This window comes from Heterodontus francisci, chromosome 35 (assembly GCF_036365525.1).
Source record: "Heterodontus francisci isolate sHetFra1 chromosome 35, sHetFra1.hap1, whole genome shotgun sequence".
In the NCBI taxonomy this organism is placed as follows: Eukaryota; Metazoa; Chordata; class Chondrichthyes; order Heterodontiformes; family Heterodontidae; genus Heterodontus; species Heterodontus francisci.
The window spans coordinates 50,746,107-50,798,492 of NC_090405.1; the positions used below are offsets into that span (position 1 = coordinate 50,746,107).

The window sequence follows — 52,386 nt, forward strand, 5'->3', positions numbered from 1 at the left end:
AGATGACCCATTGTAAACACTTCTTTCAATTCCAGATCAGTCAATCAAATTTGTTTTTTTTACAGGTATCAAGGAGGCTGCTTTGGGTACTGGACTCAATGATAGAACTCCTAACTGTTGCTCTGGGAGAGATTAACTAATTCAGCATAGACTGGGAATCAGAGTGGGGACTTTCCTGGGCTCACAGTTCAGTGACACACTTATTACCAACCAAGACATTAGGGAAGGTCTGGAAGCATTTTGTAGAACTATATGGATGTATAATATTACAGTGCTAAATGACCGTGGTTTGATGACATTTACAGTGATGTGCAGGCCCAGACAACCTACTCTGTGCCGAATCTGTGAGCCTTTCTTTAGCAGCACTCAGCTGTAAATAAATTTGTTTACCATCAGTGAAAGCACGCTGTTAATGAGTTCTTGTTTGGGTTTTATCATGTTTGCCAAAATTGATTTGTCTGATTATTCACTGACCTGATGACTATCTCTGTTCTTTTTGCCTCTAAATAAAGACATGAAATGATTGTAGATGACTTATTAGAGCGAGAGACAGTAATTCTATTGTTGCCCATTATAGGCTGGTTTCTGCTACTGTCAGCATACAAACTCAGAGTATTTGAGACTGAATATTCCAGATCAGTTATGATACCAGCAATTGTTAACTCCTTATTTATTTTTTTTTCACTATTTTCCCTTCTCTTTTCTTGTAAGTTTCAGCTTATTGCTGGGTTACAGTTCCATGGGTCCATGGTACCCTCCAGAACCTTACCCAAGCAGCCATGTCTTCATTTCTGAGAATAGGCAGTATTTGTTGGCAGTCAACCATCAGCATCACATCTGGTCTTATCCTGCCTTCACCTGACAGTTAAACAAATGCATTTTGTAGTAGGAGTCACCAGACAGTGATCAGATGTGGAAATCCTAGCTGATTTTGTTTATCTTCCTCGCCCCATGTCACTGAACCCAATTGTAGCGCTACCATTACTAACTATCCTGGCTCAGCTCAGTAAGTTCAGCACAAACCACAAGTTGAACCAAGGAAATGTAGTCAGACAGGAATAATGCTATTATAAAAACAGGTCTCTTCCTGATGGCTCACTTAGTAGTCACTGCGCAGTGCAATGCTGAATCATACTGGCAAAGTCTCATGTATGATCCCTAGGTTGTGCTGAGCTAGCTGATCTCTGTCAGGGCTGCATGAGATGCTACATTTGGCCTCAGTGCCTCAAGGCAAGGAAAGGGGGAAGATCAGCATCGATTACTGTTCCTGATTACTATTTAATTACTCCAGCTAGGATGTGCACATGTGCTGGCATTAGGTGGGAATGCAATCAGGCTCAGCTGTGATGTTCCCTATGGTATAATAATTCAACAACATTCATTCAAACAAATGAAGAATGGCCATTTGAGTGAGGTGCAATTGGAAGTGTACCTCAGCATGAATTTAGGGGCACTGAGGCCATCTGTAGCACTTGTACTACAGTCCCATCTGACATCAATGACAAAAATTTACATTTATATAGCACCTTTAACGTAGTAAAAACATTCCACGGAGCTTCACAGGAGCGTATCAGACATCATTTGACACTGAGCCATATGAAGAGATAGTACGACAGGTCAAAGCAGGTAGTCGAAGAGGTAGGTTTTAAAGAGTAACTTAAGGGAGGAGCGAGAGGTAGAGATGCAGAAAGGTTTAGGGAGGGAATTCCAGAGTTTGGGCCTAGGCAGTCGAAGGCATTCCACCAATGGTGAACCAATAAAAATCAAGGCTGCTCAAAGAGGACAGAATTGGAGGAGTGCAGAGATCTTGGGAGGGATCACAATGTACAGTGCACTTAACAATTAAGCCACTGGGGAGAAAAATATTTTAAAAAATGAATAATAATTAATAGACCCAGTCTTCAATCTTTGTGAATCAAAATGTAATGTCAAAAACTAATTGTGTCCATGTTATAAAATACAACACAAGTCAGAAACCTAAGTCCAGTGGCTTTATAACAGGAGATTGTGCAATGAGAATTGGGTAAGCAATTCAGTGAAAGGAACTCAGGTAAATTAAGTAAAATGAGATGAGTAATTAAGAAATGAGGAATAATTAGTGCTCTGTTTTTTGCTGACTTTATTTTTAATTAAAGTTTTCCGCTGGGTATAATTACAACATCCCAGTGCTGCTTTGTGTACAAAACAATGTACAAACATATGAAGTTGATTTAGGCCATACTCACAATTGTGATAACATTGCCTTTTTGAAATGCTTAGCTGAAGGATTGGTTGTGCTTTTTCATCTCGATCTGCTGTAATAAAACACATAATGAAAATATCAGAATGCAGACACTTCCCCTGCCTCCCAATGCCCACAGTCCAGGGCTGTATCTTCCGGGTAGCAGTGGAATCAATTTCTTTTCTCTCAATTTCCATTTTTTTTCAAAAAGATTCCCTCCCAAGCAGCTGTTCTTCAACTGTGACCCCAGACAATGAATATCAGGAGGCATCAAAGCCGAGCCTGATTGTGCTCCCACTGGATGCCCACATGTCGGCACCGTGTAGCAGGGGCTACTGGATATTAAACAGGTGCAGGAACCCTGGCTGAATTTTCTTCTCCACAGCGCAAGAGAGCTGAACCCCAGTTGTCCTATCGCTCCTGACTGAAATCAGCTAACTGAGTTGCAATCTGCTTCCACAACAAACATGACAATAACACATTGTCTATTTTGGCACAGGGCACAAAGACGTGTTTAAACCTAGATAAATGCACACATTTCAGTTTGTTATTGCCAGTAAATTACTGGTTTGCGTTTTTTTGAAATGTTGCTAATGTAGAAAAAATTATTTCAGCTCTTTTGATCCTCCCAGTTTTGCTGCGGCACCTGTGACGCAACATAATGAAAGACTATCAAATTCAGCTACAGCTACTCGGCTGCCCTCAAGCCAATTCTTTGAGGACCATAAAAATTGTACAGAAAGAAAAATAGAACAAGATTACAATTTGTTATTAAAGTTATTAAGTAAAGTTTTACTAACCTCAAATCATCACAGAATCAGTGACAACAGAAGGAAAATATATGGTGCACTGCGCAAAAATGCTAAACTCTAAAAACACAGGTTAAGGCATATGATCATTTCAAGTAAGTATACAGAATCAGAAGCTGGCGTGTTCTATGGTTGTATAGTTAATATTTTACAACAGACAACAATAGTAGTTTGCATTAATGTTATAATTCAAGCAGCTTCTGCTCCTGCGTGAGGCAGTGAGACATTCATTTTATGCGCTGTTCCATCCAGGAGCAGTGAGTTACCAACACAACATTACAGTCAGCTCCTCCGATAGTTCAATGCGCCACTTGGTATGGCACTGAGCTGCACAGATGTGGAGTGTCCCAGGAATGATTCCGAGTCTGTGTTGAGTTAACTCTCAGTTATTTATATGGGTGGAATCACTGGGCATCAGTATCCCGGAGATAGGCAGTGGGAAGAAGAGCAGGTGTGATCTGCTTACACTCATTTGCAAGAAAGTGTGAGTGGATGTTAGGTGAAGTATAATATTCGGTTTGGCTGCAATGGCCCTTGACAAATAAATAGTTTGTGGACACTGTTTTGGCTCACTCTTTAAAAACGGCCTCGACCTCTTGAACGGAGTACTGAAAAAATTCCACAGCTTGTGGAACTGATCTTCAGGAAAGGAGGGGAACATTACATTTTTAAAAATTGAAACGCTTTACATTCTTTTTCTTTCAACCCAGCATCCGACGGACGAAGTAGTTATACCTAAGGCAACAGGTAGTTTTTAGTAAATACAGGACTGATGAATTTTCAATTTGCTCGATCATTTACATGTCAGGGTGCAGTTCTCATTACATTCGATTGCACGTTGAATGATTTCCAAAATCTATTCTTGCAAAGGAATTTGTGAGTGTCATTTCCTTCAGTTGCATAGATGAAGGTAGTTATGCATGTACATACAAATTAAATTCAATGCTCAAAGGACGGAACTAATTCAAGGCAGAATACCTCATCCATAAACACATGTTTAAAAATGCATAACATTTAATTTTATTTTTGGCATTCAAAGTGACAAACCTTCATGTTGGGGAACAGAACCCTTTACTTTTCTTGAACAACATGCCTTACCTCTTTCTTAGCAGGCATATCTACTACACCAGTATGAATTTTCTCCATTTGCATATTATGCCATCTTAATGCTTTCTTTAATTCCCTGTGTGTAGCAGCAAACAGGCAAATAAAAACATCACCTTGCTGCTGACTCTTCAGAAATAATAGAAGGAATCCATTCGGCCCATCATACTTGTGCCAGATCTTTGAAAGAGCTATCCATTAGTCTCACTCCCCTGTTCTTTCCCCATAGCCCTGCAAATGTTACTTTTAAAGCATTTATCCAATTTCTTTTTGAAAGTTATGATTGAATCTGCTTCCACTACACCTTCAGGCAGTGCATTCCAGATCATAACAACTCGCTGTGTAAAACAATTTCTCCACATCATCCCCCTGTTTTTTTTGCCAATTATCTTAAATCTGCGTCCTCTGGTTACTGACCCTTCTGCCAGTGGACACAGTTTCTCCCTATCTGCACTATCAAATACATACATGATTTTGAACACCTCTATTAAATCTCCCCTTAACTTTCTCTGCTCTAAGGAGAGCAATGCACTTTTTCTGCACTATAAATGATCTATAAAGGATATCTCCAGATTTGTCCTGAATTTTGGTTGACTTACACTGTAGATGTATATCCACTTGGAACTGGATTGCGACTGCCCAAACTCATATCAAGCCAGCAGAGGGCTGTGGATGACCAGTCGTTGAGTAAATTCAAAGTTGAGATCGATGGAACTTTGGACTGTAAGGGAATCAAGGGATATGGAATTAGCTGGTGTTATGAAAACCCCACATGCCAAATGGGAAATATTAATTTCATTGATTGGAACTTTGCCTGACTTTTACTGGAAATTTTTACAAATAACTTCTTTTAAAAAGAATAACCTGGCAGCCAAGATGGCCATGGCAATTTGCATATGAAACAGCAACAGAGTAGACCGGAGACAACATGACTGAGGCAACCTAGCCAGAACAATGGGGTGCTCTCAAATTAAATTGCGAGATGGCTTTCTCAACATGGTCATCAACAGCCATCAACACCCATTGACTTTGAAAGAGACCATCCCCTCCAAGTGTGACTAAACCGTTTAAGGTGTGGCACCTTGAATCTCAAAGAAAATTCCAGAAGGGCCTCATTAACCCAACAAAGAGGTTTTGGGAATGTCATGTGACTGCTGTGCAGCTTTGGAGAGGCTAAGCTTTGTCAGTCAGAGCAGGACAGTAAGTGTAAGCCATCAAGGGAGCAGCACTCTCTCTCTCCCTCTCTCTAGTACAGATCCAGAGAGGGCCCGGCTGCAGCTGATAAAGCCCAGTCTACAGACTACCACAACCAACACTAGGATACATGGGTCAAAACCCCCTCTTCTGCCTTCTGGAGCCTGAGAAGCAAGCCTGAACTGTGCACGTGGTCCAGCGAGGACTTCAGGACTACAATTTCAACTAAGGACTCTGGGACTGATGAACTGTATTTAAATTCCATTTATTTCAGACTCTACTCCATCCACCCAACTCTGTTTTCCCTCTGTAATCTATTTGTGTGTGTGTATGTCTCTCGTGTGAATGTGAGCATGGATGTGTAGCATATTTTAGTAATTTTAAACGGTTTAGAGTGATAAGGATAATAAACTTTCATCTTTCTTGTTTAAACTTAAGAAAACCTATCTGATTGGTTCTTTGGTAATTATATTAGAGGAACAGGAGCAAGCACTCACTGAGGTGGTAAGTTCAATCACTGTGTTAAAAAAGGATGAACGCTGTTGCAGTCAAACCAGAGAAGGGGAGGCTGAGACCCCCTCCTCACCAGGTCGTAACAGCCGGGAAAGTGGAGTTGAGGTTGAAGATCAGCCATGATCGTATTGAATGGTGAAGCAGGCTGAAGGGAGCTTATGGCCTACTCCTGCTCTTATTTCTTATGTTCTTACGTAGCAGGGAGGAGACTTTCACCTCATAACTTTGGCTGTATTCAAAGTCAGGTCCTAGTAATGAAAACGGCCAGCAATCTTGGGTGGGAGGTACTACACTTTGTCTCAGAATGTATTCGTTAGTTAAGGGAAATCTCATTAAGGTTCCTGCTCCAGATCAATTACCTGAAGGAGAGACAAATGTTAGGAGAGAACAGGTGAGGAAGAAAAAAGAAATGTAAAAACACAGTCTGCCACCTGAAATCATTGTTGTCATGCTAGGATGGGGAGAAGGGAGTTTGGGAGCAAATTTGTGAATGACTGAACAATCTACAGTGAGGTGTTGCTATTTACAATGGCATGACTCAAGATAGATGTGTAATAAGTCAACAGTGATTTTTCTCCCCTTTGAGGTGTTATATATACTGAGATACATTCCCATTGCTAATTGTGCGCCACAGTGTCTCAAACAAGTAGCCAATTTTCATGTGTCAGTCTCCACAGTGAGCTACAAGGATCATGAGGATCATTACAGAAGGCCCTAATGTAATGGTTCTGTCCATTCCCAACATTCACACAAATGTGCTCTCCAATAGGAAAATGATTCTCCCCCTTCTCAGTCAAGAGTCCCTATGGCCAATCCAAGGTAGTAGCCTCACAACACCTTCCTGAGATCACCTAATGCATAGGGAATAGAAATTGAACCCAAAACTTTCATGTTCTAGACAGTTGAGTCTCACATTGTGTGTTGCATTTACCAACCATCTGGAGAGGGAAAATCATTCTTGCAGACTGAGCGGAGGTGTTCTGCAAACCTCGGCAAAAAATGGGTGTAAAGTTAGCTTTGTGTGATGGCAGGGAGATTGGACGATTCTTAGACTGACCCATCTGGCAGGTTGGGGTGGGGAGGAGGAGGTGGGGAGCGATGGGATGGGCCCATAAAAATAAAAGCTGAAAATTATTTTTATGGATCACAGACAACACTGCTGAATGCTTAGTACAACTAGGTGGAGTATATGTGGCGTGAGCTCCTTTCATTTCAAACTGAATTTTGCTTTTTGCAGTCCTATAACAGAATCCTGACTTGCATATTTAAGGAGCCTAATGCTTGTTTCAAGTGGATGCCAACATGGCATCTAGCATAGTTTAGTTTAGAGATACAGCACTGAAACAGGCCCTTCGGCCCACCGAATCTGTGCCGACCATCGACCACCCATTTATACTAATCCTACACTAATTCCATATTCCTACCACATCCCCACCTGTCCCTATATTTCCCTACCACCTACCTATACTAGGGACAATTTATAATGGCCAATTTACCTATCACCTGCAAGTCTTTGGCGGTGGGAGGAAACCACTGCACCACTGTGCCGCCCACAAATTGAATTCAACAATTTCAGATCGTGACCCCCCATTTTGATTGTGTTTTTTTTTTACCATGTGCTAGTCTTAAACTTGTTTTTCATGTTTTTGTTTTCAGACAGAGCTGCTCATTATTCTGCCATTAACATTCTCTCTGATCAAATGCTTTGTCTTTTACTACAACTATTACAATTCCCTTTGCCTTTTGTTCCATGACATCTTTGTTATTTAATCTCTCCTACCCTCTGCCCTATCAAAGACCTTCCCATTTGTTTTTCTCCCCTCCACCATCCCCCCCCCACCCTTTCACTTGCTCAAAAGCTATTACATTTCTAACCAGTTCTGACAAAAGGTCAACGATGTGAAACATTAACACTGTTTTTCTCTCCACAGATGCTGCCAGACCTGCTGAGTATTTCCAGCACTTTCTGTTTTTATTTGAAATTCTCTGCCACAGTTTCTGAAAATTTTCTATTTAAAATTCAGTGAGATGTCTGTACTGTTAAAAATCTTCACAAATCTCATTATTGAAAGACAGTCATGGTCTATTACATTAGTAATAACCTGAGTAGGTGTTTTGGTTAAGACAGGAATTTCTGGCTTGCAAGTCTAAAGTTTTTGACAACAAAAACTTGGAACTGAATGCATCTCTTTGTATGTGTAAGGTCACTGTAGCGGCTTGCAATACATAGCACCATCTACTGTCTAGAAATAAAAATGTTTAATATAATTCCTAACAATCCTTATTTCAGGAACGATGAACAACATATCTGCTGCCCTACCAAGTTAATATTGCAAACCTGTTAAGTGTAGAAATTTCAGGTCAAGCCTAATTTTCAACTTAACGAATATATATACACACATGCACATCGCACACAAACACACACACACCCACACGCAACTGCACACACACACTTTCCAGTAGTTCACTGGACAGCCATCGGGAGTGGGAACCCTGGCTGAATTTCACCAAACTAACGCAGAGGTACACACAGGGGTGAGCCTTGATTGAGATCAGCTAACACTACAAAGACTGGAAAACAAAAATAATCTTTATTGCTCAGCACCACACTAGACAGTGTCCTATCCAAATGAAGCATCAGGGGAGCGCCCAACTATGTGACTAGAATGAATAAAAATTATAAAAACAGTCTAAGGACAAGAAAAACAAACAGATAGAACAAAATATAAATAAAAGATATTATATGGTCTTTTAAAAGTATGTTTCAACACCCCTCCAATTCCCTCAGCATGCTTATTCAATTTTAAGGAAGATATGCGTATAAGTGCCCACTTCATAAGAATGGTTTGAATCATAACCGATAGCCATAACAGCTGGCTGCACGGCTAAGGGGCACTCTAATGGACTGTTGTTTTTTGACTAGCCTATTACCAGTAAGGATTTCCACTGCAACTGCTTAGTAAACATAACTCTTAAACAAAGAATTAGTCTTCATTATAGGAGGCCGCCTGAATATCTCAGCAAGTTTACCCAATAACAAGGCATAGATGCCAGTAGGGTCCTGTGTTTGATGCTCTTCTGTGTTGAGGTGGCTGATCTCAACTGGTTTCAGTGTGTCTGGCATTAGAAAGGGTAAATCAGGAAGGTTTCCTATTCCTTATTGCTGTCCAGTGACCCTTGCTGGAAAGAACAAATGCGGGTCTGCTTTGGCTTGGGATTGTCTGTTATGCCCCTGCAGGCAGTTACAAATAAGGAACCACCAGTTATGTAAGGTACTGGATGGGGAACAGATGCTCGTGTACAGCAAGCAGATCACCTTCAGGAGAGGAAGTATGAAAAACTGATAAGAAAATGATCGAAAGAGATTTCATTATGAAAATGACAGAAGTGTGTTAATTTGTTAAACACCTCAATGGAGCATTGCTATGATTTGGGATGGATCCAGATTGTCTCCTATACTACGTTATACTCCTGTATCAAGTCTGTAAGCAGCCCTCAGGAAAGAACACGTCACAAATAAGCTTTCAGGTATAACTGGAATATTCTGTGCAGATATATTTTAATTGGATAAAAAAATTGCTACATTAAAAGACCACAGGAAGTCTACGTTACTCTCAACCTATTTCCACTATTCAAATTACTTCCCTGAAGGCATTGACTGTTGGGATACTGTACCACAGATGCTGGCTGCTGTCCCGTGCCTCACCCAAGTTGCTATTCTTCATGTGTGGGCCGAGACACTGAGTGCCAATTGACAATCTGACTGTGAAGTTATCACAGCCAAGTTAGATCATTCCCTCACTTAATGTCCACCGCTGAGCATGTTCCATCAGGAGTCACACAGTCTGGGAAGCAAACTTGGAACCTTCTTGGTCTTTATGTTTATATTTAAAACAAATTCTTCTTCCAATTTTCTGCCGTCGCCTCCTGAAGGAGCTGATCTGTGTTGAAAGTCCTTAGACCACTGTTTCTGACCCAAGCACCTATCATTCATCAAAAGGTGTCAGCCATGGCTCAGTGGGTAGCATTCTTACCTATGAGTTTGAATGTCGTGGGCTTGAGTCCATAATTCAGGCTATTGAGGTAGTACTACACTGTTGGAGATGCTACCTTTCAAATAAGGCATTAAATTGAGTCCCCATCTGCCCTTTTAGGTGGATGTAACCTAAGCTGAGTTCCTTTCCCCATAGCCCTGCAAATTTCTCCTTTTCAACTATATATCCAATTCCCTTTTGAAAGTTACTATTGACCCAGAATTTGCTGCAGTGATGAGGGTGAAACTGTCAAAGTTTACCATCATTACTGCTCTGAAACTGACAGCACCTTCTGGAGTCTGCACATGTGCAATTAAATGTGGAAATCCAGAAGTTGCTATCTGTAATTCTACGCTTCCCCAAAGAGTATGTTGTTGAAGTCCCCACAAGACTGCAATCAAATATAAATCATTGAACTAATAAGAACGTGCCCTATTGCACTATTAGTCTCATTGTAAAATCCCTTTAGTTCCACCTGTTGATTGAGGTATAACTGAGTTTATTGCTGAAAAGTCTCACTGTCCCCATAAAATTAATTTTATTTAGAGGTACAGCACTGAAACAGGCCCTTCGGCCCACCAAGTCTGTGCCAACCAACAACCACCCATTTATACTAATCCTACATTAAACCCATATTCGCTATCACATCTCCACCATTCTCCTACCACCTACCTACACTCGGGGCAATTTACAATGACTAATTTACCTATCAACCTGCAAGTCTTTGGCTGTGGGAGGAAACTGGAGCACCCAGCGGAAACCCAGGCGGTCACAGGGAGAACTTGCAAACTCTGCATAGGCAGTATCCAGAACTAAACCCGGGTCGCTGGAGCTGTGAGGCTGCAGTGCTAGCCACTGCACCACTGTGCCACCCTATGTTTGCGGATTGTTGAATTTCTCTATTATGGTAACAAATTTCCAAATGTTTTTACAATTTTTTATAGCTTCTTTGTGACATTTCAGCTTCTATCTTAATTCAGGGCTTAGTGAGAGAGAGGAACTAAAATAAATCAGTATTACTAGAGAAATGGTGTTGGGGAAATTGACGGGATTGAAGGCCGATAAATCCCCAGGGCCTGATGGTATGCATCCCAGAGTACTGAAGGAAGTGGCGCTAGAAATAGTGGATGCATTGGTGGTCATCTTCCAAGATTCTATAGACTCTGGAACAGTTCCTACAGATTGGAGGGTAGCTAATGTAACCCCTATTTAAAAAGGATGGAATTATAGACCAATCAGCCTGACTGGTAGTGGGGAAAATTCTAGAGTCCATTATCAAAAATTTTATAGCAAAGCACTTGGAGAACAGTGGTAGAATCGGGCAGAGTCAGCATGGATTTACGAAAGGGAAATCATGCTTGACAAATCTACTGGAATTCTTCGAGGATGTAACTAGTAGAGTTGATGAGGGGGAGCCAGTGGATGTGGTTTATTTGGGCTTTCAGAAGGCTTTCGACAAAGTCCCACATAAGAGATTAGCATGTAAAATTAAAGCACATGGGATTGGGGGTAGTGTATTGCGATGGATAGCAAATTGGTTGGCGGACAGGAAACAAAGATTAGGGATAAAAAGGTCTTTTTCCGAATGGCAGGCAGTGACTAGTGGGGTACCGCAGGGATTGGTGCTAGGACCCCAGCTATTCACAATATACATTAATGATTTAGATGAGGGAACTAAATGTAATATCTCCAAATTTGCAGATGACACAAAACTGGGTAGGAGGGTGAGTTGTGAGGAGGATGCAGAGAGGCTTCAGGGTGATTTGGACAGGTTGAGTGAGTGGGCTAATGCATGGCAGATGCAGTATAATGTGGATAAATGTGAGGTTATCCACTTTGGTAGCAAAAACAGGAAGGCAGATTATTATCTGAACGGCTATAAACTGAGAGAGGGGAATATGCAGCGAGACCTGGGTGTTCTCGTACATCAGTCGCTGAAGGTAAGCATGCAGGTGCCACAGGCGGTAAAAAAGACAAATGGTATGTTGACCTTCATAGCGAGAGGATTCGAGTACAGGAGCAGGGATGTCTTGCTGCAATTATACAGGGCCTTGGTGAGGCCACACCTGGAATATTGTGTGCAGTTTTGGTCTCCTTATCTGAGGAAGGATGTTCTTGCTTTAGAGGGAGTGCAGTGAAGGGTTACCAGACTGATTCCTGGGATGGTGGGACTGACGTATGAGGAGAGATTGAGTCGATTAGGATTGTATTCGCTGGAGTTCAGAAGAGTGAGGGGGGATCTCATAGAAACCTATAAAATTCTAAGAGGACTTGACAGGGTAGATGCAGGAAAAATGTTCCCGATGGTGGGGGAGTCCAGAACCAGGGGTCATTGTCTAAGGATATGGGGTAAACCTTTCAGGACTGAGATGAGGAGAAATTTCTTCACCCAGAGAGTGGTGAGCCTGTGGAATTCGCTACCATAGAAAGCAGTTGAAGCCAAAACATTGTAGGTTTTCAAGAAGGTGTTAGATATAGCTCTTGGGTCTAAAGGGATCAAAGGGTATGGGGCGAAAGCGGGAACAGGCTACTGAGTTGGATGATCAGCCACGATCATAATGAATGGCCGAGCAGGCTTAAAGGGCCGAATGGCCTACTCCTGCTCCTATTTTCTATGTTTCTATGTTTATCCCAATCATTTATATTGCTCTGTGTTAAATTTTAATTAAAAGTTAAACATTCAGTGCATTTTATTTCCTGGTTTTCTGCCTGTGAGGATACTTCAATGTGACTGGCTGCTTACCCTGCTTTGCTGGACGCCTGGATATCCCTTGACTTGGCGCAGGATTCAAACTGACGTTGGGAAAGGGGTAATCCACACCTCACGATCGATAGATCTTTTTGGGCAGCTTTCTTCGAGATCAGTAGTGAGCGCCATTGTTTTGCTGCTGACTGTAAAATCTGCTTGACCATTGAATTTGCTTCCACCGCCCTTTCATGTAGCGCATTCCTGCAATTAGTGGGGAAAAAGTGAGCAAGGAATAATCACGGGATCAAGGGAAAGAAGTTGCAAGTTAATTAAATGATTTGCTTCATAACAATTTGAAAATATTGACTGATATTTGTGGTATACGTGTTTCCACCCTGTTATCAGGCCAGCAAAAGGGCTAAAGTTGACTTAAATGAGCAGGTCTCGGCCCTCAGTTTAGAGCGCAAAACCGCAAGCGCGTCCTTAAACATGAACTCTCCCTGAACTATTTTTAAAAAAGCAAAACGAAAAGTCAAACCAAGCCTCACCTCACTTTATTGGCAGTCTGGCCATTGCTGACCGCAGCAGCTAGACTTGGAAATGCTACCACTCCTTTAGGAATGTGCACTGTTACCAAACTAATCCATAACAATATTAGTTTTGGAGAAAACCATGCTGGTACTGACAGTATTGGAAGCAGTATCTTAAGGCTGAGGATAAAGGATATTCATGGCTATTTGTCGAGCAACAGTCCAATTAGATTCTTTGCCTCTTTTTTGATGGTTAGCAAAATTTGTGAAAAATAGTATCAGATTGGGGGAATATTACTAATCAACGTTAGGTCACATAAAAGAGAGAAAAAGTAGGAGGAAGAACTGAAGAAGTTGGAAAGTTTTCTTTCCTCCCCATTCATTTTGGTGCTCCTCCATTAACTTTCAGACCTTGGTTGATGTCTTTTTATTTTCATTTTACCACTTCCTTAAGATAATATTTGGGAAGAGAAGGAAGAAAAACTGAAAAGTTGTTTTTTTAAAAAAAAACACAAACTGGGGTGGGGGCAGCTGTTGAATTGTGGAATTAAAGCACAACATTTTGCAAGAATATATCAATTGCCTCTATTACAGGGAAAATAACATTAAAAACTCAGTGAGGGGTTTGCCAAACCAAACTGATATTAACAAAATAATAACAAAACTAAACAAATCTCTGAACTTGAGCAAATATACAAAGGCACATTTTGGCACCCAACTTGTCAGAGAAGGCATCTAGTGATTAGTGGTTTCCTGTGATGCATGTTGAATAAGACATGCATGAGAGTCAGCGTGCAGACAAAGTCAGAATTTGGGGCTCAGACACTCTAAAAGAAGTTTGTGACTGGCTGCTACAGTGGGCCAGGGCCTAAAAGAAGGAAAGAGGGAGGAAGGGGATGGGGACTGGAGAAAGAAAGAATCACAAGGATAAGTACAAATAAGAGAGGTCATTCAACTCAATAGGTTCATCCTTCCATAGAAATCAGTCATTCCTAGATCACAGTATTCATTTGCCTCTTGAATAACTCCAGAACCTTTGCTCAAATTGTCCTGTCTTTCAGACTATTCCAAGTCTCAGCCATTCATTGCGTGAGAAGTGCTTTTTGGCACCAATCCTGAAATTGCCTTTACCAGTTTGTACCAATGTTGTTTTCTCCTGCAGTTGTGGTTTAATTTGTACCAATGCTCTGGATTAACATTTTCTGGTCCACTTTATATTTTAAATACCTCTAATGGGTTCCCTCTCATTTGCCTCCTTTCAAGCCTAAAAGTTCCAAGTTTTATTAACTTTTTATCATAACTCATTCATCTGACTCTGGAGACCAGTTTGGAAAAAGGCTCACATATTGGCTAATTTATGTATAGTATCTTCAATGGTTGCAACTGACTACTTTCTGTAGATCCTTGGGATTGATATATGTACATTGGAGTTTTCCTTATCAAGCACTACCATAGTCCAAAGGTGCCATAGCCGTTCCGAAGAAGGGTCACTGACCCGAAACGTTAACTCTGCTTCTCTTTCCACAGATGCTGCCAGACCTGCTGAGTGGTTCCAGCATTTCTTGTTTTTATTTCAGATTTCCAGCATCCGCAGTATTTTGCTTTTATATTACTACCATAGTCCATGTTGTTGGTTCCATTAGACTTTTGATTATATACATTTTCTCCGGGTCCCAGGTAGCTGCTCCCAGTTGTTATAATCTCTAATCTGTTGCAAGGTAACTACTCAGGTTTTCCAAGTTCTAACACTATATAATATTTTAGGCATCAGCATGGTGCACAGGTACCAGTAAGAGGCCAACAGGGGAACATTGTGACCTTTATTACAAGGGAAATCAGTGGAAGGGGGAAAAATGGATACATATAAAATCCATTGCACTTACTACAAATACTTGGAAATTGGGGCTTTTTTTTGTTACTAATGAGTACAAAGACAAACAGTATGTCACAAAGTAAAGTAAATTGTGTTTGATAACACTCATGTGAAGCACATTGGGATTTTTACTTCCTCAAAGGTGCCATACAAATGCAAGTTAAGACACTCCTACCTCTTTGATCAAGCTTTTGAACTCCTGTCCTAATATCTCCTTATGTGGTTTGATGTCAAAAATCCCACTTGATAACGCTTCTGTGAAGCGACTTGGGACGTGTTACGACGTTAAAGGCCCTGTATAAATGCAAACTGCTGTTACTGTATATGCTTGCCAACAAATTGAGTTGTGATAGTATTTCTGGGGACTTGGGGCAGAGTCACAAGAGAAATGGGGACGCACTTTTAAAAATGTTTCATGCGCTAGCAGTAGACCCTTTTATCTGTGAGCAACGCCACTCAGTAAGGTAGGTTCTCTGAAGTAACCGTCCTCTTCAGAAAGCCGCGATTCAAACCGTTTGAAACCCTTCCGTCCCAACCGCCAACTGGATCACGCGACTCCCGCCCACTCCACCTTTCTACTGGTCTGTCAAGCTGCCCATCATTCAGTCCACAAGCTCGATTGGTTATGTGCACGGTCAAACACCCGGGGGCGTGGTTTCTCCAACTGTCACTCAATGGGGCGGTTGCAGCCAGTGATTTCTCGGTTTTGAACCAGTGTGTTTTGTATTTCAAAGTTATCCATTTGATCGCGTGGTTAGAAATTCTTGTGTAAAATGAGCTTTCATTCACTTTCGACAATTAAGTGGAAACTCACATGACGAAGACTGGCAGGTTTATCAGCTTCGAATGATAGATAAGCCAAAAAAAAAGCACTTCTGAGGCGAGGATACGCATCATTCCACAGCGACAGTTCAGCATTAATAAAATAACATTAAATTTAATTTTAAAAGGGGGCAGCTCCCTCCCTAAGGCCTTTCACCGAGTGAGAGACTTTGAATGCTATTCGGGTACAACATGGAAGAAGCTTGAAAATGTTTCCCTTCATCAGTGAAGTGATTAAACCCGGAGTCGGGCAGAATAAAGTAGTAGCGGAAGAATATGAAACTAATAATAAATATATGTCAGATGTAAGTATATTAGACACTTTTTGCCTGAAAAGGTCTTATTTTGGCTGTATAATGTATGTATGTTTCCGTAGTGTAGTGGTTATCACGTTCGCCTCACACGCGAAAGGTCCCCGGTTCGACCCCGGGCGGAAACACCTTTTTTTTTTAAAAAAAACTTAAGACTCAAAAATTATTTAAAGTTGCTTTGGTCAACTTTTATATCAAAAGTAATTTATTGATAAAATAAATTTTGTTGCATTCATTTAAAAAAAATTTAAACACTTACATTTTTTAAAAAAGTGTTTAATTGCATGGAAGTTTTCAAATCCAAAAACAGAGGTGTTTATAGCTGCCTCATACTTCTACAAAAGCAAAAGCAATTAATTTTACAAAAATGTATTCAATTCTGGTAAGTTTTTGAAAGTTAAAAAAGTTCATTAATTTGCAGACTTTAGTTTTGTTAAGTTTGTAAGTTAATATTTATCAATGAACAAATATGTATTCAATTACTTTAAATTCTTTTTATGTTGTCTGCTTTTGAATTTACATTAATATTTCTGTTTATATGTCAAAATATTTTGCAAATGTTGCGTGGAAACATGACATGCAAGTATAATACCAGGGAGACATTACAAGTTTTTTTGGTTTTTTTAGATGTTTAATATCCCCTTTTGATTGTTTAAATAATTTGTAAAATATTGTTGCGATTTTATTGCATTGTTTTATTACTTCATACAGATTTTGCTACAAATGCTGGATATTTACAACCACTGGCGATGCCACTGTACACCACAAGGGCCCCAGGTTTGTTTGCTGGTTTATGTCGAGTTCGGAGATCACAGGATATGGCAGCAGCATTTTAACTGGCCACAGTATCCCATGCAAAGGAGTGAATAATATAAACCACAGTTATGCAGTGAGCCTTGTTGTAAATTGCACCTATGTGGATGACTGATCTATAATGGGGATAAGTTTGGTTAGGTTACAATACCCCCTTTTTCTCACCCTGAAATAGCCTGATGGCACTCACTGTCCAAGTGCACACGTAAAAATTGGCCACTTGAGCTTTGTAGAGAGGTAGAGAGGGCACAGGAGTTCAGCTGCCAAATACATACCAGTGTTGACCCTGCTGTTTCAGAGCATACTGCACACCCATGGCAGTGACCGCCTTGTGCTTAGCATGCTCATCCCTGATCAGATTCTCTCGGAAAACCTTCACCCCAGGTGAGTCTCCTTGTAAATTGCACTCAAGATCTGCTTGACACCGTCATCGCAAGCCAGGTTTGGTGATGCCCTAGATGCTATCACAAAGAACTTTTCACCTCCTTTGCTCAGTCCATTGCCTCTTAGCTCTGCCAGACATGATGCTTTACAGAAAACTTAATTAAAGTCAGCCAGTACCCGTAGAAATATAACGTGGCAGGAGCCAGCACCTTCAGGAGAGGATGCCAAAGAATTGTGTGGAGGGTAGTGGGAGTTCAAATACAGTTGTTTTATTTCTCATCTTGCTGGCAACTGCCACTGCAGTTCCTTATTCTCTGATATGGGTAAAGTTAAAATGTATCAAAGTACCCTGGAAGGGTAATGTACCCCAAAAATTTGAGCAACAGGTAAAGCTAGCTGTTTCACATTGCTACGATGCAGTAGTAACACATGTGGTGTTCTTCACTAACAGGATGCTGCCGTTAAGCCAAAAAGAGGTCCTGCCTATCACACAAATGAGTAATATGATATATGAACTTCAATGCCAGAGTGATGCGAGGTATATAGGCCCAAAGACTGGCGGATCGTATCAAACAACATGTCCCTCTGCTGTTCGCAACTGACATGGTACAGGCCGTACCCAACCAACCCCTGCTTGTAAAACTCAAAACACAGTGTCCAACATTAGATGTGATTCCGCAATTGGACATTAGCTAAATAATTCAAGGTGTGCTAAGAATTATGCTGACAACCAATTTAAGATTGTCATTAGGGCTCGCAGTGTGGTGCATTTGCACTTACTGGAAGCTACATATATTAATACACAGGACCCTGTTCTTTGCAGACAGAAAGAACATGTACACACATTGCGCCTGTTTCAGCTGAACAAAATAAGTGACAGCCATTTGCTGGTTCATTCCTTAGGGCAATGCCTTGACCAATCAGAGTCAAGCTGCCTGTTTTAAATTTCAAACAAAGCTTAGCAGTTAACTGTCAGTCACCGTATATTGGTGCATTCTCCATGGCAATGCCTCTACCAATCAGAGTTCACTTGCCAACCAATCAGCACTCTCCTCTCATGCAGTATAAGTTGTTGTTTTCCCTTACATTAGTTCAGTGTATTTACACCTAATCTGTACTAATGCTTTGTCTTTCAACACACCATTAACATATTGTTTGCCTTTGCTCTGTGACCTTTTTGTCAGCTATGTGGCCTGGTCCAATCTGCACCTTCTCCTTTGTTATCTCTTGCCCCACCCCCACCTCACTTGCTTATAATCTGTGACTTTTCTAATATTTGTCAGTTCCGATGAAGGGTCACTGACCCGAAACGTTAACTCTGCTTCTCTTTCCACAGATGCTGCCAGACCTGCTGAGTGATTCCAGCATTTCTTGTTTTTGTTTCAGATTTCCAGCATCCGCAGTATTTTGCTTTTTTTATAGTTATGCTTGTGTATTGTCCTGATGAATGCAAGATGAAAAGCTTCGACAACATGCCTCTATTTTCAGCAATTCTCAAGTTCTGTACTACCAAACGACTATATAAACAATACATAGCCCATCTCAGACTTTCACCTTTTTTGGGGGGGGGATGGTATTGTGACATCCAAACATTTATAGAAAGAAAAATGAAAGCCTTTCACACCTCGGGATGTCCCAGAGTACTTTACACCCAATGAAGTACTTTTTGAAGAGTAGCTATTGTTGTAATGTAGGAAACGTGGCAGCCATTTTATGGACAACAGGCTCCCACAAACAGCAATGTGACAGCACCAGTTAATCTGTTCTTAGTGACATTGACTGAGGGATAAACATTGTCCAGGAACTCCAAGGCACATCTTCAAATAGTGCCGTGAGCTCTTTTGCATTCACCTGAGAAGGTAGATAGGGTAGATAGGGCCTCAGTTTAACATCACATCAAAAAGACAGTACCTTTGACAGTGCAGCACTCCTTCACTAATGCACTGAAGCTTAGATTATGTGCTCAGGTTCCTGGACTAGGACTAGCACCCACAATCCTCTGCTCTAGAGGGGAGAGCACTACCACTGAGCAACTAAGAAGATGAGGGCTTTAGCTGTTTCTGCATTTTATAAGTGAGAAATTTTTCATTTTGGCAGAAGAAATTGAAATTAAACACTTGTCCCTCAAAATTTATGCCTTTGGCCATTTCAGTGGTTAGACTGTTTGATGCTAAATGTTTAACTACCCTCTTCGTTTACCTCATTATGCCTTAAAGACATAATAATACTGCCAAGGAAAAGACATTAGTAGCAGTTTACAGGAATAAAGTACCTCTCAGTAAATGTTGTTGATGTGAAGGAAACTGAGCCTCAGTGATAATGGTAATCATACCTAGTTAATCAGGAATTTTTTCAGTACTTCCTTGCAGTCAACTGAGCCTGTCTGGACAAGCCAATTGAAAGGTGACTGCCGACATGGTCTGCCACAGCCAAATCATTTCAGTGGTATACACAGTCCTCCAGTCCATCATAATCAGCTTACAAAGCAAAATGCTGAGTTCAAACCTCGTGCAGACAGGTTTCCCTAGACTAACCATGAAGATTGATGGAGAGATAGTGATTGCAGAGGACACCTGGAGTCAGATTTTGGAAGGTGAAAGGCTCTAAGTCATACACCATCCTGAATTGAAAATATATTGCTGTTCCTTCATTGTTGCTGGAGATTTTGTTGCTCCAAAATTGTGGAGATCCCAACCTAACAACACTGTGGGAGTACTTGCGTTGGACTATAACGGTTCGAGAAGGTGGCATTTCAATGGGAATAAGTGAAGGGGAATAAATGTTGATCTTGTCAGAGACACTCACATCCATGACCGACAAAAAGGCTAATTTCAGGTCTGACGGCTAGGATCAGTTTAGTTATACAGCACTGAAACAGGCCCTTCGGCCCACTGAGTCTGTGCCAACCATCAACCACCCATTTATACTAATCCCATTTTCCTACCACATCCCCACCTATCCCTATATTTCCCTACCACCTACCTATATTAGGGGCAATTTATAACAACCAGGGAGAACTTGCAAACTCCACACAGGCAATATCCAGAATTGAACCCAGGTTGCTGGAGCTGTGAGGCTGCAGTGCTAACCACTGCACCACTGTGGCACCCTTGCTTCTAAAGCAGAAGGCTGTTGTAAAATCTGCAATTGAGTGATTGAGGTAATGCTCCAGTGCACCATTGAAGAAGTTCAGCATTCACAAAGGTGCTTCAAGTGAAATGATAAGGTAAGATTTTCATTGCCTGTTTAGCTGGAAATTAAAATCCCATGTTTGAAGATACCACCAAAACAGATTAATTGGTCATTCATCTCATTGCTATTTGTGGCTCATTGCTCTTGCATTTGCCTACATAACAACAGTCATTGCAACTGTATGAACTGCTTTGAGACATTTCATTGATGTAATAGCGTGTAATATAAATGCAAGCACAATGTTTCCTGCCTCAAGAATTTTTAAGAGCAAGTTCAGAAGTTGGTATGTTAACTTTTCTTTCCTCTTCAGACATTAGCAGACCTACCCTGTATTTGTGTTGTATTTCAGAACTCCAGCACTTACAGTTTTTCTTTTCATCTCATTTGGCTAACTCACTTTTGTACCAGAGTGACACAAGCTGCTGTGCTTGGCACTTACACTTGTTCATGGAAAGTTTGTGGGCCACTGTGTCCGTGCAGATGTACATCCTTGAAGAGTATTTTAATATAAGTGCTGTGCTGGGGCTGTCCCAGTGGTTTATAAATGCACATTATGATGTGGCTACTGAGCCATACAATCGAGGAAGGCCCCTTGGTAAACCGCCAGTCAATGCTGAGTTAGTTGATCTGAATCAAGGTGCAGCATTACAATTGGCCTTAAATGTACCACTTGAGGGAGGGGGAAATCATGGGAGGGGGATTCCTTGATTACTGTCCAGTGGGTCCTCTTGCAGAGGAAGCTTGAGTAGATGAAAGGTCACAGACCTGAAACATTAACTCTGTTTCTCTTTCCATAGATGCTGCCAGGCCTGCTGCGTATTTCCAGTACTTTCTGTTTTTATTTCAGTTTTCCAGCATCTGCAGTATTTTGCTTTTATATAGGCTTGAGTGGATGTCTGCTGAGCACAGGGTTGGAATCAGTTATGGTATCCTCCCGGATCAGATTTACTGGGGTTAGTAAATGCAGTGACATCACGTAAAATATCTTCATTATCTCTGAGGAATGTCAGGACATCCCTACTCTGTGCATGCATGCTGGCCAAACCAGCTTGTCATGCATAGGAATATAGAAATTTCTGGATGACAAAAGAACAGAGTCCGTCTAGTTCTCCTACCATTGTTGTAAGTCACATGAGACAACAATAATGGGGTTGTTGAACGCAGTGATCAATCTCTATCAATTAGTCTACAACAGACCCAGGCATGGGGTGAGGAAACTCCCCTAAGTGGTGAAGAGCTTTGGGAACCAAAGTCACCTATTCTCCCCAAGCATGTTACACTCACCACACGTCATGTCTCAAATTACTCACATACAATTACTCATATCCTAAAATATTATTTTCTGAAAGAAATTCATCTAATTTACATTTGAATGAATCAATACAATCTGCTTCCACCGTGTCCCTTGGGAACCTATTCCACAGATTGACTACTTGTCTGTGTGGAATCTTGCACTCCCCTCCACCGCAGCAACCCCCAGCATTGTGTAGCTGTTTACAGGAAGACAAGCTGCATGATACCAAACTCAAAGCTGCAAAGTGGTATGGTTAGCTTGCTGTGTCGAGATTCAGGTTGCAATATAGAAACAGCTAGGTAAGCTATCAGATGACAAGCTTCTTCTTGCAGCCTGGAGAGTGATGTGTCAGATAAACCTCTTCAATTTATGGGATTATATAACCACCATGCACTCCTAGAGAAACAATGGGAAAAGTGCAGCTGCTCTTCATACCAATTCAAACACATCAGTTTCAAGGAATATTGACTCACCTGCCTGGATGAATCATGTATGACTCAGTAATTCCAGGAAACAATATGCCCTATGGTCCATTCAGAATTTTCCCTGCATGCAGAGTGCAGTTCCCCATCCAGTCAGATTTCTCCAAAAGGGCACTTAAGACAGTTAAACAGGTGAACATACAGACCCAGGCAGGTCCTTGTTCAATCTCTGCCTATGCTGTGTTAGCTGATTTCAGATGGGCAGCGGTAGGGACATTCTAATTGTCCTCGGTGCCCATGGCTTGGGAGGTGAAACGAGGCAGTGTGCCCACTTCTGATCATAAGAACGCAAGACCATAAGAAATAGGAACAGGAGTAGATCATACAGCCCCTCAAGCCTGCTCCACCATTCAATATGATCATGGCTGATCCTCGACTTCAACTCCACTTTCCCGCCTGCTCCCCTTATCCCATGATTCCCTGAGAGACCTAAAATCTGTCCATCCCAGCCTCAAATATATTCAATGATGGAATATCCACTACGCTCTGGGATAGAGAATTCCAAAGATTCACAACCCTTTGAATGAAGAAGAAATTTCTCCTCATCTCAGTCCTAAATGATTGGCCTCTTATCCTGATACTTTGCCTCCATGTTTTAGATTCTCCAGCCAGTGGAAACAATCTCTCAGTGTCGACCCTGTCAAACCCCTTCAGAATATAATATGTTTCAATGAGATCACCTCTCATTCTTCTAAACTTCAGAGAATATAGACCCAATTTACTCAGCATCACATCATAGGCCAACCTTCTCATCCCAGGAACTAATCCAGTGAATCTTTGGTGTACTGCCTCCAAGGCAAGTATATCCATCCTTAGAGAGACCAAAATTGCACACAGTTCTCCAGATGTGGTCTCATCAAAGCCCTGTACAATTGCAGCAAGACTTCCATATTCTTGTGTTCCAATTCCCTTGGAATAAAAGCCAACATGCCATTTGCCTTTCTAACTGCTTGCTGTCCTGCATGCTAACTTTCTATGTTCCTTGTAAGAACACACCCAAGTCTCTCTGAACATCAACATTTAGAAGTTTCATGCCTTTTAAAAAATATTCTGCTCTTCTACTCTTACGACCAAAGTGAATACAGTCACACTTCCCCAAATTATACTACCTTGTTGCCCACTCACTTAACCTGTCTATTAAAGGCCTGCTCGGGTCTGGAAAAAAAAACCCGACCCGAACCCAACAGAACCACATCAGACCTGAGCCCGACCTGGCCTGAGTCCTTCCATTTTTTCTCGCGCCAGACCCGACCCGCGCCTGACCCGACCCGACACGACCATAGTGCACTCGCTGTACTTACCACTTTTGGATGGATGGAATGGAAGGAAGCTGCAGCATGAGGGCGATGACGCCATAGAGACACTTACTCACCCACTGTGCAGACTCAGAGTCTGTGGAGTACTGTGTGTGTCTCACTCGACCAGAGCCGGAAAGCTGGACCTGGAAGAGCGACCTGTTCCCGTCAGGTTCGGGGCGGGTAGCAGGCCTTTACTGTCTATATCTCTTTGCAGCCTCTCTGTGTTCTCCTCACAGCTTGCATTTCCACATACCTTTGTATCGTCATTAAATAGAGACATTACTCTCTGTCTATTCATCCAAATCATTAATATAGATTGTAAATAGCTGAAAGCCCAGCACTGATCCTTGTGGCACTCCACTAGTCACAGCCTGCCAACTTGAAAATGCCCCATTTATGCCTATTCTTTGCTTCCTGATCACTATATAATGCCCCCCTGCTGGAGATATGTATGTGGGCTAGTGTTGAATGAGGACACAATTACATACAGCTGCAATGCATCCCGTGGCCAAATAGCATGCTGACACCCCTGGTCTAGACTCACACAATGGTTACTGGAATGAGGTACTGGTGAGCTTTTGGCCATATTGAACCATAGAATTCAACATCTTTAGAAGAGGGAAAGGAATTGGTGCTGAAAGGGTTGAAAAAAGATCCCTTCGGCACAGGTCATTTGGTGTTAAACCCTGACTCAGGTTTTAACACTGTGCACATCAAAGTAAGGCACTTTAAAATGATTTCTTTGCTTGTCACCAGCAAAAAACACTACCCTTTAAACTGGATTGTAGTGGCAACACATGGATGCATTCAAGGGGAAACTAGATAAGCACACGAGGGAGAAATAGAAAGATATGTTGATAGAGTGAGATGAAGAGGGGTAGGAGGAGTCTTGGGTGGAGCATAGACACCGGCATGGATCAGTTAGGCTGCTTTGTGCTGTAAATGCTTTGTAATACATGAAGATTAAAATTGCTGTCCTGGGTATGCATGTTACATTTAAATATGACTTACAGCTTCCTCTATGTTTAGACTAACAGGGGCCTTGGTTTAACATTTTATCTGCAAACTGGCACCTCAGACAGTACTGCATTGGAAGTGTCAGCCTCGAGTTTGTTTGCACTCAAGTATCTGGAGCAGGCCTTGAACTCACAACATTCTGACTCAGAAGGGGCCACCACTGACACCCACACACTGGGCTGTGAAAAGTATCTTTGACTTGCATGTTGTACTATGCTGGTGATGCTGGCTCCCAGTGCACAGGTGTGGCAATTCTAAAGTGAAGTTGCTGGATTCACTAAAGGTGTCCAGCTGTTTGGTTTTTTTTAGCCAGGTCTTCCTTAGAAAAGCCTTAGAAAATACAATACATTTACTTTGACTGCATGATACCTGCGTATTGGATCAGCCATAGTATGAAACCAATTATAAAAATAGCTTAGTTCAGCACAGATCAGGAATCAAGCCAGGGTGGGCTGGGGTGGCATTCTTGATCTGCATGTGTCAATACTACACCAGGCAGTTCCTTTACTACTTAGGAACAGGAGTAGGCCATTCAGCCCTTCAAGCCTGTTACTAACTGAATTAAACTGCTTACAGGGTTTGTGGAGTTAGCCTTAGGTTTGGTGGGATCATGCCTGCCTCTGAATCAGAAGGTTCAGCTTTTGAACCCTGCTTCAGACGGATTGTCTGGCTCGGAATTCTGGGATGACATCCAGCAGGATACCCACGCCCTGTGGGTATGGGGGCCCCTCCCCCACTCCCACTTACTCACCATATTGGTTGTGGCAGCCCATAATACCATTGTACAGGACTAACCACCCCAATATAAAAATGGTTACATGGAAATAGCGTTCATGTTGTGGGCTGTCAGACTGTTAATGCGCCAGTTATCCAACTCCAGAGTCTTGAGCACATTATCCAGGCTGATGTTTCAGTGCAGTACTGAGGCAGTGCTGCACTATCAGAGGCATCTTTTGGATGAGATGTTAAACCGAGGTTCTGTCTGACCTCTCTGGTGGATGTAAAATATCCCACAGCACTAATTCAAAGAAGAGCAGGGGAGTTCACCCAGGTATTCTGGCTAACATTTATCCCTCATCTAATATCATTAAATTATCTGGCCATTACCTAATTGCTGTTTGTGGGATCTTGCTGTGTGCAAATTGGCCTTCCCATTTCCTACATTACGACAATGACTACACTTCAAAAAAAGGTTCATTAGCCGTAAAGCTCTTTGGGACATCCTGAGGTCGTGAAAGGTGCTGTATCAATGCAACATTTTCTATTTTCTCACTACACGTGGTTCAACCAGGGACAAAGTGGCTCCTATACTGATAAAGAATAGGAAAGGTAATATCACAAAGAGGGCATTTCACAATAGAGAAACTGTAGGAGTGATTCCACATTCCCAACGTGTGCAGGAGAACAGCAAAGAACTGAGGCTACATCCAACCCCTGCTCCCTGTACAAGGGATCACAGAATCACCTCTTACCTGCAAGGTCAGTACCTGCTGCCTTTCCTCAGAGGGCTGTAGTAACAGGGTTAACGTACTACAGTCTGTTCCAAATAGGGTCAGCGTTGCTTCTTTAGCTTATTATAAAACTGACACACTGAACAGTCATTTTGCATGAGTCAAACACCATCTGTAAAAACAGAGATCCAAATATAACCAGTATAAACGATTAATATATTTTCAGGCCAAGTGTCTGGCTTGCATAATTTTGACTTTAAGCTGCCACAGCTCAAGATTCTAGACTATTCAATTTCACTTTTTCCTTCCAATTTTTTTTTCTCTTCCTCTACAGGAAGTACTGACTCATGCTGGGGTTATGGTCTTCCAGCTGCCCGCATCTCTCAGCTGTCTCATCCAAGCCTTGACGTTAAGTGTTGGGAGGCTATTTGAGTGCTTGGGGGGGATGGGGTGTGGGGAGGTGGGGAAGCACAGCCAAGACCTGCTGTTAATCTCATCCACTCATGTACTCTCACTTTCCAGTTGAGGATTGCTGGATAGTGATTAGGATCTGGAACCTGGGCTGATACTCCCTGGACTGAGGGCAGAGGGCAATTCTAGCATCCCATATCACTGCCCTGGATGAGCTGAGGCAATGAGAGAACGTTTGGATCTGGTTTGTGCTGAGTTAGCTGGAAGAGGTATAGGTGCCATCATTGGTTTCAGTCTCCCTAGGATAATGTGAACAGGGAGGGGTTCTTGATCGTGATCAATATCTAGTGGAATTGAGCATGTATGGAAGCCAAAAGAGGTTCAGCTGCGATGGCCACCAATCAAATTGTGCATCTGTAGGGCAGCCCGAGCCATTGCCATCATGGCAAGGTGGGAAAATAGGAAGGAAAAACTAAAGCAATGGAGCACTTTATTCACTAGATTGACGCTGTGACCACTAACTAGATACAACAGATTAGAAAACTATAGGAACAGGAGCAGGCTATTCAGCCTTTCAAGTCTGTTCCGCCATCCAATTAGATCATGTTACCAGGGCTCCAGGGGTTAAATTATGGGCGATTACATTAACTTGACTTGTATTCCTAGAATATAGAAGGTTAAGGGGTGATTTGATTGAGGCTTTTATGATTTTTGAAAGGAATTGTTAGGGTAGATACAGAGAAACCTCTTCTGCTAATGGGGGCATCTAGGAAAGGGGGCCTTAAAAGCAGAGCTAGACAATTCAGGAAAGAAGTTAGGAAACACTTCTTCACACAAAAACTTTCACAAAAAGCAGCAGCTATTAGCTCAATTAATAATTTTAAATCTGAGAATGACAGATTTTTACCAGCCAAGAGTATTAAGGAATATTGCGCCAAGGCAGGTAAATGGAGTTACAATACAGATCATTGAATGGAGGAACAGGCTTGAGGCTGAATGTTCGCCTTCTGTTTCTATATGTTCTTATGGCTGATCTGTACCCCAACTCCATTTGCATGCCTTTTTTTACCCACCTTAACATCTTTGCCTAAGAAAAATCTATCATTCTCAGTCCTTAAAATTTCTATTAACTCAGCACCCACAGCCTTTTGGGGGAGCAGAATCAAAGAATTCCACTTTGTGTGAATAAGTGCTTTCTAATTTCAGTCCAAAATCTAATTTTAGCATTGTGCCCTCTATGGATATAAATAATCATTTAACAAAACTGCCATTTTCTTGCTATCCATTATTGTCTCACCTGCATCAGTTTTAATGGGTCCACTTTCCCCTTCACCACTCTCTTCCTATTAATACATTGAAAAAACTGTTGCTGTTAGGTAGATCCAGTTAGGGATAATTTTCCATCTCTGTGCTCGCAGGAAAGATTCTTGTTCGCTGGGAGAACAAAGTTGGAAAATTACTCCTTATGTACATAAAATTTGACGGCACAGAAACAGACCATTTGGTCTAATAAGTTCTCTGCTGGTGTCTGTGCTCCTCATGAGCCCCATCCCACCTTATATATGTATATATGTGAATACTTTTATTAGATAGAAATCCAGTTTATCAAACAGAGCATGTTCCATTCAGAGTGTAGTCATTATATGAAAAGTACGTGACCAGAGCCAGCGCAGTTCTATTTGCTACGTAGAACCAGTTACCCTAACACATTTATCTGTAATCCTGGCCAAATGAATCATTTCTGCCTGTTCCTGTGGTTCAGATGGACATTAAAGATCCCATGGCACAACCAGCAGAAAAACACTGGAGCCCTAATATAAGTTAGCACCTTCAGAAGAGGGGAGAGAAATTAGGAAAAAGGAAGTAAACCAACAGTGTCTTCCAAAACCTTTCAACAGACATTTAAAGAGACAGTGAAATGAAGACTGTAAATAGATGCCCAGGATGTGATTGCCAGTTTTTCCCTCCTTTCCTGAAGGTGGTGATTATTACTGGGCTATGGTCACACAGGAACTAGACCAAGTGTCCCCCTTGCCCAGGAGTGCAAACTGACAGTGAGTGTGGGCAGGGTATTGGGGTGAGAAGCTGAGCCCAATCCTTTCTCACCCACCTTTCACAGGGCCATTTTCTAGCAGGGCTCACTAGTTAGTCATCAAGAACAGGACTTTATTTCCTCCCTTCCCAGATCCAGGGGATGGGGAGAATAAAGCCAAACTGCCCTTAACATTTTCTGGACGTTGAGTTCATGACTCAACTAGTAGCACAAAATATTTATCCATTAGGGGAACTCCAACTTTGCTTTTTAACATTGACTACCATTAAAGACACGATGCAAGATTACACAATTAGAACTCTCATCTCTGAGTCAGAAGGTTGTGGGTTCAAGTCCCAGAGACTTGAGCACCATAATCCAGGCTGACACTCCAGTGCTGCACTTTTGGAGGTGCTGTCTTTCAGGTGAGATGTTAAAGCGAGGCCCGACCTGGCCTCTCAGGTATATGTAAAAGATCCCATGGCACAACTTTGAAGAAAAGCAGGGGCGTTCTCCCCAGTGTCCTGACCAATATTTATCTCTCAAGCAGCTAAAAACAGACGATCTGATCATTATCATATTGCTGTTTGTGGGAGCTTGCTGTGTGTAAATTGGTTGCCGTGTTTCCTACATTACCATAGTGACTACACTTCAAAAGTACTTAATTGGCTGTAAAACACTTTGAGACATTCCGAGGTCATGTAAATGCATGTGGGTGGACTGAGTTTTGAGATGCCCAGATCAATCTTACTGGGGTCAGCTGTTCCTATTTGTTGCCACTGTTCCTGGGCAACTGGGGTTCAGGGAAAAACACTTTCATGATACATGATGGTGTTGAAGGCTTTTCAGTTACCTTATGATGCTGATGCCAAAGACACAGCTACTCGGGATGACAGCAATGCAAAGGAAACATAGCATTAGTGCAGTAAGGTGAAATATGTGAATGGACTCACAGCTTATAAATGCAACCAGAGATACAGTGTAACAGATAACATTAATCTGGTCATGTGGGCCAGTGTTAGCCAATACATTAGCTACATGTGGTTAATTGGAAATCCAGATGAGGCTAATTGCATTTCTGATTAATAAAATAAAAATTAAGTAACAGACACCCTCAATGGCCATGTGATCTCAATACTCATATTTGCACAGTGAATGGATGTGAACCTTTTTGTGTGTCTGTTGCTAACATAAGACAAAATGCAGAGTGTTCAATAGTCTTTTTTATCAATGTGTGCTTTACTTCTTTGGTTACTGAATAATGGTAAATTGCTGAAAAAAGAGACATGCTGTCAAAGCTTTTCATGTTGCGCTCATCAGGACAGACACAAGAATGCCAAATGTCAAAGGGAGCAACAATTTATACTACATGAGAAAAGGATGCTGATTGTTGGCAAGTCAATTCTGATTGGTCAAGGCATTGCCATGGTGAATGCACCAGGGAGCTATTTCCCCCATGCTTTGGTTTAATTCAAAAAAGGCGCAATGCCTGGACATGTTCCTTTTGCCTGCAGAGGACAGGTCTCTGCATATGAATATATGTAGCTCCTAATTTATGCTCCCTTTAAAATTTGGCATCCTTACATCTGTCCTGATGAGTGCAAGACAAAAAGGTTCGACAACATGTCTCTTTTTTCAGCAATACTCAAGTTCTGTACTACTAAGCAACTGTATTGGTAAATATTTAAGTAAATGTACACATGCAAAGTACATTTATATGGATCGTGTGTGAGGCGTTTATTTATTAAAATTAGTGCATGTGGTTAAACAGATGTTGGTGTAGCCTCAGCTGGGATTTCTATTGGATCACAGGGATCTAGGCAATGTGTTATTGTATTAGTCTGTCAAAACGTAGACAGAAAAAACTTTATCTAAATATACTACGGAGAAATGCACTAAGGTAAATCTTTAGGGGTCTGTTGTAGAACAAGATATTTAAATAAATAGTATTACTGAAAATTTACTATATTTGGGGTGGGGAAGTGATAGAGTTTACACCAGGTATTCATAATATCATTTTTTTTGCTACATAACAACTATCAATCCAAAATGAGAGTAATTCACCTGCTGAAACACTTTAGGTTCTTCAATGGTGTGCTAAAGTGCTGGAGAAATGAGAGTACTTTCTGTCTGTCTTTTTTTCTGTCTCTGTATCTCCTTCCTGTCCTTTCATCATTATTAAATCAAGAAAAATATTTAAGACAATAGACTATTCAAAAGTAGAACACGAGGGGGCAGTGTAAGACTGATTAATATCTGAGTACATTTTAGAAACTACAGTAACATTTAGACCTAATTCTTACTGTTTCTATTTGTCTGCTGGTGGATTAGGGAAATTAAATTACCTCTCGATATTATGTTTGGGCACAGGAATTAAATCCTCAACCGCATTAGATAGCACTATTTATGTTATTAGTTGTTGAAAGACTCCTATTGAATATTTCATCATGAGATCACATTTGCAGCAATTAACTAATGTATGTTTTTTAACTTAAATTACTTCAACGCTTGTGAAATGGATAGGAGGAAGAAACAGAGAACACGATCATAGTGTAGTAGTAGGAAAGGAATGCCCCTGTCCATTCATAAGATAGAAAATGACTGAGGTACAAAAGATTCCTAAAACTCACCACCTACCGGAAGCTCTGGGATTATAAACCTCTGCACATTCTCCATCAATGCTGTTTTGTGATCAACTTGGCATGGGGTAGGAGTCAAGCAGAGAAAGAACTGGATAACATTTGCTTTTCCTACTCCATTCCCCTGTCCCTGCATCAACATTCCTCTCCAGTGAGATGCAAACTGAGGAGTGGGAGTAGGCAGCTCCAACTCTTAAACCCAAGACTATTTTGTTGGGATGCTTCTGGGCTGCTTTATTTACTAGGTTTAAAAGCTTGGAAAGCAGACCCTGTATGGTTTTATATTTGATTAAGAGCACATTTGGAGTATTGAATACGAGACACGTTACTCCTTAAAGCTTAAGCATCTATTTTAAGACTTAAGCTTTGTTGCACAGCCCATGCCAAACAATATTAAATGTCAAGGATTTCAGTCTGGCAACTCGAAAAACATGCTTTCTGCTCTACTGGTTTGTTAATATATCACTTCTGACCACAAGGGGTCAGTTGAGCCTGTTGTTGGAGTTCTGAGTGAGTTAGAGTTCCCAATGACTCAAAGTTTGTACCTCCCTCTTTATAGCTGGTACCACCTGTCAGTGCTTGGAGAGGGACACAGACACACAGATGCAACAGTCTCTCCTTTTACTGCAGGAGATCGCAAGAAAAGGAGCTTATACAAGTCTTAACAGGGCACTCAGTTCAAGTTAGAGAAACAGACTGGGGAGCAGGAGCAGGAATACAAGCCGCAATAATGTTTCCATTCAGATCCACGATGCTTCATGAAAAATCGCAGCTTCAGGAACTCAACCACCGCCTGGAGTCTTACCTTTCCCGGGTCCGACAACTCGAGAAAGAAAACCAACTCCTCGTCACCGAGATCCAGCACTTGAGGTGCGAGAGGAGGACAGAAGAAAGGGATGCTTATGTGGATGAGATCAATAAGCTGAGATGGGAACTGGAGGAACTGGTGTTCGAGAAATCAAAAGCTGAAATGCAAGGACGTACCCTGCGGCAAGAGATCCAGGAGCTGCAGAAGTATCACACCACGGAACAAGCGGTTTTTAACAATATAAGCCAGCAGCTGGCTGAACATGAGAAGGCCCTTCAACAGACTGAAAGCACCAACGCGTCCCTCGAGGAGTACATCTTCGAGCTACGGGCGGACTGTCAAACCTTGGAAGCTCAGCATGAGCGAGCAAAAGGGGAAATGAGAGAAAAGGTGAGGAGGGCTCCACAGGTCCTTGTTACTCAGGAGTATCTCGGAGCCCCACTAACTGAAGAGGACTTCGAATATCATGCCCTCGCCTGTTCAGCAATGTGGCAGGAAAGCTTTGAGATCTACAAGAGTAAAATAGAGGAACTTGAAACTGCTGTCCAGCAGGACAGAGAGAGAGGTGAAGAGTTGAACGAGGAGAGAGTGCTTTTGATTAGGGAGATAGAAGTTCTGAAGAAGGAACTTGAAGATCAATTCAATCTCCAAAACCAATTGGAAGAAGATTTTTTATCATTTCAACAGAAGCATGACATGGATTTGGAAGAATACCAGGTGAGTACATTTGGAAATACTGCCTATTACTTAAATATGTACATGTCAAGGGAATGATCTTGAACAGAGTTTTGTGAAACTACAATCTCTCCCTATTCATTTCCATGGAAACCTGCTTGTTAAGGTTACATGTATTTTTATATACTACCTTTCGCCACTTCAGGACGTCCCAAAGCGCTTAACAAGCAATGAAATACTTTTTTGAAGTGTAGTCACTGTTGTAAGAAATGTCGCATCGAATCATAGATTGGTTACAGCACAGAAGGAGGCCATTTGGCCCATCGTGTTCATGTTGGCTCTCTGCAAGAGCCTTGTCCCAGTCCCCTGCCTTTTTCCTGTAGCCCTGTAAATGTTTTCTCTTCAGGTATTTATCCAATTCTCTTTGAAACCCCCGAATGAATCTGCCTCCACCACAGGCAGTGCATTCCCGATCCTAACCACTCACTGTCACCTTTGCTTCTTTTGCCAATCATCTTAAATTGGTGTCCTCTGGTTCTCAACCCTTCCATCAATGGGAACAGTTTCACCTTATCTACTCTGACCAGGCCCCTCAACATTTTGAACACTTCGATCAAATCTCCTCTCATGAACAGCAATGTGATAAAGACCAGATAACCTGCTTTTAGTGATATTGGTTGAGTGATAAATATTGGCCAGGACACCGGGGAGAATTCCGATACTCTTCTTCGAAATAGTGCCATGGGAACTGGTATTCACTGTGTTGATTTAGCTGATGCCAGTGGAGGTAACGGCTGGGGCCCCGGGATTGACTCAACAAGGGAGCAGAAAATTCAGCCAGGATTGTTGCTTCTGATTACTGTCTGGGGATTCATGCTGGGTAATGGTGTAAATGTTGATAGGATCTGGATCAGGCTCAGCTGAGAAGCTCTCCACAGTTGAATAACTTGAAGGCTCACACAGGAGGAAGACGCTAAAGTGAGATACACGAGGGCATCTAGCACTTGCAGAACCTTAGACCAAGAGGAGTCAAGAGAAATGTGGAGAAAAATTGGGACAATTTAAAAATCACACCCTTTGTTAGAGAAATGTTCAGAAGGAAAGATTTAATACATTTTACTGTCACACAAAACAATCCATTTATACTTGATAGGTGTTCAGGATTCTCAGCGTGCTGCACCCAAGCTATGAGATGTTCAGTGCAGGTGTTAATAGTCCCCACGGTACTCCCTGTAGATTACATACAGGAGAATCGAGCATACCATCCAGGACAAAGCAGCCCGCTTGATTGGCACCCCATCCACAAACATTCACTCCCTCCACCACCGACACACAGTGGCAACAGTGTGTACCATCTACAAGATGCACTGCAGCAACTCACCAAGGCTCCTTAGACAGCACCTTCCAAACCCGCAACCTCTACCAACTAGAAGGACAAGGGAAGCAAATTCATGGAAACATCACCACCTGTAAGTTCCCTTCCAAGTCACACACCATTCTGGAACTATATCGCCGTCCCTTCACTGTTGCTGGGTCAAAATCCTGGAACTCCCTTCCTAACAGCACTGTGGGTGTACCTACCCCACATGGACTGCAGCGGTTCAAGAAAGCAGCTCACCACCACCTTCTCAAGGGCAATTAGGGATGGGCAATAAATGCTGGCCTAGCCAGCGACATCCCATGAATAAATAAAAAAATAACTCACCCTTCAAAAGTGGCTTCAATAGTGATTTTCGCAAGTGTTATCCCTCATTTTGCCAGGCAGCTGTGAGTGACCCATGGGTAAATGTTGTTAAAGGTCACTTCCTGGACTGTGTTTATTTAATTGATCCGGGCACTGCCATTGTTCGATGTACCCCTGGGCCAGAGAGGGGAGAATTTCAGTATTAAGTCCAAGTCACTATTCTTCATGTGCGGACCTAGATAATGACTGTTGGCAGCCTACCCGATTGTGGGGCCCATGAGAAACTGAGCCAGATCTTAGCATCATCCCATATTCACAAATGTGGGAATCACTGAATAGTGATCAGAAGTAGGACCACTGGCCAACCGTTGCTTACCTCATTCCTTAACCCACGGGAGCTGTGGTGAATTGTAACACCTTTATTGCCACTCCAGCGGGGTGACCTAACTCAGAACAGAATAGGAATAGACTTGGAACCTTCCGAGTCTCGCTACCAAACCTATCAACCCATTTACCCACAGAGTATCAGAGAACAAAGAATCACATGGCTCAGAGGGAGGCCTTTCGGTCCATCGTGCTTGTACCGGCTCTTTGAGCAAGCTAACCAATTAGTCCCACTCCCTTTCCCCATAGATCTACAGATGTTTTCTTTTCAAGTATTTATCCAATTCTCTTTTGAAAGTTATTATTCAATTTGTCTCACCGCCCATTTCAGGCAGTGTGTTCCAGATCATAACAACTTGATGCATAAAAAACATTTCTCGTCATCTTGCCTCTGGTTCTTTTGCCAATGATCTTAAATCTTGATTGAAAGATATAAGATCCTGAAGGGTCTTGACAGGGTGGATGTGGAAAGATTGTTTCCCCTTGTGGGAGAATCTAGAACTAGGGGTCACTGTTTAAAAATAAGGGGTCACCCATTTTAAGACAGAGATGAGGAGAAATTTTTTTCTCTCAGAGGTTCATGAGTCTTTGGAATTCTCTTCCTCAAAAGGCGGTGGAAGCAGAGTCTTTGCATATTTTTAAGGCAGAAGCAGATAGATTCTTGATAAGCAAGGGGGTGAAAGGTTATTGGGAGTCGGTGGGAATGTGGAGTTGAGGTAAGAATCAGATGATCTTGTTGAAGAATGGTGGGGCAGGCTCGAGGGGCCGAGTGGCCTACTCCTGCTCCTAATTCGTATGTTCGTATGTGTGTTTTCTGGTTACTGACCCTCCAGCCACTGGAAATAGTTTCTCTTTATCTCGTCTATCCAAACCCTTCATAATTATGAACACCTGTATTAAAGTTAAGGTATTTGTTCTGGAAATACTGAAGCAGATTCCACAGATGTGAAATACATTCCTTGTGTGACATCTCACTGGTGTATTTATCCTACTTTTGGGGTTAGACAGCAGAAGTTCTCATAGAGAGTTCCCTGAATTAAAAGAACTTGCATTCATATAGCTTATCACCTCTCTCGGCAACTGCACAGTCATTGTTGTTATATGGGAAAACAGAGCAGCCATTCTCTACACAGCACAAAGTTTCACCAAACACCTTGGTTCAGATCAGCTAACTGAGCATGGACCAGGAATCAAACCCTGCTTTGTGCACACTTTCTTAGCTTCTATTATGCACATGGGAGTTGCAGAGCGACAACATTTTTTTAAATTTTAGAGATACAGCACTGAAACAGGCCCTTCGGCCCACCGAGTCTGTGCTGACCAACAACCGCCCATTTATACTAACCCTACAGTAATCCCATATTCCCTACCACCTACCTACACTCGGGGCAATTTACAACAGCCAATTTACCTATCACCTGCAAGTCTTTGGCTGTGGGAGGAAACCAGAGCACCCGGTGAAAACCCACACGGTCACAGGGAGAACTTGCAAACTTCACACAAGCAGTACCCAGAATCGAACCCGGGTCCCTGGAGCTGTGAGGCTGCGGTGCTAACCACTGCGCCACTGTGCCGCCCATTTCTCGGTATCTGATACCAAGCGCAGGGAATATTTAGAGAAGCACTTTGTGACGGATAGGATGAACTGTTTGTTTAAAACTTTCATTGTTAAGGGAGCCCAGTAGTCCTGGATCTGAAGTGTTGGACTGTTGCCTAGGAAACCCAAGTTTAGTGCCAGTCCTGCCTGATCCTTGCAGCTTGGTGCATACGCACCAGCCAAGTTCATCTCCATGGGGCCATCTGGAGCGTAGGAACTGGCTGTAAAAAATGTTGACTCTCGCTTAGGTACAGCTCCCTGAGCACTGGCAGCTCAATGCCAACCTACTCAAGTGACCAGTCTTCATAGACAGTGAGTGTTGGCAGGTTATGTGGCTGAGGCATGGGGAGGGGGAAAAGAGGGGAGTCGAAAGGATTCACAGTCAAGCCAATCCTGTCCTTACCTGACATCCGTGCTTTCTATAGCTGCCACCTATTAATAGAGATCAGGGGGTGAGCACCCTGACTGATTTGTGTTACTCCTCACTAGTCCACAGGCACTGAGGCCAACTGTAACTGCTGCTCTGGCTGAAATCAGGCAGCTTAGCACAGACTAGGGATTGGAACTGGGAACTAACTGACCTGACCTGTGTGGCTCAGTGCTCCACAAGACAGTGTAGTTACCAAGTGAGTTGTGGGAGGAACTCTGGCTGGTAAAAGGTAAATTAGTACAAAAGCATCAGCTTTAAGCTCAGAGGAAAGCATCCAGATATAACAGATATCTGTTTTCTGGCACTTGGGTTTGAATGCAACACAGCTATTTTGAATGACATCTCCCACACTGACACGGAGATGCACACTGTATTTGCACACTATTTTATAATCTCTTTAACAGCTGGATGCAAATTCCATCCAGACAGATAGTGGTCTCTTCCCACAGCGGGATCCTTCCGAAATATGTGTCACAATGAGTTTGCTCTGTCAGAATCTTTGATTGAGAGTTTACAAGACACTGATTAAGTCACAAGATAAATATGGCTGTCGAAGACCAATTTAGCTCATTCTTCCAGAACGACTCCATCTGTCCCATTGTAGTGTCCAGTTGTTCCTTAAAAAATTCCAGGATTTTCATTTCTACTACCCTACCCTGAAGTTTATTTCAAGTGTTGATCACTGTTTGCATGAAGAAAATCCTTCTGATATCAATATTAAATTTACTTTTTCTGAGTTGGAGCCCATGTTCCTTTGTCATACTCCAACAGCAAAGAGTGAAGTACCTCTTTGGTTTTACCTTCTCCATCCTGTTTACTATCTTCTATACCTTGATATACTCACCTGTTATTCACCTCCTCTCAATACTCCAGTTTCTAGTCTACTTGCAACACAGGTCTTTGACACCAGGGATCAGCTCTGTATGTCTTGTCAACCTCCAGCAGTTGGACTGCCCCTCCATTGCTGAGCGAAGTTTCAGATCTGTGAGTGGTACCTGAAACAATGGGAGATTAATAAGACTATGACCTAGATAAACAATCCCAAATAACAGAACCTTTTACCTAATCTATAATGCTACGCTGGGCTGTAATTCACACTGGGTACAGTTCCGCCAATGCCAACCATTTGCTGGTAGCACACCCAAATGGCCATTCAAGCTATTTTTTGGATGCTGTTTATGATCACGGAGGAGAGGGTGAAAGCATCACATTTGCGTCTCACCTAACATCCACACATGTGCACTTCCCAGTTAATCGCAGTGCTCCTGAATCACTAAAACAGATGATTTGGTCATTTTCGCATTGCTGTCTGTGGGACCTTGCCGTGCACAAATTGGCTGCTGCATTTGCTTTATTACAATAGTGGCTACACTTCAAAAAGTATATTATTGGCTGTAAAGCACTTTGTGATGAGCGGAGATTGTGAAAGTTCTGTATTAATGGAAGTCTTGCTCCTCTTGCCACCAGCTTGCATCTGGTAAACCCGGCACAGAGCAGGGATGAAATGTAGGCTTTTCCTGTCCGACACATTGGTGCACTGAGTGATTGGGAGTACTAGTATCTTCATTTTTAATTTGGAAGATAGTAATTAGAAATCAAGACAGTTTTTACTTTATCTTTCCGGAGATATAGAATCATAGAACACAGGAGACTATTCGGTCCATCATGCCTGTGCTGGTTCGTTCAAAGAGTTATCTAATTAGTCTCACTCCCCTGCTCTTTCCTCATAGCCCTGCAAATTTTCTTTTCAAGTATTTATCCAATTCCCTTTTGAAAGTTACTATTGAATCTGCTTCCACCACCCTTTTAGGCAGCGCAGTCCAGATCACAACAACTCACTGCATAAAAACATTTCTCCTTCTCTGGTTCTCTTCCTAATTATCTTAAATCTATGTCCTCAGGTTACCAACTATCAGTGGTAAATAAAGAGAAACTATCATAACCTCTCATCATTTTGAACACTTCTGTTAAATCGCCCCTTAACTTTCTCTGCTCTAAGGAGAACAATCCCAGCTTCTCTAGTTTCTACACATAACAGAAGTCCCTCAACCCTGGTATCATTTACCACTTGGTGATATTTGGTGCTGGATTAGATAGTGAATTAAGAACTGCAATAGTTTCTGGTCTATAGAACTAACTGTGTTTTGGTTGTTCTGTCCAGAGGGCGATTGATTTACTGGAGGATGAAAAGCAACATCTCATGTCAGCGATTACACTTAATCTCAAAGAGCAACAGCAGCTGATGCAGGTGAAGATGGGACTCAGTCTTGAGCTTGCCACTTACAGGTAATGTTTAGATCTTACACTGCTGTCAGTAGGCTTGAATCCTGGTTAATGGGAATGAGTATAACTTCAAATCTGAACCACACAAAATTCTAAAAAGTTACAATTTGAAGGACATGCATGAGATGTGCAAGGTCAAAAACTAAAGAGGCAGGGAATTCCACAGTTTTGCAGGGAGGAACGAATGAGTTAAAAGTCGAAGATAGTGCAATGAGTCTTAAAAATTTAATCATCTTTGTGTTTTACTGGTTTCTTATGTGGAGAAACTAGAGAAGCTGGGATTGTTCTCCTTAGAGCAGAGAAAGTTAAGGGGAGATTTAACAGTAGTCTTTTAGATTTTCTTTAGGGTGTCCCACCAATCCATCAATTGTGTAGTAGGTATTGAATACATTTGTTTCTGGCTAGTCTGGCAAGAATCTGCTTTAACTCTATAAATCCCAAGTCAAGCCAAGACTTGACTAATTGCCTCCTAATAGGAGACTCTTCCAGCACCTCCCTCCCACTCCTGAATTAGAACAAAAGAAAAGGGATATAATCTGATAAGCAATATTTATCATGCCTCTAGCTTCCCACTTCCTTGTTTTCATTGAAATCTTTCTTATCCCTATTTCATTGATACTATTCCAGTTACTGCTACTCTGAACTGTCCTCTCCTCTGCCTGAAATGCTCTTCCTTCTCCGAGCTGTGTTGAAATCATCTTGCAATGTTTTACATGTACAGAATCATCAAATAAAACATTGCTCTTATTGGTGAATACATTTTAAACCAGGCACAAAGATCAATCAGTATCAACAACCTGAGATAATTGGAAATGAATGTCAATGTGGAGTTCAACTTGGCCTCTGATTCTCCATGGTATGTTAGTTAGTTAGTTAGTTAGAGATACAGCACTGAAACAGGCCCTTCGGCCCACTGAGTCTGTGCCGACCATCAACCACCCATTTATACTAATCCTACACTAATTCCATATTCCTACCACATCCCCACCTGTCCCTATATTTTCCCTACCACCTACCTATACTAGGGGCAATTTATAATGGCCAATTTACCTATCAGCCTGCAAGTCTTTTGGCATATCTACAAGACCCACAAAGACCAACACATGTGGGCACACCTCTGCATTCGACCATTAGAGGAACTAGTTAAGATAACCCAAAAAAAATAAAAAAAATTGGAGTAAGAGTGGAAACTGAAATATATGATTTTTTTAATATGAGTAAATCCCTCTGGAAATACTAGAATAGCATTGTCGACAATTGTCACAAAACACCCCATAAACAGACTGCTTGATGTCGGAGGCTTACAAATCCGGCCTTTCCCTCCTGGGATTTGGGTTGGAATTCAATCCAGACAAACAGAACAATGTCAGCTCAACTTGCTGGCGGCAGGAGTCAGATTTGAGATGTGGTTGGGTAGCCTTAATGTTACTGGGCATGAGTCCACGAAACAGAACAGCTCGCAACATGGTGAGCAATCTCACCTAGAAATGTGATAGAGGCTCCTGGATGGAACAGAAAATATGGATCACACTGATGCAGCAAGAGGTGCTTTGTTGAGTTGAGCCTGTCATGTTGCTAGGGCAAATAGTAAGCTTTATATCTGGCCTATCCTGTTCCTGACCTGGGAATGCTTGGCACTGACACTGGGGATGAAAGACAGGGAAGTTTTTTGCTATCCAGCACTGATTTATCACCTTGATAAATGGAACAATTTAATAAAAACTACAACTCCACTAAAATAAATCCTGAGCTAACTTAATATATTTGTAAATCAGTTCTGCCAATTGAATGATTTGCTTATTCAAACGCAGTCACTGTCACTGAGGTACTATGTTTGATCCATAGTTTTTGCTTTATCTCAGTTGGGACACCACAGTTGACCCCAGTGTACCTGGGCTGGGGTGGATTAAATCATCTGGGGTTCCTGATCACTATCCAGTGACAGCTTCTGGGAATTGAGTTAGTGTGGAATTTGGGGGCAGAATGCCATTGTGTACAATCATATTACCCTTCATGTTGAATAATCATAAATTGTCTATGCCCCGCTACTAAAGCCCACACCCCATCTCACTTGCTACTGTTAAATCCAACAAGGAATTCAGTGGAACCTCTTTACCCAGACAGTGGTGAGAATGTGGAACTCAATCACATGGAGAGTTGAGGCAAATAGCACAGATGCATTTAAGAGAAAACTATATAAACACACAAGGGAGAAAGGAATAGAAGGATATACTGATGGAGTTTGATGAAGAGGAGTTGGAGAAGGCACATGTGGAGCATAAACACCAGCATAGACCAGTTGGGCCTAATGGCCTTTTCCTGTGCTGTAAGTTCTATGTAAACTCTAACACATGGAAGATCAAACTGTACTCTGTTAATAGTCAATGCAGCATAAACACTGGCATGGACCAGTTGGGTCGAATGACCTGTTTCTGTGCTGTAAAATTCAATGTAATACTTTCAGAATCAAAGAGAAAACTAAAGGGCAATGGAAAAAAAAATCCAATGTCCAAAATCCTGAATCTACACTTTAAATGACAATGCCAAAATGTTGTTGTTCCCACTGCTACATTATACTGTAAAAATGCTGCATCAAATGTTTTTCTTGGAATTAGTTTCTGGTGATTTCATATTCCACTCTAGCAAATGGGTCCACAGTTGCATTGAACTATGCCAGCTCTTAGTCAACTGTTCCACTCAGACTCCCCGCATTAAAAACACTCCAGCATTGTTTTAGAAAATGTAGCTTGAATTCAGTGCTTTTTTCTTCTCAACCCTTTTTGACATTCTGTTTGCCTTCGTAGTAGCAATTCAGCCGCTCCTCACCAACCAGATCACTCAGTTTCACAACACAGCCATCAAATGTGGGTTCCAGGAATCTTCAAGTAATCTGATATTCCTTAACTCAGCATCTGGTAGTATCCTGACCTAAGACAGAAGAAAAATTACATTCCTTTACTTGGTATGGGGGTGGGGTGAAAGAAGGAATGAGTCACCTTTTCTTGGAAGGGAATGTTGTAACATCCAAATATAGCTTCAGGAATCCACCATTTTTGATAATAATTATGAAATTGTACATTGTAAAAGTTATTATATTAAGTTTGATTGTAGTTGAGTGGATCAGTGGACTGTACTGTGTGGTACGGAGTCATTTGAACCAGAAGATCCCATGTTCCCTGGTCTCTGCTGAACTAGACGATTTCAGCTGAGGTGGTGAGGGCAGCACTACACTTGGCCTCAGTGCCCCCTTGGGGTAAAGAGGTAAACAAAAACAACTATGGTCCCTGGCCCTGATCACTATGCGCTAGAAATATCACACTTACAGATCTCAGATGAGAAGAATATTGGCCTCAGCAGAATTTAACACTTATTGTGTAGGCTAGCACATGACCAACCTTTGGCAAGAGGGCATATTCCACACCCGCACCCCCCCCCCCCCCCCACCCAGACCCTGCCCCTTCCTGGCCCAGAGGTACTGAGTTTAACTATTGTACCCCTTCTGCTATTCTGGCTGAGGTGAGCTAATTCAGCATAAGCGAAAAATGAAACATGGACAGTTGTGCTCAGTTCTGTACTGGGCAGTCTAATGAAGCATCAGAAGAGTTTGATATTATCAAACCCTGGGTGCATCTTATCTGAGGTGCATGTGTCCTCAACCTCGCCCAATAATCACACCAGGCTTAGGCACCTTACGATTACCCTGTCTGGAATAAATGTATAAACCTAATACAAATTGCCTTCACCATGAGATTAACTGTCTTTTGCAGGGCCTTATTAGAAGGAGAACATGCCAAACATCAAGGGAGAGAGCAGCATCTGCGAAAACCCAGACAAGGTAAAACTATTTTCTAAAAAGGATTTATTTATTTTGATTGCGCAGGCTCTCTACTTTTTAGCTAAGCACCACATGCAAATTTCTGAACTGTTTTCTTCATATGATTCATATAGATAGATTTGTAAGTGACCTGCAATTTTTCCTGACTGCAAGTCCCACTTTGTTGAAACTATGGCTGGAATGGCCCTGGTGGCTGAATTGGTTAAGTGTGGAGTTTAAGTCGTACTGGTGAACAGGTCTCAGTTTTGCACCCTAGTTTACACTGCATTAGTTGTTGTAGGGGACGTACAATTGGCCTCAACAGCTGTAGGCTAGTTGGAGAAAAGTCCACTGTTGCTGATTGCTATTCGGAAATACATGTTGGGTGAGGGCAGGGTCAGGCTCAGTTGTGATGCTGAGTATCAACTCACTAAAGAAGATGGTCATGGAGACAGGTGTCAGAGGATGACTGAATCCCAACATGAGTCAGTGCCTTTTTAAGAAAAAGAGATTAAAATGTCCATTTTATTTTTATTCAAACTGACTGATTCCCCCCTTCCCTGAGGATATTTTTAGTGACCTGACTGCTGCCTTGGCTCACATCAACCAGCTTAGTTTATGTTCTTAAATAAAAGCAAAATACTGCGGATGCTGGAAATCTGAAACAAAAACAAGAAATGCTGGATTCACTCAGCAGGTCTGGCAGCATCTGTGGAAAGAGAAGCAGAGTTAACGTTTCGGGTCAGTGACCCGAAGTGTTCCGAAGAAGGGTCACTGACCCGAAACGTTAACTCTGCTTCTCTTTCCACAGATGCTGCCAGACCTGCTGAGTGAATCCAGCATTTCTTGTAGTTTATGTTCTTCTATGTTTCTCAACTCAGCCCGGGAATCAAACCCAAGATCTTCTGATCTGTATAGCTTGGTGTGGCATTGGCCAGTGCTTTTCTTCATGTCGTCCTTGAGGGAGCCTTTTCAGACTTCACAAATAGTTTTCTCTCATTTCGTTAGGGTCAGATCTGGATCTGGTTAAGACCACACTTGGATTACTGTGAGCAGTTCTGGGCATCACAGCTTAGGAAGGATATATTGACCTTGGAGAGAGTGCAGCCTAGATTTACTGGAATGTTATTTGGACTCCAAGGATTAAATTACGAGGAGGGATTACACAAATTAGAGATGTATTCCCTGGAATTTAGATGGTTAAGGGGGATTTGATCGAAGTTTTCAAGCTATTAAGGGGAACAGATAGGGTAGATAGAGAGAAACTATTTCTGCTGGTTGAGGTCTAGGACTGGGGGCGTAGAGCCAGGAGTGAAATTAGGAAACCTTTCTACATGCAAAGGTTGGTAGAAGTTTGGAACTCTCTTCCGCAAATGGCAATCGATGCTAGATCAGTTAATTTTAAAACTGAGATTGATAGATTTTTGTTAACCAAAGGTATTGAGGGATATAGGCCAAAGACAGGCATATGGAGTGAAGTTACAGATCAGTCATGATCTCATTGAGGAACAAGGTCGAGTCTCTTACCCCATCCCACCCAAAAAGAATAATTTAATGGCACCAAGAATATTAAAATGGCATCTAATTCTTTATTCAGCTCAGTGTTGTGCCTCTGATTCAGGTGCTGTATCTCCCAGTTGCTGACTCATGCTGTTTATGCAATACAGACTCCTGTGTTTAGGTCTTTTGAGACTCTGATTATGTGATGTGTGTAAATATTAGATGACTTGTATGTATATTAAGCTTCTCATAACTGGATTATTTTGAGAGTACCTATCAGCACTGAAATCAGTAATGCTTTTGGTATGTCTTTGAATGTAGAAATGGGCTTTTGTATTAAATGATGTATTATTTCAACAGGCGCAGATACAAGATCACATTCATACAATGTTGTGGTACGACCAACTCTAGACACTCTAGATGGAAAAAAATGGAAGCCAACCAACATAGATATTCCTTCAAGCTTCAGGCGAGATACTGTGATTACCAAAAAAGGAATAACACCAGGACCTGTTCCATCCAAGATACCTGAAAGAAAGATTATTAATAGTTCTTTGTCAGATGAAGATCTGCTTTATACAGACGACATGTTGTCTTCATCAATTCAAAATGTAGCTTCTTCAGCAAGGTCAATAAATACCTACAGAAATGCTACCAGGTTTATGCCAACACCTTATGACCCACACAGTTCGATGAAGGAAGCTGCAGGTCAGCACAAAGTGTTTCCAGAAAAGACGGACAGGGAGAGTAAAGTGCTGTTACATGGGGCGGAGCATGTTGCAGATGTGGCCACACACCAATCCAGGATACTTGGCAAGGAGTCTGACAGTGATAATAAAAGCAATGTTTCAGATAATGAAGAGATCAAAGTCAAATCTCAGAGTCCAAATGAATTGCCACAATCTTTCAGTGAGGTGCATGAATATGATTTTAACGGAAGGTCTACTGAACCAACCGATGAGGACGAGTATGAGAGAGAGCCTTCAAAGGATGTGATAACAGTCCAACGTGCTCCAAAAGAGATAGAAGTCAAAGTAGACCGCAGTAATGTGGGGCTATCTATCACTCCTGACAGATATGTCCGTACTACAGAATGTGAGGCAGGTGCAGAAATAACAAAGTATTTCCAATCAGATAATATTACAGAAAAGAACAAAGAGGAACCTACAATGGAAGCTGTAGAAGAGATAGGGACAAAAGCTTCCAAAGAGGAGCCAAATGATAAACAAGGAATTGTTTTCTCTAAAGAAGAGGAGACCTTGACAAATAACATTAGAATTGGGGACATCATTAAAACAGTCATAAAACCCACTGATTTGGAAAACATTATTTCACCAGAACCTGCTATCACTTATATTGAGGAGAAGGAAGTGCTCGATGATGGGACAACCAAAAGAGAAATTACCATTCAGTCAAGAAGAGAAGAAACTGTTCATGTGGCAGATGAGTCCAGCCTTGAAGAAATGCTGAATAAGGATGCCAAAAGTCCAGAGCTTCAACTGAAAGGTGCTTTGGAACATTTAACAGGGTCAAAGATGGAGAACCTCATAGAAGGACTGCTCAGCCAGGGCATTAAAGAAAGAGAAGGGAAAATATCAGTAAGTGTTGAGATGGGCGAGCAAACCTTGGAACGATTTGCTGAAACTGATGATTCTTCTATGTCTACAGGCACTATTTCATCATCTTTCGGAGCAGAGAATATTCACGAAGGAAAACATGACAGATACGAAGAAGTCTTAAATATCACAATGACTGCTGCGGACTTTAGGAAAACAATGCTATCAAATACAGAACCGGTGTTGCAGAAATATACAGAGAGCTCATCTAACTTTTCTTCTTCAAATGAAAAAGAACATGAAATGGTTAAGGAAAAAGCTGAATTGTTTGGAATAAATGAAACAGAAATGAGATTGCATTGCCTTCAAGGTGATGAAGAAAATGTTAAACAGATCAAAGTCATACGGCAAGATTCCTTGTCAAAAGAACTCTCTGCACCATACATTATAGAAGAATCGATTAAAGTTCCTCAAGGTGTTCAGGCATCCATTGTAGAACTACTGAAAGAGGAAATGGAGGATCCCAAACTTAAACTGAAAGGAGCTTTACAACAGTTGAAAGGGGCTGTACCAGAAAGTCTGATGGATGAACTTTCAATACTTACTAGAGATGCTCAAGAGGGATCTGACAATGTATCAATTAATATTAAAAATGTCCAACAATCTTCTCATAGTGGTGCTGTCACTATAGAGGCTGAGGTGAATGTGTCACAAAGCCTTGACCCAGAAGACTTTTATTCAATGGAGGAATATATTGAAGATCCAGAAAACAAAGATGAAATAGGATTGGGATTAAAATTTCCTTATCAGGAGAAAATACAGGAATTATTGGGTGGAAGAGGTCTTGAAACAGTTGATATTTTGCATGATGAAGATGGAATCATAGTAAGGGACAGAGGTATTAATGAGCAATTCATAGCTTTGCCAGGAACCAGTACAAGAGATGTGCAGGAGACTGATGAATATACAAGTTCTCAAGATCACACAGGTGGTCTAACTCCTCATGAAATGACTGAATCAAGCGAAATGGAAGGTTACCTATCTGATCAAAGTTCTTGGATCCAAAAGGGAACAGGTATGATGTACGGAGAAGAGTTCCTTCATAGAGTCTCAGGCCCTGTTGATTCGTCAGAAACCCTTCACATGAATATAAACAGAATTATGTCAACACACACCACTGGAGGTGACAATGAGGAAGGTACGATATTCATAACTCAACAGCAGGAAGTGGCTGAAGGGACAGATGAAAGGCGACCTGAGAATAATGTTTATTGGTATGAAGAATGCGAACCTGGGAGCAGAGGCGTCAATGAGGTGGGTGTTACTGATGCAATTGAAGGGAGAGATCTACAAGCTTCTGATTCAGAACTAATGCAATACTCTGCTTCTCCAAATGGCCTGACAAAGCCAAGGATGATTGCACCTGAAGGTATCACACAAGTGGTCCACAGTGAACAGAAAGTTGTTGTTACATACTTTGATGAGGGTCAGTCAGATGACTTGCCTCAGTCTGATGATGAACTGTAGAGAGCGTTCAAAAGAATGGATTCTGTCTTTGCACCAGAACCTAGTTAATGTAGACACAATTAGAGAATGACTGACACTGAGCAGAAATTATGCAGTCACAATGGAATAAGATGCTTTTATGCTTTGATAATATACTGCTTGAAAGTTATTTGCCTGGTGCATAACTGCACATGTGTGTGCTTTAAAGAAAACACTTGTAACATCTCTGGTTACCTGAGGCCTCATAATGTCAGAGAAATCACTTCTAAATGAAAAATAATCATTTAAAATAATCTTGCAGGTGTGATATAAAATAGTTTCAGTTTACTAACTTTTCAGAAGTGTTGAAAGGAATAAGGAATTTCACTGTCCGAGGGGATTGACTGAAAATTGTAGCGTAGTGCTGTTGACAATGCAGTGATTTATCTGAGGTTCCTATGTACAGGTAATTGCAATTAAATGGTCTTACAATATTTTAGCACAGATTTGATGTACAACAGTCATGCATAGGCTACATTTGTGGAGCACTTTCCTATAAACAGCTTTAATTTAAACTGTTGTGCTGCATGGTTTAACCTATAGAGAACTGAATTTTAGACTCCTTTGGGTCAGCCGTTTAAAAAATTTACAGCTGAGATATTAATATTACAGTAATAGAAGTATCCAGATGTTAGGTTTTTTACTGAAACAGCAATTAAACATGAACACTAGGTAAATTAAAAACAATTAAACACTTAAATTTGGTCTGTTTTACCTTTCCGTTCTCCATTTTTAAAAATAACTTTATTCCGAACAAATCATGCTGGAATTCTTTCACCATGCCCTTCACTCCATTCCCCCGGGCCCCACCAGTTGCTTTGGAGGTGAGCCTCTGATAGTTTTGAAGTGTCAAATCAGGCAGCAGCATCCAAGGCAAGATACTGTATGCATGACTCCAGGAGCCTAATCACAGCTGGGGGAAATAACTTAGTATTCCAAGGATTCAAATTTTTATCACCTGGTTCCTGGTTTAGTTAGTATTGTCAATAAGAAAATAAATTGATTACAATATAAAACAACTTAATTTAAATAGAAACATTTTCTTCCATCTCAAGGGATTTTTTTATTTTCTGTGTATTTACAGTTTTCAGAATCATATTGTTTTAAGTTCAGGAAGCTAAAAATAGACTTTAGGTTTTGATCTATGATTCCCCCTAGACAACTCCCAAAGAAGTGCATTTGGAACATTTGAACATCATTGGTAATTTGAATTTCCTGCTTTCTTTTCAACTCCCTTAAGCCTGGAGATATAACTTGGATCTTTATCAGCAGTACTCATACATCCTATCAAATATATAACTATTACAAGCAAAATTAGTATGGACATCAATAAGAATTGAAACTACTCAATAATGGTCTAGTTTATTATATACTTTAAGCAGTAACGTGTCACAAGGTCAGAGTCGATGCGTCAAGAGTTTGTATTGAAAGCTTCTGATATGTAGAATAAGGAATGGGTGGCGGATGTATCACAAAATGACGTGAACTACATTTATGGCTGTAGAGAAAGAACAAACTTGCATTTATATGGAGTTTTCAAATATTTCAGGATGTCCGAAAGCACTTCACAGCCAATGAAGTACTTTTGAAGTGTAGTCACGGTTGTAGGAAATGCAGCAGCCAATTTGTGCAAAGTCCCACAAATAGTAATGCGATAATAACCAGACAATTTGCTATTTAAGTGATGTTAGTTGAGGTATAAACATTGGCCAGGACACCAGGAGAACTCCACTGCTCTTCTTCAAAATAATGCCATGGGATCTTTAACGTTTCCTGACAGAGCAGACAATGCCTCAGTTTTATGCCTCATCCAAAAGACGGCACCTCTGACAATGCAACACACCCTCAGTACTGCACTGGAAGTATCAGCCTAAATTCTATGCTCAAGTCCTGGAAGTGGAACTTGAACCCACAACCTTCTGACTCAAAATGTGTAAAGTGCTGATGTGTGGCAGTCTGGTGTAGATGCACCCTACAACTGAATAACCATTCCAATGCTGATCATCAAAGTTCACACACAACCTTGGGAGCAGTGATTGGAAGGAAGAACTGAGCAAACTGGTCAAGAAACCCCTACCCAACTGGTGTCATTGCTAATGACACATTTATCCTTGTACTACACTATCAGAATAGAAACATTACAAGTCATTTTTTTTCTCCAGAATATACCAGCATTGGTTTGTATTGGATACATTATAATGATACTTTTGTACCAGAAGTTAAGATTCATAGACTGCAGGCTGATATGTGTGTGCGGAGGTAAGAAACCTAGCCATAATAGCAGGCTGCTAAGAATACTGGCAATAAAGTTCACTGCGAAGGAGATGGTTAATGTAGGTTGCAGACTGGCTAAGCTGGAGGTAAGAATTTAGGTTTGATGTACACGTTATAACCATAGTTATTTTCTGGCTAAACATATACCACTTTGCAGTTGTTTTCTGTATTCTTTCGTAAAATGTTTTAATTTAGCAGTAAAACACTTTCTCAAATCCTAGAATCCAGTTTTGTTTAAATTTAAATTGTTGTATTACATGCTTATCTACTGTAAACTGCTAAGATATTCTTCTCAGTCTCAACATATCCCAGACTGAGGTGATGCACATTTCCTTTCACTGTGAGGCTATGGAATAATTTGGTCACGTTTCCACTGAACAAAAACTGCCCCAAATCGGGCACTAAATTGGCAAATCTCCCTCAGAGGGATTTTCAGATAGCTGGTGTGGGAATTGGAAAGATATCAACTGCTGCAGTCAAACAGGGCTCTTTTAAAGTGAGGTATCTTATTAAGTTAGAGCAAAAGGAGCTTCACTCCACATCTAACCACGCTCCCCATTACCAGATGGTGCTTGATGCCCTGAAATTCCATGGGAGATCTCCCAGTCTCCTGCCACAACTTCAGGGAGAGATTGCGGGAAACCCAAGTCTGCGTTCCTGAAATGGGAACTGTTCCATTCCCTAGTCTCGTCTTGATGACAGCAATGTTTAGTGTGGAACAAATGGCTCGTTACAGTTCATTTGTAAGTGAAGAAATTACCTCCAATCTGTACCAGTACTTCAATAAAAGAGCACTGCTGAATATTATGCGAACCGCAGATTAGAAAATGTGTCTGTTCAGAAAGCTATAAACAGCACTCCTTCATCCATGGGTTACACTACTGTATAACATGATGTTACTATGGAGACAATGGCTTCAAAACATTTCAAATCTTCATAACTGTATTTTGAAGGGCTCCAGCTGTTCCCCATACATTCTTGAAATTTCCTGTAATAGAAGCACCACAGCATTTGTATGATGCTATAATTGAGAACTTGGGAAAGTTATACCAACAACTCAAAACTTAAAGTAGTTTCACTTGCACAAGGCAAAGAGAGTTGAGAATTTCACACAGTATTCAATAAGCCTACACCCCATGCATAATCAGCTGTACATTCCCAAAATTTAAGTTGTAAGCTACTATATACAACCCTAATCAAGTGTATAACATTACTTTTGATTAAACACAATGAAATTGCAAAAGAACAATAGCCAAATAAAGATCTAAATTGGTGAATTTATTTATTGGAGGATAATTGGGGCTCAATCTCGGGGGTGGGGATGTGGTCAGGTCCTGAGGACAGAAGCCTCAGGGAGCCAGTCTGGGGGTGGAGAGAAATCGGAGGCGGGGAAGGGGGAGGTCAGAGGCTTCATGAGGAAGGGGGAATAGGAGGCCACGTAAGGAAGGGCGGGAGGAGATTGGAAGGGTCGTGTGGGGAGGGGTTGGAGTGGGGTGTGTCCGATCGCAGGGGCAGTTGGCCAGGCAGACATGCTGGATCCACCAAGTGAAAAAGGAACTCACATCCTGGATCCAGCAGTCCGTGCCTGGGTTTAAGCTACCAGACTCCCCAGGAACCCAGCAGTCCACAGTTAAATTTCAAAGCTCAAGTAGCAATGAGGCTCACAGCCTCATTATATTTAAGGTGCCAATTTGCTTCCTTGAAGCTGATTGGTCGCCCATCCACCTTCCTGTCTCCATTAAAGTGAGAAGTGGACATGTTGGAGGCCGGTCTGGGTTGGGATTCAGGTTTTTAAGCACTTTAACCTCCCACCTGACCCAAACAGCCTGTTTATTTTAGGTTGAAATTCCCTCCAGCGTTACATGTGGGGCAGAGCAGAACGACAGGCCATGGGCCGGATTTTATTCTGGCAATGGGGGTCCCGGCGGCAGGCCAGAAGGCAGCGGGAGAACCCACCACGACCCTCTGCCAGAACCCTGTTGCTATTTAACGGCAGGTAGCCAGTCAACGCCTCTGCCTCCAGAGCTGACGGTCAATCGGAAGGCCACAGGTTCTGCAGTACCAAAAGACTGGAGAAGACCCCAGGAGAGGTAAGTGGGGTAATTCAGACAGGCCTCATTGACATGGTGCACGGAGGAGGGGGAGGGAGTCTTCCCAGGGGATTGGCCATCATTCGCAGTCGGGCCCTGGATTGCCTCCAAAGAAGGGACCACACCCACTCCAGACCCCACTAGGAACGGCAGGATTTACCTGGTAGCATCTCCCCGCGTCAGTGGTCTCCTCCGCCTTCAACAAAATTGGAGGTAGGATGAGGCCCTTAAGTGACCACCTTCACCTCGTACAAAATGGCAGGGGCCCCAGGCAACATCGAGAATGGCACCCCCCTGCCATTTTGTTTGACCACCCCCCACCCCACCCCACCTCCAAGGGCAGAACCAAACATCCTGCTCCAGGAATACCAGATAGTCACCAAGAAATCCAATAGGGAATTTAGGTGAAACGTCTTTAACCCAGGAGTGGTGAGAATGTGGAACTCACTACCGCAGGGAGTAGCTGAGGTGTATAGCATGGGTTGCACTTAAAGGAAGACTGGATAAGCACATGAGGGAGAGGGTTATGCTGATAGAGTTAGATGAGGAAGGATAGAAGAAAGCTCGAGTGGAGTAGCATAGACTAGTCACACTGTGTATTCTATGTAAATTATGGATCCACAAGCTCTGAAG

The 52,386-nt window shown here is 41.8% G+C and overlaps 1 protein-coding gene, 2 long non-coding RNA genes and 1 other non-coding gene across 4 annotated transcripts; 3 read left to right on the plus strand and 1 right to left on the minus strand.

Annotated features, from left to right (window-relative positions):
- Positions 1 to 2,173: 2,173 nt before the first annotated feature.
- LOC137350686 (uncharacterized) lies at positions 2,174 to 15,431 on the minus strand. Its single transcript, XR_010969475.1, has 4 exons — positions 15,143 to 15,431; positions 12,619 to 12,825; positions 4,734 to 4,855; positions 2,174 to 2,294 (listed from the first exon to the last, which is right to left on the minus strand). It is a non-coding gene; the product is annotated as an uncharacterized lncRNA (long non-coding RNA).
- A 225-nt stretch (positions 15,432 to 15,656) lies between these two features.
- Positions 15,657 to 18,609, plus strand: LOC137350685 (uncharacterized). The gene is made up of 3 exons (XR_010969474.1): positions 15,657 to 16,094; positions 16,812 to 16,877; positions 17,749 to 18,609. It is a non-coding gene; the product is annotated as an uncharacterized lncRNA (long non-coding RNA).
- Positions 16,156 to 16,228, plus strand: trnav-cac (transfer RNA valine (anticodon CAC)). The gene has a single exon. It is a non-coding gene; the product is annotated as a tRNA-Val (tRNA).
- A 13,063-nt stretch (positions 18,610 to 31,672) lies between the features above and the next one.
- Positions 31,673 to 50,465, plus strand: synm (synemin, intermediate filament protein). Its single transcript, XM_068015544.1, has 4 exons — positions 31,673 to 32,638; positions 38,853 to 38,977; positions 42,742 to 42,809; positions 44,649 to 50,465. Exons 1-4 carry the CDS (start codon positions 31,844 to 31,846, stop codon positions 47,369 to 47,371), a joined length of 3,711 nt encoding a protein of 1,236 aa, XP_067871645.1. The 5' UTR covers positions 31,673 to 31,843; the 3' UTR covers positions 47,372 to 50,465.
- Positions 50,466 to 52,386: the final 1,921 nt, after the last annotated feature.

Excerpts from the sequence above, each read along its gene's own strand:
- synm (XM_068015544.1), top strand. The coding sequence starts at position 31,844 with ATGTTTCCATTCAGATCCACGATGCTTCATGAAAAATCGCAGCTTCAG. Across the intron at positions 38,978-42,741 it reads CTTGAGCTTGCCACTTACAG|GGCCTTATTAGAAGGAGAAC; the intron begins GTAATGTTTAGA and ends TGTCTTTTGCAG. Across the intron at positions 42,810-44,648 it reads TCTGCGAAAACCCAGACAAG|GCGCAGATACAAGATCACAT; the intron begins GTAAAACTATTT and ends TTATTTCAACAG.